Source organism: Ammospiza nelsoni, chromosome 8 (assembly GCF_027579445.1).
Source record: "Ammospiza nelsoni isolate bAmmNel1 chromosome 8, bAmmNel1.pri, whole genome shotgun sequence".
Lineage (NCBI taxonomy): Eukaryota > Metazoa > Chordata > Aves > Passeriformes > Passerellidae > Ammospiza > Ammospiza nelsoni.
The window spans coordinates 26,247,054-26,307,004 of NC_080640.1; the positions used below are offsets into that span (position 1 = coordinate 26,247,054).

At 42.7% G+C, this 59,951-nt stretch overlaps 3 protein-coding genes across 3 annotated transcripts; 2 read left to right on the forward strand and 1 right to left on the reverse strand.

Moving 5' to 3' along the window:
• Nucleotides 1-13,077: 13,077 nt before the first annotated feature.
• On the reverse strand, nt 13,078-13,653 carry LOC132076528 (bcl-2-binding component 3, isoforms 3/4-like). The gene has a single exon (XM_059477661.1). It carries the CDS (start codon nt 13,651-13,653, stop codon nt 13,078-13,080), a length of 576 nt encoding a protein of 191 aa, XP_059333644.1.
• A 45-nt stretch (nt 13,654-13,698) lies between these two features.
• SLC18A3 (solute carrier family 18 member A3) lies at nt 13,699-15,938 on the forward strand. The gene has a single exon (XM_059477212.1). The coding sequence runs from the start codon at nt 13,699-13,701 to the stop codon at nt 15,283-15,285; it is 1,587 nt and encodes a 528-aa protein (XP_059333195.1). The 3' UTR covers nt 15,286-15,938.
• A 4,384-nt stretch (nt 15,939-20,322) lies between these two features.
• Nucleotides 20,323-51,985, forward strand: CHAT (choline O-acetyltransferase). The gene is made up of 14 exons (XM_059477664.1): nt 20,323-20,451; nt 26,811-27,002; nt 28,883-29,001; nt 30,425-30,478; nt 31,978-32,158; nt 33,172-33,349; nt 37,709-37,878; nt 40,178-40,278; nt 40,475-40,603; nt 41,805-41,927; nt 43,379-43,520; nt 46,627-46,689; nt 49,935-50,072; nt 51,716-51,985. Exons 1-14 carry the CDS (start codon nt 20,389-20,391, stop codon nt 51,983-51,985), a joined length of 1,923 nt encoding a protein of 640 aa, XP_059333647.1. The 5' UTR covers nt 20,323-20,388.
• The last annotated feature ends 7,966 nt before the right edge of the window (nt 51,986-59,951 follow it).

Consider the following 59,951-nt stretch of genomic DNA (forward strand, 5'->3'; position numbering starts at 1 on the left):
AAAATAGAAATGAGTTACAGTAGAGAGGTAACCCCATTTTCTGCCAGGCTGCATCTCCTGTAGCAATTGGCATATGTGTAAAGTGAAATTAGATTTCATCAAATAATGCTTCTCCATCTGCTAACACTCTGCAATTTCTGTGTTCTTTCTCCTTTGTCATTAAAAACTTCCTTAAAGGCCAGGCACTAGATGAAGAGATGCGGGGCTGAGCTGAAAAAGAAAAGGGCTTTTCCCCCAAAACACACGCTACCTTTGCACCCCCTGCCGGGGAAACAGCCACGAGCAAACCGCCTGCAGAGTCTCACCACGGAGATCTTCCCCATCACCCAAATGTAAACACAGTTTTCATCTTAAACCGGTCATTTCTTCCAACCCAATCGTACCCACTGGATTCTAGTCAGAATCTTTACCGACTTTAGTTGAAGCCAGCAAAAAGTTTACACATAGGACTGTATAGTAAGAGAAGCTCATGAAAATCCTTTATTTACCACATTCTTTCAAGGTAACTCAGCTTTGTTTATTTGTGGGGGGTTTTTTGTTTGTGGGCTTTTTGGGGTGTAGTTTTGTGTGGTTCTTTTTCGTGGTTCATTTGGGGGTTTTTTGTAAGGAAGGAGTCCCCTTGTGCTGAGTAGAAAGACCATTTAAATATAAAAAAAAAAATACCCTCTAGTAGCAATATATCACTAAGTAACATGTCCAGAGGACAAACAGTCGCCAGCTACTGCAAATCGGACCTTTGCTATTGATACACAGAAATGGTTGTGGCAGATTTTCTGTAATGAGGCTGGCAAGTCCTTTTCCAGAACCTTCACTCTCTAAGGTAAGCAGCAGATCACAATATAGTATTTTTGTTCTTATCTTCATTATATTTTCACTAATATAAATAGTAACCTAAGTGAAAATTTTCATGTTACTTGGTATAAAAATGTGTTTAAATAAAATTATCCAAGAAAGCCACCAAAGAAGTTATGTATTTGTTCTCCCAGTTTATCAAAGACAGCAATAAACCCTTAAGGAGCAGCTCTGCTGTTACATTTACAACCAGAAGGTGGCAATGAATGGCCACGAATTTGCTCCCAGTGTCCTTAAATGCTGCCTGCCGGAGCCGAGCAGGGAAGGGTCCCGGGCGATTCCAGCAGCGAAAACCTGAAATTTAGGTTATCACTCGCATAAACTCTCTGGAACTAGAGCGATGCAGTCAATAACTAATCCTGTTACAGTAGCAAAAAAAAAGAAAAAGGGGGGGAAAAAGGAGGGGGAAAAAAAGGAGGGGGAAAAAAAGGAGGGGGAAAAAAAAGGAGGGGGGAAAAAAAGGAGGGGGGAAAAAAAGGAGGGGGGAAAAAAGAAGGAAAAAAGGAAAAAGAAAAAAAAAAGAAAAAAGGGGGAAAAGAAAAAAGAGAAAAAAGATAAAAAGGCGGGAAAAAAGAAAAAATAGGAAAAAAAAAGAAAATAACTTTATTTCTTCTCTCCTGTCTCTTCCCTTTATGCAACCAACTCATGGCATACCTGCTCTGGGTTTTTTGGAGCCCACTGAAGCCATAGGACTCAGAAGGACCCCATACCCGCTAGTGTGTGCAGTATGTGCAATACTGCCACGTGGAGCAGGGGAGCAGGATCTCGGCAGAATTTCAGAGGAACGGGTTCCCATGATCCTTACCACTTATTCACATCATCTCCAAGGATGAAAGTGACATTAGAGAAACCGGGGTGTGGCTGAATCCTCAGCTGGTTTCCAGCAATTCTGAAAGGCACGCTGCTACCTTGCCTCTGCTACAGCGTTTCTGTGCGACTCCAGGGATGCCCTTCTATCGGCAGCCCAGGCAGCAGCTCGGCAGGTTTTACTCTGGACAAAGTCCTCTCAGGAGCTGGTGCACAGACAGGAGCCCTGCCCGAGTGCAACGGAAAGCTGCCCATCGAAAGCATCTCTTGCACAGTTGTATTCTTGGGGAAAAAAATCCACCCCTGCACACTGGCAGCAGAGAGAGCCTCCGAGCCCGGCTTTCCTGCAGGTGGTTCAGCGCAGCGGGAGCCCGAGTCCCTCCGCACCGCTCCGGAGCTGCTCGGCTCCCCTCCCACCCTGGGGCCGGCGCTGCTCCGGCTGTCACGTCTGCAGAGGAGCTGGCCCGTGACATGGAAAAAGCGAGGTTCGGGGGCTGCTGAGAGCGGCCAGCACATGTGGCTGAGAGCGGCCAGCACATGCGCTGCTCCGGAGAGCTGAGCTCCATGAGCCCTGCCCCGCACGCAGAGCGAGCAGCGCTGGGGACAGGCACAGCTCTGGCTGCCCCCAGGCACAATGGCAGGAGTTCCAAGAGGGCTGCAGCAAACATCAGAGCAGGGACTGCTCCCCTTGATCTGCTACATCCCCTCATCAAGTGGCAGTTCTGCCAGCTCTTTGAAGGAAAGGGCTTTGCTGTCACAGCTGCCAATCAATCACACTAACAGCATGCGAACACATGATGCTCTGCCAGGAACAGTTGCCGTCTCAACACAGGCTGTGCTATACCGACAGAAAAGAACTTAAAAACAAAATTTAAAAATGAAGTATTTTTTTACTAAGACAGCTTAGTATGGCTGTAAAATTTACCCTTTTAAATGAGTTGATTATTACTCCTTTTCAGTGAAGACTTCTCTTATTTATTCTAGTGTTATCCCCAGCCCATCAAAAAGAACACATTTGAGAGAAGAAAACACCATTTACTAAAACAATACAACAGGGAAGAAAAAAAATAAGGGAAAAAACAGCAAGCATCCAAAACAGCAAAATGGAAGGATCAACTATTCATAATATTTCAACTGAAATGCAGGATAAGGTGACAAGGTAAACACTGGGATTTCCTTCTTTCTGTAATAATTTACGTGCAAATGCAAAAGGAGACTCTTGCAAGGAACAATCTCATTGTTGGAATCACTCTGTATCTACACAGAGTAAGTAGCAATTATCTCAATGAGCTTTGACCTTATCTCGAACTTTATGTGTAGCTTTGCTTAGAAAATAAATAAAGATAAAAATAATATATTTTTTTTCCTATATTTCAGATAAGTAATTCAGAGGTTTCTGAGTTTTTGGACGTTTCTTTGTTTTGAAGAGAAGGGACTCCAATGATGGACATTTAAAGAAGAGATCAGCTTTGTCAATCCTCACGGCAGCTTAGACAAAATGAATATATGCATGCAGAGGGAAAGCAGAGAAATAAAATTCAGGGTTGGAAGAAACCTTGCCATTTGGGCTGCCAGTCATCAGGCTCAGCAGAGCCTCCTGGCAGCCTACAAATCTGCATTTCATTTTCCTGGGGCTTGCTAGTTGAAGGACAGACTGAGAGCAGCTCCCAGCATGACATGAGCTAGATGTGGTCCTGAGTCACACCTGGATGTACAAGACAAACGTGGTACAATATGAGTTCTGGGGCTGCTTACGTGTGAGTCCTGTTACTGCAGGCTTGAAAAACCTAAGGCGGGGAAGGTTTGGAGTGAACAGGCAGTGGCAGGTCGATCCAATCAAAAGCACAGTGATGCTCAGTTTGTAGCACATGAAACTGCTGAAAGATTGAGTGCTCAGAGAGACTGAGGGAAATGCAAACAGAGCCCCCGGAGGGGACCCATTTTTCAGCAGGTCATGAGCAAGCCAATAATGATTTCCACTTCATTTGTATGTGTGCTAAACATACTTGGCATTACTTCAGAGACTGGGGTCAAAAGTTCGATGATTGCTAAAGGCATTGTGCTAGAAGATGCAGCTGGAGAGCTGCTAGGGGAGGGTAAAAGCCAGGTTTGCACTAACCCTTACCCCGCTCTGTCCTGGTGGGGTTCCCCAAAACTGAGATCCACTATATATGCAACTGGCACACTGAAAAATGACCACAAAGTTTATCTTGCATGGTACCACACTGCCAGGATGCTCCAAAACAGCAAGCAGAAAGCAGAGCAACTAGGGCTACATTCCTTTTGCATCTCTCAATAGCATTCCCATGCTGCTGTCTGCTGGGCGAGCAAGAGCCTTTCCTTGCTCCTGACCCTCTTCAGCATGTACACCAAAACCATATCTAAGCACAACACACACAAAAATCAAGTCCCACACACACGAGCTGGGGGAGCAGCTCCCTCAAACAACCATTGCCACAGCCCTCTGGCAATGGAGGACACTGCACATGAGCTGCTCACTGCTGGCTTTCTTGCAATGCAGCAGCAGAGTCAGTCCCAGCACCACTTGATGAGCCTTGAGCCAAGGCACACTTAGCAAGCAAAGGGTTGGACAGCCAATAACTTAATTTCTGGAGACACCACTGGCATTTAGCCTCCCTCTTCAGGCTTTGGTAGTCTGGTGGACTCACAGTGTCAACATCACATGCTCTGAGATACACGGTGGAGTTTCCCCCCACCTCCAGAGAACTCCATGACCTCCTTATGCTGCCCCTCATGGTCCCAATAACACTTCTCAGTGCTGTCTGGGGATAAGTCGAAAACTATTTGCAACCACAGGTTTCTCTGCCTAAAGATAAAGCTACAGCAAAAAAAAAAAAAAAAAAAAACAAAAAAAAAAAACAAAAAAAAAAACCAAAGAGGATCAAGTACATGAACACAATGCCACAAGTGCCCATTTCCATCAGCTCTCCATTCCTTCTTGACTCCCTTGCCTTTCTCTGAAACACACCTGTGTGACAAAGTCTCACAACTCCCTGAGTTTCAGCACACAGTTTGACTTTCTTCGCATTTTACTGGCAGGAAAAGAGGAGATTTACATTGGTCCCAGGTACATGACATTGACTGTGTTTTCCAGGCACAAGTAGCCCCATGGGAAAGAAACCTTCCAAGAAAACAACAAGCAGACCCAAGGGAAATGGAGGAGCAGAGGCTTCCATTAACTCACACAGGGTGGGGCTGAACTGAATCCAGGTACTGAATATTGGCTGGGGAAGATAGAGGCTCATTTTTAAAAGACCCCTGTGCAACTATCTTGAACTTGACTAGGAGCTTGCAATGCTTGCTCCAAGACTATTAGCCTGATAGATATGCATTGTCAATTTGACTTTTCACGAGGTGGGGAGGAGTAAAGAAAACAAACCCATCTCTTTTTTTAGCAACTCTCCTCTGCCTTTTTCATAATTCAATTCACCATAATGACCACTGTACTAAATCTAATAAGAAGTCTGAGTTTCTGGTTTCCATTGGCAGTCATTAGCACAGCTCAATTTAGGCAACTCACTAAAGCATAAGAACAGTATTGTAAGGCAACCTTCTTGAGTCAGTAAGTAAGAAGAAAAGCTTACCTAGACAGTATTAAATCACTAAAATTGATTGCACCCTATTGCTTATGCTCTGATTCCACTGGCAGGAAGGCTCTGAGCTGGCTTATTTACACATGCACTAGTGAACTCATTCACACACAGCTGCTTTCCACCTCAGAGCAATAAAAATTAATAATAAAAATAATTAAACCTCATCAGCCTTCAAGCATTTGGAAACCCCAGAGCCCCATTGCCAGATCCTCTGAAAATGCATCAGCCTTCCCTTGAGAGGCTGGGGTTCAATTCCTGCAGGGGCTGGCTGCCAGAGCTGCCATGGCGCCACACTCCAGCAACAGATTATCCCATGCTATCGACCCCCCTGCTCTGGGTTAATTCTTTTAATTGTCTCACCACATCTTTTCCCATTAGGCTGATGTAACTTGTTTAAGCATACACAGATTGATTTATGACAGCACCAGGGATGTTAATCTGATGCCTGCTCTCCAGCTAATGCACGGTGAGATATGCAGGACAGCAGTCTCCCATATGGGAGCTCCAGCTCTTTGCCTTGAAATCAAAGGCAGCCTCCCAGTGAGAGCAGAATTACAGCACTCCAAGAACAGTGCTTTCCACTGCCCTTATGGGTAAGGCAAGGTCACTGTATCCTGCTCTCAATTCTCAAGTGCCATCTTCTTTAAATATAGCAGCAATCAAGGAAATGGAAAATCTCTTTAAAAGTTCACTGTTAGGAAATTACTGGAGCCCACTGAATTCCTAAAATCTTGTCAGGAGGTAAAGAGTTCCCTTCAAATGCAACCTCATTTGTCTCCAATTAGAATCAGTTTCCTTCACAGTGTATGTTCAACATCCTTTAGCTGCATCCAGCTGAGCTGCATGCTCCCTGCAATTCCCTTTTACTCAGGGGATGTGCACATAGTGCAGAAACCTGCACAGAGCAGCCTTCTGTTCCATACATACAGTTTAGGTCATGAAATACACAGAATACCTATATAGTATGAGTTGAAAAATAAAGTTCTCAACAGTACCAATAAAAATTTGTAAAGCTTTGGGAAAAAAAATAGGATCTCCCAAAGAACCAAAGTACTTTTCCATTCTGTTGCCATGTTCCCAATTAAAACAATTGGGTATATTAAAAAAGAATCAAGTACATCTGCAGATGCCACCTTCTAACTGAAAGTCAAAGAAAACTTGCCCCATAATTTTGTGTTTCTAGGACAAAAAAACCCAAAGAAATAAAACAACCAAACAAAAAACCTCCCACACATTGTGCCAAACTGCTTAAGAAAACTGAAATTCTGCTTCTGAATCTAACCTATATAACCAAGCATTCTTTGGGATTACAACTGGGACACCACCAGTCCCATCACATTTTGACAGCAAATACCATGCATTTTCCCACCTCCAGGAGGGCTCCAAACAGGAGCTCTCTCAACTGTTTCTCCCAGGTAAACTGTAACTCTTTCCCCTCCGGTTCCCCAGTGGGTCCTGTCTAGGTTAGTAGTAAATGGACCTCATCTCCTTGGATTTTCAAATCCTCCAGAGAGCTCTCAGAACAATTTCTAAACACAAACTTACTAGATGTGCTGTCAAATCTCACCAATTTTTATGAAATTTATTCCACTTATGATCTACTTGTCTCAGTTTGCGGAGCACAGACACGCTCAGGCTGACACCAACACTAATTCCATGTGCTTCCAGCCCAAGCAGGGGAGCAATAGGAGGTGTTCCACCCCTGAGAGCCAGTCAGTGCAGTCCAGATTTCTAATATCAGGCACCTCATTCTTGCAGCAACTTGTCTGAGAACAACCTTCATGCTAAGAGCAACTTACAGTGTTTTCAAACAAAATAAGAGACAACTGTATAAGTGTCTCAGCACACACCACAGTTGAGACAGCCACCATACACACAGTGTCACCATACAATTTCAGAAGGCTTCAGCCATTCACCCATACACAGTCTCACCTTACTACAGCAGAGGGCTTCAGGTGTCTGCCCATACATAGTAACATCATTTCACTTCAGAAGGCTGCAAGTAAAGAACCTTCTTGTTCTTTAGCCCAACCTTTTATCCTCTCCTGTTGATGCACTGCACCTGTGTGCCCTCTGCTCCCTTTGGTGGTTGGTCAGTGCCCCTGGGCACTCCATGGCTCATTGCTGCCAGTGCTGCTCACCTGCTGCTCACAGCTGTAGCCCATTACCACAAACTGTACACCTGCACACAAGTACCTTCAGATGGTTCATGAACAAAAAGAAGAAAGAAAAAAAAAAGCCTGATGTATTATTAAGTACAGACCATTATTCAACTTTATTTAAAAATACCAAAGGCTGCTTTGACAGATCTAAAAGCACCAGCAGGAGTCACTGCCCTTTGTACCTTGCAAAGAAGAGCCCCCAGCTGACAAAGGCCACATATGGACTATACACTGCTCTGAAGCTGCAGTGAAAACAGAGACTTCAGCAGATAGTCCCAGTGAAAAAAAAGCACCACAAAATCACCAGCTTCACTCTTCTGCCTCTACTGACAACCAGTTCCAAGCCTTCAGTCCAACAGCAGCTTCACAGTGACACCAGTGACTCATGCCATCCCAAGACCAGCCTCAGGCTAGCAGGCTAAGAATCAGTCTTGTAACCTCCTGAGGTGGAAAGCATGATGCACCCCTGATTTCCCTTCCTCAGTTTGTGTGAATACTCATCCCACACACCCAGAAGGACCTTCAAGGCAGCTTCAGTCTCCACTGGCTTTATCTATGCTGTAGAAAATGAAGCATTGTTTCCACTTCTTCACAAGCACTTTTCAATGCTTTGAAATGCCACAGCTATTCAAAATGTTAAGGCACAGGATGAAAGCTACAGAAATATAACTTCTTGTGAACTATACAGTGGACATGGGCAAGTCTGGTGGCAAACACTGCCACAGACAAACCTAACATACAAGATATGGACACGAGTAAATAGCTAAGGTTTAGATATTTAGATGCATTAGATGTACATGAGTAATTATCTAGGTTTATTTTTTTCTGATTTCCTAAGGTCACGGGAAATGGGAAAGTAGGATCCATTACAACTTTATGTTGTTTGTCTCCTGACACCAATGCCTAGTTCATACTTAGAATTTTCTCCTTCACAATAATTTTGTAGAAAGGCATTATAAAATTGTCAGATGCCTGAGCTTTTCCTGACAGTGAAATTTTACTTAAATAGTTAGAAGATATAAGCTGACTTGTATCCTGTCACTGGGATATGTCACTTACAACACATCTTTTAAACATATATTTAATTATTTCCCAAGATATCTGCCTTCCCATTTAAGTCAAACATTCACATTCAATTCATTCTGCTTTGGACAAATGAATGTCTTTGCAGATCACCAGTCCAAAATATCTGACAGGATTTTGATATATCTTTCTTCTGTAGTCAGCATGAGGAGAATGTCCAGCATGATGGAAATGCACATTTAAACAGTCAGCAAACCAAATTGCCAATCTGACAGCAGTTTTAAAGCCCAAGAAACTATTTGTGAGCATGTGGAAGATGTGTTTCCTGCTATCACAGTTATGAAAGGCTGTTAAGCAATGAGAAATTTGATTTGGACTGCAGCAAAGCCCCAAAAGTTGAGCTAGTGGAGAAGGATGTTAAGAATCAGGAGCATCCAAACATTCTTTCAGCTCCTGTTCCCTGCAAAATTGGATCAGAAATGAACTTGAGGAATCTTGGAGCAAGGATAGATTCTGTATTTTTACAACTGAAAAGACAAAAACCAGGATAAGTTTGGAGGAAAATAGACTTTTGTTCTTGGTTGCTTGAGAACATTTTGACAGCCTTCCACAAAAGAGCAGATAAATACATGACAGGACAAAAATGGTGAACAAGAACTAGGAAGAGAAGCAGTCATTGGGAGAAACAGCATCTTCCCAGATTTTATAGCTGCTTCTTGCATCTCAAAGACCAAGGCCACTTGTCATCCCCATGTAGTCTGGGACTAACACAACAAATGTTTGAAGGACATAAAGAAGAGAAAAAGTGGTTTCAGGTGATGCGCATGGTAGACATAGGCTTAGCAAGAACAAAACAGGAAAAGAAATTTCAGAGTGAACATCAGGAAATTATTCAGTCCCTGAATTTTATGGGACAGATAAGTATTCTCTGAGAGGGAAAGTGGAAATTCCATTCACTGAGCTATTTACATGTTCAGAAATTACTTTGTCATAGGGAATACCCTGTACTTTTAGAGTTGGAAGATACACTAGCTTTCTTTTTATTCTAAATGAAGAACTGTTTATTACAACTATCAAGAATATCAACTATTGCTAGAACTGACATAAGTTTAGACACAAATCCTTGAATTGCTTTTTCTCTTATTTTCCCTATCTTCAGCTATTTTCCTTTCTCTCTAAGCACTATTTCCAAAGAGTGAAGCAGCATGAAGTATGGGTGTAACATTAATTTAAAAAACCCACCCTGATCATTTTACCACTCCTCAAAGAATGACAACCATTAATAAAAATCAGTTTTCCTATTGAACAAAGCTTTTACGGAAGTGGAAGGGCACACTTTCACGTACAGCCTCCATCCCACATTTCACCTGTATCACACAAGAACTTTTGACAGAGTTACAAGACACGTGGTCTCCCCAGCAGGCTGTGCCTGGTGGCTAATCCTGCTAACCACAAAAGTACCAATGGTTGGAGGGGCTAAGGCTTGTCCAGCCAGAACTGCCAACGAGCCCAGCTGGAATCCAAAGCAGGTCCAGGGCCACCAAGCCCTGCCTGGCATGTCCTTGCCCAGTGCTACCTCATGGCACCACCAGCCACTGGCAGGACTCCCTCTTTCCTCTGCTCTCCAAAGCTCCTCTGTGTGCTTCACGGGCTTCTGTCTGTACTGTGTGTCCATCTGCCTTGGCAACAAAGGTTTTAGAGCTCAAAAGGAAGAGCAGGAACCTCAGCTACTACTGACATACAGGAGTATGTTAATGGATCATGCAGAATACCTGCTGTTTGCTCGACAATTACATTCATGACAAGAACTTATTGGCTGCCATTTGACAGCCTCGCCATTTTCTGCACAAAAATGCATTTGAAATTAAGTTGTTGAAAATGGACCTTACCTTCTATCTCTTCCATTTTCCTCTACCACACTTCTGAAGATTGTCACATACTTGTCAAAGTAGGTGAGCCTCTCCTATTTGGCAGAATCAGATTAGCAGGTCTTCTAATCAAAAAAGAAACACGTAATTAGTTCAGTCCTAAGTGCTAAAAAGTATTGCCATATCCTGAAGAGGGCAAGCTCTCCACTGCAGACATTAAGTACTCAGACTATTAGGAGTATTAATATTTTGCAGACCTGGAGGACTCTTAAATCTCTGACTCATTGTGTTTGGACACCTCATAGCAAAAACTTTTTCTCCTGTGAAAGAAAGGCTCCTAAGGATGCACAATTAACTCAGTTCCATTCCTGACAGCAGAGTGCATCACAGCAGTTGTTGCTTCTCTCTCTCTCTCTGTAAAATTGCCCTGGTATAGCATCAAAAACAACTGTCATTTCAAAGCACAAGGACTATCAATTCAGCAGGTAGCAGGACAAGCAAGAGCAGACTGTACACAAGGAATTTTATCTGTTTCACTGCTTATCTATTTATTTTGATCTTTGGAGAGAAACCTCTCTCATTTTTCCAAAATTCCCAATGTAGGTAGGTCTCCTTTTTAAGCTGAGTGTTAGAAATGTGATCAACTGGTCACACTAAACCCCACTTTACCCTTACATTCAATTTAAACTGGTACCATAATCAGATATAAAGGTTTGTATACTCATATATGTTATATATTTTCTAGGATATTTTCTGAAATCTTGAAGATCCTGAGTATTATTTCCCTTCCTGAGCCATGGGCTCTTTTAGATTCAATAATAAATTCCTTTTTATTGCCAAACAGTCATCCTGAGCTATTTTTCCTTCATCTACAGCCTCTAGAACAAAGGAAGAGGTAGAAGTCCTGGTGCAATCATCCCTGTTCTTTACACAGATCCAAAATCTTCTCTATCTCCTTGATATTACAGTGGCTTTCCAAACCCGCCTGTTCTGCACTGGAGGACAAATGAAGTACATCACCTTCTCCGCATTCCTCCTCTCAAACTAAATAATTGTCACATCTCTGGGCTTTGGGATAAAAGCACAAAATTTTAAAAGTCATCTCATTTCACCTTAAAGTCCCTTCCCAAATATAATTATAAATTTCTAAGCCAAACACCAGGGAGACATTTTTAACTTTAATTTACAGTGGGTCCATCAACTTTGACCACACTTGAAGGTACATTTTCTCCCCATTAGTTCTGTCTAGTCAAAGAAGCTCACGTAGCGATGACGCATCTCTTGCAGATAAGGGTATCCGCTGATTTGATTTACTAAGGAAGCTAAATTTATTATGCAACATTTTACAAGTATAATTCTGCTTTCTCTTGATGGTAATAAATTCGATATCAACTCCCATGAGACAAGAGAACCAGTCCTTTTATTATCCAGACATGACCCCCAGAGCCAGATTCCATTTTAGAGACGGGAAATGACCATATCTCTGATTAAAAGGGAAACTTTAATCAAATAAAGTGCCTCATCAAGCGAGAGCCAAGATTCCAATACTCCTGACTGCAGCACAGCAACGATCCAAAGTCATATCTGCCCCCAACCCATTACCGCCTACCGCAACGTGATATCCATCCCAAACAGGAGGTGCATCCTTCAGCCATTTCCTCAGCATCTGGGTAGCTGCTCCTCCCATGCTCACAGTCCTCTGCAGAAACGTTCTCAAGAAGCTACCCCAGGGTTTGTTTGAGGAATCAGAGGAGGATGGACTTTGTCATGTTTAGTTTGATTTTTTCCCCACTAAATCAGTCTCACAGGTGACAATTGACTTGACTCCATGCAGCCAAGTGCAGCAGCCTTGGCTTTTAGCTCAGCACCCTTCCAGTTAGACTCTTCTATTCCTTCGGACACTTTCCTTCTACACCCTGAAATTACTTTTTGAAGCATTTAAGATAATAGCTTATTTAGAGTCCCAGGTAAAGAGCTTTATCCCGATTGTTGTGGTTCATTTCTGCAGTTTTACAGTAACAATGGTAACAATGATAATGTGGATGTCTAGAACGATTGCTATTTTAAATATTCTCTAAGGTTCCACTTCTGTGTAAGCACAATTAGATCTGTATGCTACTCCATGCAGGGATCTATCTTTAAGTGTTTCTGGCCATCTAGAATGTTTTCCCACGACAGAGCAAGATACAGCAACTGACAGATAAATCATCTCCCTTTCAGCTGTGGAAGCCCGGCTACGCAAGCAAATGAAGTTGCCCAAACTCCACATCCACTCAGGAACGGCTCGGCTGAGAGACGGGATTAGTTCATACAGCCCTCTGCAGAGATCCTCCTTGGATCAGCCCACACGTCATTTCTGCTACAGGAGTGCAGATGTGCTGCTTTGTGCTGAGGAGTACCTCTCAATACCAAAGCCTCTGCACCGGGTCAGGCCCCTTGCTCCGCAGCTCTTCCAGTGCCGCACTGGCCCGACAAAATGCGGGCAGTGTAACACAACAGCACTTGAGGATTATTTCCCGGGCGTTTGTCTGAGTGTCACAAACACGCTCGCACGCAGGAAGACTGTTACTGTATTGGTCTCTGATTTCCAATGAAGTTTCCGTGGTCTCACGCCCGCCCTGAGGTGGGGGGCTCAGCCCAGCCCTGCCAGCCCCGTTCCCATTAGCTCAAGTCTCCCCGAGCGCCCCTACACCCGCCGTCGAGGGCGGACCCGCGCCGCGTGTCGGAGAACAGCCCCGAGCAGCTCTCGGGTTAGACGGCGGCAGCGCAGCGGCAGAGCCCGCAATCGCTCGCCTCCGCAGGCGAGCCGGGCGCCGCCGAGGCAGCGGGGACGCAGGGCTGAGAGGACACCGCCCGGCCCAGGGGGAAGCAACGGAGAGCTCCGGGAGGCTGCCGGGGAGCCGGGCTCGCTACCAGGGATGCCCGGGCGTCCGGGGCCGGCCGCGCCGTCGAGCCCCCGCCTCGGGGGCGGTGCCGCATCCCCACCGCCCCCCAAGGCACACCCCCGGGGCGGAGAGCCCGGACGGCACCCCCGCCCCGCAGCCCCCTTACCGCGGCGGGCAGGGCTCCGTCCCCGGCGCGGTGCAGCGGGCGGGGCGGGGCGGGGCGGGGCGCGGAGTGCGGGCGGGCGAGCGAGCGAGCGGCGGGGCCGGCGCGGTGGCGGGGGCGGGTGGGGTTTCCGTGCGCGGCGCTTATTAGTGTGGTGATGGAGGACCGGCCCCTCGGAGCCGCCTGGCAGCGGCGGCGCGGGCTGACGGCAGCCGCCCGGAGGTGAGCGGCGGCGGCTCGGGCGGCCGAGGCGGCGGGGCCGCCCCCGCCGTGCCCCATGCGGGCGGCGGGGCGGCGGCGGCGCTGAGGGCATCGCTGAGGGCGATGTCGGAGGCAGGGGGCGCGGGCCGGGCGCGGGCCGCCGTGGAGCGGCTCTCGGAGGCGGTGGGCGAGCGGCGGCGGCGGCTGGGCACCGCCATGGGGGAGGCACGGCGGCAGCGGCGGCTGCTGCTGATGGTGGTGTGCGTGGCGCTGCTGCTGGACAACATGCTCTACATGGTCATCGTGCCCATCATCCCCGACTACATCGCGGCTATGCGCGGCGGCGGGGGCACCGCCGGCCCGTCCGCGCCCGCGGGGGGCAACGGGAGCGGCGGCGGCAACCGGAGCCTTCTGCCTGCGCGGTACCCGCCGGCCACGGGGACCAACGAGGACGTGCAGATCGGGGTGCTGTTCGCCTCCAAAGCCATGCTGCAGCTGCTGGTGAACCCCCTCAGCGGTACCCTCATCGACCGCGTGGGCTACGAGGCACCGCTGCTGGCCGGGCTGGCCGTCCTGTTCCTCTCCACCGCCACCTTCGCCTTCGCCGAGAACTACGCGACGCTGTTCGCGGCGCGCAGCCTGCAGGGGCTGGGCTCTGCCTTTGCGGACACGGCCGGCATCGCCCTCATCGCTGACCGCTACGCCGAGGAGCCGGCGCGGAGCCGCGCCCTGGGCACGGCGCTGGCCTGCATCTCCTTCGGCAGCCTGGCCGCCCCCCCCTTCGGCGGCGTCCTCTACGAGTTCGCGGGCAAGCGGGTGCCCTTCCTGGTGCTGGCCTGCGTCTGCCTCCTCGACGGGCTGATGCTGCTGGTCCTGGCGCCGCCCGGTGGCACCGGGGCACGGGCCAACATGCCTGTGGGCACCCCGATACACCGCCTCATGATTGACCCCTACATTGCCGTGGTGGCAGGGGCCCTGGCCACCTGCAACATCCCCCTGGCCTTCCTAGAGCCCACCATCGCCAACTGGATGAAGGATTCCATGGGGGCTAGCGAGTGGGAGGTGGGCCTCACCTGGCTGCCCGCCTTCTTCCCCCACGTGCTGGGTGTCTACGTCACCGTCCAGCTGGCTGCTGCCTACCCACACCTGCAATGGTTTTACGGGGCCCTGGGTATGGCCATCATCGGTGCCAGCTCCTGCTTGGTGCCCGCCTGCAGGAATTTCGGGCAGGTCATCATTCCCCTCTGTGGCATCTGCTTCGGCATCGCCCTGGTGGACACAGCCCTGCTGCCCACCCTGGCTTTCCTGGTGGACGTGCGCCACGTCTCTGTCTATGGCAGCGTCTATGCCATTGCAGACATCTCCTACTGTGTGGCATATGCCCTGGGGCCCATCGTGGCCGGCCAGATTGTGCACACCATGGGCTTTGCGCAGCTCAACCTGGGCATGGGGCTTGCCAACGTGCTTTATGCCCCTGTCCTTCTCCTCCTCAAAAATGTCTGCCAAATGAAACCCTCTCACTCGGAGAGGAACATCCTCCTTGAAGAAGGACCTAAGGGACTCTACGACACCATCAAAATGGAGGAGCGCAAAGGCATGGGCAAAAGCCTCCAGCCAGCGGGCGAGATGGACGAGAACGGCATGGGCTCTTACCACAGAGACCTGAAAGGGGTGTCTGAGGAGGACTCATCCGACTATGAGTACAGTTAGGTTCCCCCATGCGGCCCAGACCCAGGAGCAAGGAGAGACCTGTGGGAGAGACGCAAAGCGGGGGGAGGAAAATGTTACTGCATTATGTTTCTGTACTGATGTGCAATATCTACAGTTTAACCTTTGTCATGATGTAACGGCTTTCTTCTAGACTTACTTTGAATCGGTATTTCCCTCAGCATTCCAGCAAAGTGGAGGGGGTAGGAAATGGGAGATAATACTGAAAAAATTATTGGAGTAATCATTAGCAGAATCTGAGGGGATCTTTCCAAAAAAATGCCAAAAAGAAAACAAAAAACCCAACAGCTTTATAGCTGGGGTATAATTGTGCAGTGTTCTCAAACTGAAACTGTGTGTGACATACTGTATATCTCTGTAAAAATTACAAGAAAAGCAAAAAAGTATGTGTAAAATTTCAAATTGTGTATTCAGGGACTTAGTAAATCTTGTGTACATATACTCAGACTTTCAGTTGGTTTCCTATATTTAAGAAGAGCAACAGCTGTCTCATTTCATTCTTCCCTGGGAATAAACTGAAGTATTGTACTTTTTTTTCTCTCTTGTGCTGCTCTCCGGTAAGTGCAATATGCTGTATTATGTTGAAGTCCAAGTTACAAGAATAATATGATCTGAATAAACAGAATTGAAGGGGATTGATTGTCTTTTGTTTTGTTTTTGAGGGCTCCTTGAGGGAGGGAGCTGGTTGTGCTCAGTGTAACCCCTAAAGTAACAATTTCCTAGAGCATAATTCTCATTAGCTACCAAAATGGCACAGGAGAAAACCCCAGTACAAAATGTTCTCATTCATTCTTCACAACATAACGGGTCTGAGCACACAACATCGCTCTGCAACCCTGCTACTGCTTGTTTAAAAACAGCTCCTTGAATTCTCATGTGAATTCAGTTTTAGTTCCCCACAATAATGAATTTCAATCTTCTAATATTTAAAAAAATACATCTCCAGCAATTAGAGGTACAATACTGGAAAGTGACTTTCTCAGTGCTAAATGCTGCCCGAATTAAAAAGCACTCACCTCAGTGACTCGACAGGGATTAAACAAAAACAAAAAATGGGTGAAATGCTTAATTCAAACATTTGCAAAGAGTGGAAACCTTCGATCCATTCACAAGGGAACAAGACTGCATAATTTGCCCTATAAATTTCTCTTAATATAAAATAAAATCGTTTCTTTTAATTTTTAACCCAATAGGAAACAAAAATAATTATTGGTAATCGCAAGAGGGGTGCAAAGACATTTACAAGCGGTCATAGCACCTATTAAAGGGCTCCCGCCCGCCCCGGGGGATCTGGGCGCCGCGGAGCAGCGGCCGCTCGGTTCCGCTGAGCTGCGCGGGACGCGCGGCTCCGCAACTCCCGCCGGGGCGGTCGAGTCGCTGCTCAGGCGGCGCAAAACTCATGAAGACAGCGGGATGGCGCTTTGGCACGGGGGTTCGGCCAAAGAGCAGCGGCCACCGTGGTGGGAGGTGAGACCCGCTTCCCTAAACCGCAGCCGCTTCTTTGTAGTAAGCGGCAAAAGCGGAGCTAGGCTGCCGTCGGACCCACGGCAGCTCCTGCAGAACCCGGACTCCTCCCGGGACCGCTGCCGCCCCGTCGCGGCTTCCTCCCCTCCCGGCCGTGATGCCGGCAGCCACTGGCAGCGCCGCCCGCCCGTTCGGCCACCGAGCTTTCAGGAGCCGCAGATGCCCCACGGCGACAATTCTAGACACTGGCGACAACCCCTGCGGCAACGCGGGTCTGAGGGCACAGCATCCCCTCGGGGCTGCCCTCGCCGCTGCCGAGGCTGACCCCGACGGCCGTAAGAGCTCCGGCGAGCCCGGCTGTGCCCGCCCGCCCTCGGGGGACACGGCCCGCCCTGGGCACAGCAGCCGCTGGGCACAGCGGGCGGGCAGCAGCGCCTGTTGCGCGCAGCGGGAGGGGCGGTGGGGCCGGCCCGGGCCGGGCCGGGCGGGGCGGAGCCAGCGGCGGCGGAGCTGAGCCGCCCTCCGCACGCCCCCACCCAGAGAGGACCTGGCCGCGGAGAAGGCGGCGGTACCTTGGACAGAGCCGCCGCACTCGCAGAGCCCGCCCGGCGGCCGCTCCGGAGCTCCCCGACGAGCAGGTAGGGGCGGGCGGGCTGCGCGCCCCGCGCCTGCCGCTGCCCCGACGGCGCGGCTGCGGGAGAGCCTGGGGACGGGAGAGCGGGAGCGGGGCCGGCCGGTCCCGCGGAGCGGAGCCCAGCGAGCTCCCTTCGCCAAATTCGGCGGGTTAGGCGGCACCCACGGGGCCGGGCGTTTTGCCGCTGCCCGAGCGTCCCGCCGAGACGGGCGGTTCGGGAGGCAAAGGGCTCCTTCGGGGCTGAGGCTTGGGAAGGGCTCGGGACGTGCCGGCAGCCTCCAGCGGAACGTGAGCGCTCCCCGACCGCTCCGGCGCTGCCACGGCCCTCAGGGAGCTCACGGCCGGCGACAGGGCGGCTCCGGGCTCCGCTCGCAATGTCCACTGCCGCGGCAGTGCGCGCTTCTCACGTGTACTCCTGACAACGCATTCATTCCTTAACTTCAGGCATAGGTTCCTGAAAACTTTAAAGCTTATTCTCCTGATAACACTAAGAGTGAGGATGAATGGATGGGGACTGAATGGATTGCCCTAACAACACCATATACTGCAAGCTGCCTCCCAAGTCCATCATGTCAGGAGAACTCAAGTATAAGCACATGGGCTTATTTTAGTCTTCCTGTGCTATCTGCTAACAGAGAGATCAGTGCCTTTTGTTAAGGATTTGAGTTGCTGCTTTGAGCTGTGGGGAAGGCCACCCGGCTCCCCAGCCTGCTGTGACTCGCAGCCACCGTGCTAAGCCGCTCACCCTGGCCCTCCAGCTAAGCCAGCTGTAAATAAAAACAGCTAGGATTAATTTTTTTTCTTTTTTTGCCTAATAACTTTGACAACGTACCTCACAGCTTTCTAGAGAGCAACTTTGAAGTCATCTTGAATTTCTGCAGGATTTTCTCCTGTGTCAGTTTTCTTGTCCTTTATTAAGCAAATACAGGATTGGGTGTGATGCTAAGCTGTCAGCACTTGAACCAGAGACAAAGCCTCCGTTCATCCCCGCAACAGAGAAAAGCACAGTTTAGGCTACCACCTCCAAACTCTTTATCACACTGTTTTTACAGATACGCAGGGCTGTTAGTAGTAGCACTTCCCAGAGACACTGAGCCAATATAAACTTTTAGTCAGCGTGACACCATATTGCAGTTTGACAAAAAAGAATAAGGAAAGAAAGAACAAAATTCCCAGCAAAAAGAATACCAGCAGGATTTTTCCTTTAAGGGAGTACAGTTTGAGGGGCTCTAAAGACAAAATGGCTGCTCTGTATTCTGAATGCAGGTGGGGGGCTGAGGTCAGCCCATAACTGGGCTAGCCAACAGTCTGCCAAGAGTTACAGGATGTGCATTATTTGAGGTGCTTTGAACCTGTGTTTTAGGAATAGAGTGCACAGCTAAGTGATGAGCCCTGTGCAGCACACGAGGGAGAGTGGAGCAGTGCAGCAAGTTAGTGTGGCCTTTCCTTGAGGGACATTATCTCTCACCTGGGTTGAAATTGTAAGCAGATGACAGATCAACACGAGTTTGCTGTGTGGCTCATTGCAGGGCCCCAGGGACATCTCTCAACCTTATACAACCAATTCCACAGCACATGGCCCCACTGACAGCCAGTGCAGGACGGGATCAACACAAGGTGTCAGTGACCACATACACATTGGCAGAGCCATGCTGAAGCTGCAAGGCTGCAAAAGCCAAGCTAATTCCTCAGCAGAGGAATAATCCACAGCCATCTCTGCCTATTGCTAAACAAAACTCTTCAACTCACTTTCATGCGCTGTAGAGTATAATCCCAATTGTTCTTAAAAGCTGTTGTAGAAATAATTTCAGTGCCCTGAATGTAATAATTCCAAAGATTACAGAAAAATATTATTTTCTACATAGTCAACACACGCTGTTGCTATATTTTGCATACACACAGTGCAAAGTAATTAAAAGAAAACCAAAAACCTCTAATCCATCAAGACCTGACTGAACACAAAAAAACTCCCTCTGCTTTAGCTGTACTTATGTACTGTCAGAATTGAAGGACAATACTTGGTGTGATCACTAGTAGATCAGAAGAAATATGTGTGTCCGATAGCCTATTCCTGAACAGAAAAGGAGTGAAGAAGCATCTTTAGAAGTGAAACCAGAATAAGCACAGTACCAGAGAGAGATGAGTGGAAGTACTTGCTCTGTCACAGATTACTTCTGTGACTTTTAGCAGGTTAAGCCATCTCCCTGGATAAGTATATGCTATTTGAAAGACTGCTCTACAAAACAGTTTAAACCCAGGGTACAGCACCTCTGTCAGTCCTCCCACTGCCTTCACAGGCAGGCTGACAGGGTTCCCCAAAGCACTGGTACCCTGTGAGATTCTAGTCTGCAGAGGGAAAAGGCACATCTCCATCAAGCTCCTTTTTACATCTTCTAGCACAGCACCTCACTGTACCCATGGAGCAATGCCATGAAAAATACATTTAAAGGCTGTGGTGCTTTCATATAAAATGGTAAGGGGAGGAAATACAAGATTATAATATAGAAAACTGCAACATGACTATTACCTGTGTCTACATAAGTACATTCAAAGAAAAGTCCCCTCTTTCCTCCAGCTAACATATAACAGTAATACAAAGCATGCAGATTATGCCACAATAAATTGCAAAGTAGATTACAGTGACAAAATAAACCCTGCTGAGAAGGGACCTTTTATGAGCATCAGATAGTTCTGAATAAATAAATTTATAGCAAAATGAGACAAACAGAATGTCAGAGCAATCTCCACAGGGCTCAGTTTAGCTACTTTAAATGTTGTACTTCTATTTCTCTTCAGGTTTGCATTCTGAAGCTTCTGTGTGTGTTTGCACAGGGAATACTCCCCTCATACATTTTGGTTATAAATAATGGGTACTGACAGGACTTTAAATCTTTTCTATTTCCAGAACTGAGGCATCAGGCTCCCTAAGTGCCCCCAAGTGACTTCAATTTCTGTCCTCAACGAAAGATATCAAAAGAAATGCAGGAATGCCTGACTTAGAAAAAAACATGCAGAAGAACGAGAAAGATACAGGCAGTAAAGATGAAAGAGTAAGTAACTCTTTCTGGGAAAACAAAAAGGAAAAATTACTTAAGAACTTTTAATTCTGTAAATTAGTATCATAATTGTAACCCAAGCTCTGTTCTAGAACAAATTTCTTCATTTCAGGGAACACCAGTTATCCTGCAACAGTTTATAGCCATAAACCTTGATCTAACACTAGTGCTTCTCATATCCAAATAAACTTTTTCTCCCAACATCCTCTGAAGAATTACAGTAAATTAAATATTATTATACAACAAATATTTTTATACTACAAAGTCAGAGATGGCATGAAATTATTCATGCTAGTACAGCACTATCAAGCTATCATATATGATTAATTTTCAGACTGGTTTAGAAGGTGCTGGGTGTTTATGCCTGTCAATAGTCAGCCTCCAGGGTTTTTTCCTAAGCAGAGTCATGAGCTGCACAGGAACCTTACCCAGAAATATAGGGCCAAAGCCAGGTATCAAAAAGAAATACTAGTTAGCACATTCATTTTCAATGACCAAGAAATCAATGACAGAAGAAATATGTCTTGACTAAACATACCTTGAAACTGCAGAACTGCCGTTCTTTTATTTCTGGGTGTATGATAGGCTAAATTGGATTTGTATTTCCATTAAAAACAGATAGTCCTATGACTCTTCTCATGAGTATCTAAAATCCTTGGTTTCTAGATAGGGAACATAATGCATCACTGAATTTTCTGTGGATGTCAAAGAGCAGAGCTGGTACTTGAGTTCAGAGGATACCCAGTCCCTGCCAGCTGTTCAGAGCACTTCCTCTACACCCACCCTCCCTGCATGCACTGGACTAACTCTGAGCAGCAGGTGGGACAGCTAACTGCTAATCCTTTCTTCCACCCAAAATCACACTGCAATCCTACTAAAATGAATGTCCATTACAGCAGGAACTAGCAAAAAAAATCTGAACATTGCCGACTTCAGGAGAAGGGCAAAAATCAAATTAGAAAAACAAAGCCTCCAAAAGTTTATGGCCTACTCTAATCACTAATGGACAAGCATAGCTGCATTAGATTGACCATTTCTCAGCTAGGTGACACAGCTCTCTCCCTGAGGAATCACACTTAAAACATCACAGCCTCTTGCAACTTGCCAGTCTTCCATGAATTACCTCCTTGCTTTGTTTTCCCACATTCCCCAAAATTGCTTATTGGTGATGGAGACAGAGACAGGGAGACTGAGAGCTGGTCAGAATCCAAATTGATTGTGGACTACATATGCTTATAAACTATTCTAGGAAGGCTAATAATTTTTTACCACAATGACTGGGTTAATCATCACATAAACAAACATACATTTTACAACTTCTCTTACTTGCAGAAGTCTTGATGTACTTTTCTTTTCCAGTAGGTCTTGATTTAATCTTTAGTTAGTCTGGATTTAATCCTCAAAGTTCTGCCTGTTCTTGCCAAGGCATCCTGATGATCACAGCTCTTATGCTAACCAGGTCCAAAGTCCATCTGTCTTGTTTGTCCCAGTATCTCTCTCTTCTCCTTTCAACCAAAACCACTCCTTAAATGGCCTTATTAATTTATCTCTGCACACATTAAAACAAGCAAGGTATCACAATTAATACAATTATTATGAAAATCATCACATACATACCCATCTTAAAAAGAATCTTTTAGCTAAAAATCTTAGCCACTAAAGGCTCAGGCTTGATCTTTATAAACTAAAAACTTTCCTGATGGCAGCTGCAGGGGGGACATTACTGGATTTAGAAACATGGCAAGAAATGTAATTGCAGCAAAAGGTTTGATTCTTATACACGAGGTTATAGGGAGAAACATTTAGACTGATGTTTTCTGTGTATTTAAAATTACCACAAAAATCCATTTTCACAGTACCCAGAGGCTCTAATTCTTGGGGTTCCAAGGGTGCTTCAGGAGGGCAAGGTGTCAAATTTGATTGGATTTGCTTAAAAAATTTTTTAGTGTAAATATTAGTGTAAAGTTCTGGAGGAGCTATATTCCCTTCTATTTCTATTTTCTTGTTTATTTAGTAGCATGTGTGTTTCTCATTGTGAAGGCAACATAAAAGTAAAACAATAAACATAAAAGTAAAACCAATAAACTTATACTAAATAAAAATAAATAAAATCATTTATACAATTAGCAGCACATGAAAAATAGAATGGTGATTTAAAATAATGCACTATCAATTTCTTAAATATTGTAGTATTACTTAGACTGTAGTAATTGGCATGCTTCATTTTTAAAGCAATTTTAACGTGAGGACTTGGAGGGTAAGCCCTCCAAATTCACTTTAAAGGGAGGTTTAGCCATTATAGGTCCAAATTTGGCAATTCAGAATTATTTGAGTATAGTTTTGATGTTGAAAATACTTGGTTTTATTGGTTTATTTCTCTACTAGTTAAGTCTAGGACTTGGCCAGGATCCAGGCTTTAACTGGAAGAGTCTCTTTAATATATTTTAAAAACCTCTTAGTAATAGTAGTTAGAAAAATAATATATGTCTTACAAATAGCTATACAACAATATGTGAAGGTTTGTAAATCAGCTGGCTTTGTCATATTTTCTTTAGCTAAATAGTAGTAAAACAAAACATTAAACAGATCACAACTGATAGCAGTCATAATATGAAATTTTAACTCATTCTTCAGTACTACTTATAAAAATAAAATAGCAAAAGTTGTTCTTATTTCTATAATAAAATAGTTGTATCTCATAATTTAAATTAGCAAATGTTGACAAAATTCATTTAGGCTTTGTGTTATTCACTTGTATAGTAAAGGAATTATATCTTATAATTGAAACAGGTATAATTCAACAAAATTTAAAATCAACTTCACGAAAAATTAACTTCAGTAAAACATAACAAAAATATACTGAAATAAGTTAAAGTTAACATCACTGAGATTAAACAAAAATTAATCTTAACAAGAATTAACTTATTTAAACTCTATTATTATAAAAAAGTTACTGAAAATTTTTCATTTACCTTGATGTTTAACTGTTATATGACATCTGTTCTGAAAAATTTATAATAAAATGACCTCACTGAAACTATGGAGTAAAAAGTAAGCACTTAATAAAGCTGACAGTGGAGTTTTATGTACTAGTTCTAGTTAAGTCTCAAATAACTACTACAAATAAAGTTCAAAGTTCGTCTTGAATGTGATCTAAAGAATCTTGAATTTACGACTTATCTAATTACTCTCAGTGAACTATGCAGTTTAATGCAGTGAACTATGCTGTGTTATTAATATGTAGGAAGACAGCACTGTTGCACAAACACCTTTGAATTTTTCTAGTAACAATCCTGTTAAAAATCACAAATCACTAAAATTAGAAGGTAAATGTTAATAGAGTTGGGATAGTATGCAGCATCAGTTGGTATTTTGATGTGCCATAACTTCAGCATGCCGTGCAGGTTAGACCATGCTGGCTGGTGCCAGGCAGTGGAGGCTGCACCCCCTGCAGCAGCATTTAAAGGTTGCTTGTATGATATATTTAAGTTTGGCTTAATAAAGGTAATGGGATATAAACACTGAAGGCTAAAACAATAAAAAAAATTTATATAATTCTAAATAGCTGTACTGAAAAATTCACAAGAAAATACATAGTTAAAAAGGCAAGTAACTGGAAATATAACTGGTTTGACTAAGGCAAGGTGTCCCTCAGGGCTTTAGGTCAGTATCAAGTGTCGCCTTTGATATCTGGCCTGCTCCTTCCAATGGTTCAAAGTGTCTGGGGCACTTCAGCCAGGGACCATGGTGGAGGGTGTTGAGGCTCCCAATGACTCCTATACAAAATCCAAATGCATAAAAATTCTCCACTGTGTCAACACATCCCTCCCCCACTAAACCAGGGGGACAGAGAGCCCAAAAGGTTTAACTGTGGCAATCTGCCCATCAGGCCCTGCAAAGTGCACCAAGTGTTGTCTTTGCAAGCTTTGACTATTCCCACCCATGCCTGAGAGCACTCGAGGCACAGACAGTAATGGCCAATCACTGGGCCATCCCCTCTTTGACATAAGACACATCTGCTCCAGTACCAAGGAGTCCTGTTAAAATTATATCCCTGCCTTTCAGAGTCACTTCGCATTGGCACGCGGGACACTGAGATGTGATACATTGTGTCCAAAAAATCTGCGGGACCTCTGTGGAACCAAACCCCCCCTCCACTCTGTTCGGCTATTGGGGGTGCAGATAGGGTTGCTGCCAGGAAAAATAAGAGTTGGGCTATATGGCTCCTGGCCAGGACCACACAGGGCAGCTGGGGGTCCAAGTCATGATCTTAATTTCCCCAAGGGAGTCAGAGTCAATAGCTCCAGGGAGAACAAACAACCCTGTTATCCAGGTGGATGATCTGCCTGTGATCAAAGCATGCATATGCAGTTCCAGTGGTCAGAAAACTCCTGTGGCAAATGAACAGATGAACCGAGTAATGTTACTGTGATATTGTTTGATATGTCCAGTCCTGTGCTGCCTGGGGTGGCTGCACACAGGTCAGTGACACTTGTCCAGCGGGCAGGGCTGTTGGAAGTTGGCAGCTGCTCCTGGTTGCTGTGTCAGCTGTGGGATTTGTGTTGTTGTGCGGTGCTGCTCTGCACTCCAAGATGAGATTCCCTGTAAAGGCTGGCAATTCTGGTGAAACTTAGAGTGGCACAGACTAGCAAAGTGAGGGCCTTTCCAACAGCGAGGACATATACCTGGGCCCTTGGGTTTCTGTGCTTTTTGGCAATCTCTTTTAATGTGTCCAGACTCCCCACAGCCAAAACAAACCAGCTGTTTTCCAGGGGTTAATTTCAGAACAGCAAAATCATCCTCTATGCCTTGCCCCATGACTTGATAGGCGATTGCCATGGTGTGTTGTTGTATTCCCAGGTGGTTGCATGCTTGTATCATTTGGAGTAAAGTGGGCTCAGGTTCAGAAGGCAAAGATTTCAAAAAGTGACTACAATCCTCATTGGCATTTTCTGTGGCCAATTTGGGTATAACTTCTCTTGCTTGATAACTTCTCTTGCTTCTCTTGCTCCAGTGTTTGTTTTAATCTGTCCACAAACTGCACATAGGGCTCTTGTGGACCTTGTTTGATATTTGTGGAGGACTGTTTAGGGGTTTTTGCATCAGGAACCTTAAGAAATGCCAAACGAGCTGCATTTGTGATACCCTCTGGGCTTCTCTTGGTAAGGCAGCCTGGCCCAAACACGGTTCTCTCACCATCACGATCAGTGCCAGGGGCTCGCCGATTGCAGCCAGATAGGCTGTTCCTTCTCACTCAGAGCACCAGTTGTCAGCAATGGAGAGAGATGGGGAGACTGAGAGCTGGTCAGAATCCAAATTGATTGTGGACTACATATGCTTAGATACTACTCTAGGATGGCTAATAATTTTTTACTACAATGATTGGCTTAATCATCACATAAACAAACATACATTTTACAACATCTCTTACTTGCAGAAGTCTTGATGTAATTTTCTTTTTCTATAGGTCTTGATTCAGTTGGTCTTCATTAGTCAGTCTTGATTCAGTTAGTCTTCAGTTAGTCTTGATTTAATCCTCAAACTTCTGCTTGTTCTTGCCAAGGCATCCTGATGATCAAATTTCTTATGCTAACCAGGTCCAAAGTCTTGTGTGTCCCAATAATTGCTCTGGCTTTTAAATTACTAATTACACTTCACCTGATTAATTCTAAATTTAAAAACAAAGGAAACTTATTTGCATGGACAGCATGGAACTCTTTTCTTCCCAGATACTATTGCTCCAAACAGGGTAAGGATAAAGGAAGTGTAAATGGAAACATTTTATCAAGTCTTCCAGGGGGGTTCCACACTGACTGACAGCAGAGGTTTGGCAGGGTAAAGTACAAGCTTATTGAGGACTGTGCATAACCAGTACTAATAAACAGGTAGACCTGCATGTTTTCTACTTCTGTCATTGTACAACCATTCATATTACCAACCAGACAAACATTAACCCATGGTTTTACTAACCAAAAGTTAATCACAACTTCTTCAGTAATGAAATACATTAAGATACTATTTTATTATTTTGTAATGTATTTGCAGATTTCCTAGAGCTTAGCTCAGCGTATTTGCTTGCATCATGCCTCTTCATCCTAGGATTTCTAGAATTTTTACCAAGGAATAATGTCCTTGATAATTTTCCACTAGTCCACTGCTCTATCCATTTGAAAGCCTACAAACAGTAAATTTGTAGTAATCAGGCCTCTCACCTGCTAAAACAAAATAAATTCATTTTGAAAGGGATGTAACATATTAATCAGCAACAAAAGAAAAAAAATAAGAAAACAAAAGAGGACAGATTGGAAAAAAGTAGAATTACTCACCAATATATATTTCTTTTTAATGACTAGGAAGTGCCAAAACTTCCAGTTCCACCACTGCAACAGACCTTACACATGTACCTACAGTGCATGAAGCACTTGGTGCCAGAGGAGCAATTTAAAAAAACCAAGGCCATTGTGGAGAAATTTGGAATTGCAGGAGGCCTGGGGGAATCCTTGCAGAAAATGCTTGAGGAAAGAAGTGAAAAGACAATAAACTGGGTAAGCAAATGCAATCGCTCTGTTTGATGATGCTTATTTACAAGTTCTTTCTGATGTTCTCTATGCAATCACTGTTTTCTTTCAGCAGGTCAATGCAAACCGGTCATTCTGACAAAGGAATATTTCAGATGTAATAGATTTTTAAAATTACGCAGCTAGATTTTTAAAATTATGTCAAAATCCATGTTAAAGCCATCTAGTCAAAGTTCTGATTTACACCAATTATTCTGAAATGGAACACTTCATTATAGGTATTAGTCATTTAAAATTGAACTATTATTTGCCATTCATTGTCACACTATACCAACGTAGCTACTTTGCCAAATATGCACACGCATGTATATTCATGTACATCTATCACACAGACCATGCTGAGACCTTTGCCTTTACAAAAGTTCAGCTTTCTGCTTCCCAAGGCAGGCAAATTAGGTAAGCCACAGCTAAAGTAGATTTTACCATTCCACAAAGTCACACCCTGCCCTTATTAACCACGTTAGAATATGGCAGTTGAAAATTAGACTTTTATCAAAGTCCTTCCTTTCCAACAAGGAAAATGAGTCTGTGGATTCAGTGAAACCCTGCAGGCTTGTTACTGATGTCAGTGAATTGTGGTTTTCTCTTTTGTGTGACACACAAAAAACTCCATCGAATTGCTGCTACAGTCAGGAAGAAAAGGCTACAGTGCTGTCAGTGCTTTCATTTTAAAAGCAGTGCTTAATTTGTGAACTAAATGCTGCCCAATCTTATTTTCATATTGTGATCACAGAACTTCACGGTGGCTAAACTAACCAGCATTTAAAAAGTGTTCCTGATAAGAAATAATATTCCTGAAGACATCTGCTCATTTGAGCACTTATAGAATGAAAATTACAGAGGAAGAATGCATAAGCATTTTCTGAAATTGTGACAGTTTTAAATACTGGCTGTTAAAATGAATACCTGATTCTTAAGGTAAATTAGAAATGGATTTATTTGAATTTAACTTGCCAGGAGTATATCTCTAGCATGTTCCCCTGAAGACTCCAGAGACTGTGGGGGAAGCATCTGTTCTAACAGCAATGAAATATCTCGGAGGAAAACTTTTTCAACTGATGCATGCATTTGTAATTATTTTTGCATAATTTTGTTGTTGTTTATAGTTACCATATGCAAAGCCTGCCCTCTTAGAAAGGCCATTTGATATTTTTATGAAAGCCTCCATTTTCCAAATAGTGATTCTTCAATCTCTGCTCAGACATAAAGGAATGCAGTTACTGTTCATCCCTGTTTTCAATAAAAATGGTTAGAAATTTAATGTGTGTCTGTCTGGGTCAAGAATCAGCAATCTGCATTTGTGTCAGTGGACACAAAGGGAATTCTCCAGGGGCCCTATCCACATGCCACTCTCTGCAGAACTGAACCATTAGGCTTGGGAAATTCTTCTCCTGCTCTGTCTTGCTACAGGACAATATCTGATGGTTAGCAATGGAGCATCTTGACATCATTCACAAATATTTGAGGCCCCCTGAGAAAAGCCATCACTGGTAAAACTCTGGCCCTCTCTTAAACATATTCTAATTGCTATGCAAGAGTTAACATGTTGTATTCAAATATTTTCTGGTTGTAGAGAGAAGTAAACAACAAAATACCCAAAGCACCACAATCTGAGGCTTGTGTAGTTTTTAATGGAACGCACTGTAAATTGCCATTGATTGAGAAATAGGATTATGGAATTGTGGCTGACTTCTGCTGAGCTGAGGTCACAGAGCCCAGGCTGAAAATGCTCAGCAGCTCCATTAATCAGAGCCCATGACTGACACCAGGAGCACCAGGCAGTGTCCCCTCACCCTGCTTTGCTGTGTGCTATGGCAGCTTTAAGACGTTGTGTCCCCCTCCCTCAGGTGTTTCACTACTGGCTGGATGACATGTACCTCAACAACCGCCTGGCTCTTCCAGTCAATTCCAGCCCCGCAATTATCTTTGCTCGCCAGCATTTCAAGGACATAAATGACCAGCTGAGGTAATGTATTACGACTTTGCAGCTTTTGCTAAATGAAAGGATATTTTAAATGTACAGCTTTTAAAAAAGACAATCAACTTTCATTAAAAAATAAGGGCTGTAGCCATTAAAGTGATTTCCTACGAGGCCTGCTGACTGAGGACAGTGCTTCTGGGGTAACTCATACTGATATTCAGAAAGAAAGATGTCATTACTATTATACTTATTGCATGAAAAAAAATGCCAAGGGATTTGTATTTTTAAGGAATATTTACAAAGCTTTTTACTGTACATGATTCAAGTAAACCACTTTGCGATGAAAAACAAGTACTAATTTCTGACACACAGTTTCAAGGGAAATAATCTTTAACATGGCTTCACTATGACTCGTAGCCACCCTGCAAATTGAAAAGGCCACGCTGGCATTAAATTGTCCCTCTCAGATGCACAAAAGGGCACCAGAAACACAGGGGATCTAAGAATAAGAATTCAGAAATCATTCTTCCCCAAGAACACTGCTTCCTTCAGGCCCATCAGCTCTGAACAGATCTTTCTACTTTGAGCTGTTGTAGGCAATTATTATAATTTAAAAAGTGAGAAGGTAAGCACGTAGCCAAGCACAGAATATACCTCTCCAGACAACCCTCAAAACAGGATTCCATTCTTCAGTCTCTGCCAAAATATTCTTCCTTTTTAAAACAGTAAAAATCTACCTTCATACTGTGCAATTTTCCTCTTTGCTTTTAGCACTCTCTAGCTGCTCATTACTGAAATAATTAACTGCATGTGAATTTATGCTATTATAAAACAGCCAGAACCTTAAAACAAATATGCATTATTTTAACATTTTGCATAGACAGCTAATGCATCTTTTTACTTTACTTTAAACATAACTATAAATGCTTTCATTCATTACTTACTAAATTTATTGTGCACACAGCTTTCAAAAAAACTCCACTTTGCATTTTCTAATGCACATGCTTTAACAAGGAAATCTTTTTCTTAGAGCCTCCCATTCTGACACAGTGCAAATGGACAATGTCAGGAAAAAAATACACCTGTCCACAGCTCTGCAAAAAAATATCTGTTTAGGACAGGAAGTACTCTAATGCTGGACAGGTTATGAGTATTGATATTGAAACCCATGTGAGGATTCTATTAAATATTCAGTCTTTGCTCCCATTCTCTAAATAAGCACTTTCAGGCTTCCTCCTGTGGTAGTCTGTTTAACCATTTGCAGGGACTGTCTCTAGGATTTCATATTTCTCTTGACATGAATTAATTTAGGTTTTGGGTGGGGGCAGGGAGCTCTTCTTGCCGAGCCAGAAGACTTTCTCTCCTTATGCTGTGTCATCAATCATTCAGGCTATCCTCTGTCTCCCAGAAACAGCCCAGTGTTGCCAAATGACAAAAGACTGATGTCACTTCTCTCTGCTCTTTGCAGGTTTGCTGCCAATCTCATTTCAGGAGTGCAAGACTACAAAGCTTTACTGGACACGTAAGTGGCTTGGAAGGAGAGGTTGAGTATCCACAGGGCTTCTGATTCGAGGCTGCTCTCAGTACAAAGCTGGGCTGTATTGCACCTCTCCCCCATGGGGAAGGGCTGGGGCTCCAGCATGCTTCAGGGCAAGTGCTTCAGCAATATTTTATGCCCTTTCTGCTGTATTCCTGCAGTGCAACAGATTGAACAAGGATCCTTTCTGATGGCTGGCAGTCATCACTCTGGCAGGCACAGTGCAGCCCAAAAGGGCACAGACAATTTGCCTAACAGAGTTACTGAGAGCACAAGAGGAAGCTTGTGCTCCTCACACCCAAAGGGCAGCAGCACTGTGGTTACACAGCCCGCACACCTCTCCTGGCACTCACCATTTACAACAACGCTGTCCCACCTCCCTCCCCACAGAGAAATAACACATCCCAGCAAGGGAGGGAAGTCTCACCACAGAAAGGCTGGCTCAGTAGCTAGTAAAAACAAGCTACTTATGCTCCTGTTACTTTCTAAATAAATACACTGGGGAAATACATGATTCTTCAAACCATATATGTATAATGCACCTGTACAAGGAAATAAGTGATACAGAGAATTTGAGAGTTGGGAACTGCAACAGTTCTAAAGTCATGGTTGACCAAGATAAACTAGCATAAAATATCACCCCTCATAAGCTGTATGAGAGTAAACCTCCTTGCCTGCTTCTTTACCCCTCCCCCTGTCTGACAAGTTGGAAGCTTAGTCCTCTTTTGCAGAAGGAAAACCTCTGCACTGTAAGATTTTCTTCCTCCTGTGGTCTCTGCAGCCTGTCCTGACCAGCAGCACATTATTTCCTGCTACAGTGTCAGTGGAGTGTTTTACAATCCATAATCATAATTGTGACTGTGATAATTCTTCTTTTTTTCCTTTGGCCACTAAAGAAGCTTTTAAAGAGATGCTGGTTTCACCTACCTTCCAATAAAAAAAAATAATAAGTTTTCAGCACATATTACTCCATGGGTCTCAGTGAAAATCAGCACAAAAGTGAGGACCTGTGGAAAACAAGTCATTGCCCAAGTCATTCCTGTTTGTCAAGGAAGGCCCTCTCACACACACTCTAACCAGTCAGCACAGCACATGACTACTGTGATTTGCAGGGAATTTCATCAGTACCTTTCTTTGAGGTGCTGCTCTTTCCCAGCTGTTCTGCTGACTTCCATCCTGCCAGGTTTCTGGGGTCCCAGCTAGTCAGGCTCCCCATGTGCATTGCAAAGCTGCTTGTGACCTGCTATTTCCATTTCCACTAGATGATAATGCAATTGCTTAATGAATATGCATGAAGCTGCCAGGAATGATGTATTTAACTTTGGTATGGGAATTCATCTATTTCCCTTATACTGTAATCTCATTTTATTATTCAATTTGTGTTATACCTGATCTAATTGTAACAGAACAAAGGACAGATAAGATTTTTTTTCCTTTCTGTCTCTCTCCCCTCTTTTCCTCTGGCTTTTTCTCTTTCTCTGCAGCCATGCTTTACCTACTGACTTTTCTCGTGGACAGCTGTCTGGCCATGCTCTCTGCATGAAGCAATACTATGGACTCTTTTCTTCCTATCGTCTTCCAGGATCTACCAAAGATACCCTCGTGGCCCAGAAAAGCAATGTAATGCCAGAACCAGAGCACATCATTGTTGCTTGTAACAATCAGGTAAATTCATTTTCGTTTTTCATACCTTTCTATATTTCTTAATTTGCTTAAATTCACTCCAGAAGAGCCTAATCTAATCTCTGTTCAGAAATGCAATTAGTGTGCTATGTATGAGCTCACTTCTTACCAAGCATTTGCAGTTGATATTTCTAAAAGATGCTTCTGCAGCATTTTTGTCCTTGGACCACATAATGTTCCAAGTACAGTGATGCAGAAAGGAGGAATGTGGCAGAATTTATTTGCTTTCTCTTTCAAACAAAAACATTTAATAAACAGTGATAAAACCACAGAGAAAAAAGAATTCTATTAGAGTGCATTTGCTGGAAATGCTCTTCTCATGACAGTCAAGTATTGGCACAGTCAAGTTCATGGCAATTATACCACCATCACACCTATGCATGGTGTAGACACCATGTAGGGGCCCTAAGTGATTCCTGAAGAAGTTAGCACAGGTGCAGGCAGAAATACTGAAGTGTTAGAGGGAATCTGCCACAACCAGTAATTACCAGGGAGCAGCAGAGTCTGTTCCCTGGGCACAGAACTTCTAGCACAGCTTGACTGTTTGCAGTACTGGCGCCATGCCTGCAGGTGCTCTTGGAATGAGGAAGTAACTTCCAGTGAAGTGCTTTCTGCTTTTACAGGAAGCACAGGAAATTTTCTAGATTTTCTAGGTTATGTTTAAACAAATAATACCATGAAAATTACTTACATACTGTCTGATTTTATCTCTCCAAGGTTTTTAAAGCATATTCAAATAGTGTGTATTTTATTTGAGTCCCACACACAATATAAGTCCCCTATGGCAACTGGCCTTACATTGGTGTTAAAACACAGGAGAGGTGAGTCCTGGGCCATTCATTCCCCAGTGGTTTTGTGGTGCATTGCATGCAAGCCTGGCTCTCCAGGCAGGACTTCAGCATCTCAACACCTACCCAGGTGACAGCAAAATATTGGACCATAAAGGGTCCAACCCACCTCTGACTGATCTTCTGACTTCTGTAATTTTTTTGCAGTTTTTTGTTTTGGATGTTGTCATTAATTTCCGTCGTCTCAGTGAGGGAGATCTTTTCACTCAGTTACAAAAGATAGCAAAAATGGCAGAGAATGAAGAGGAAATGCTGCCTCCAATTGGCCTGCTGACAACAGACGGAAGAACAGAGTGGGCAGAGGCCAGGATGACCCTTATGAAAGGTTAGCTGCAGCAACCCCAGCTTTCTCTTCATCATCTTCCTCCTCACCATCACTGCCTTTCTTTGCTGAGAGCAAACATCACAGCAAACACAGGACTGAATGTGCAACTCCACTGCTGAATTTTTCCAGCAGTAGGAAACTCTGTAAGATGTGCGTTGCCAGGGGAGTGGCAGAAATAGCTTGACCCTTTGGCTGTGTATGTTTAAGTGTTATGCCATGTAATAACTCTCACTCCATTCTTTGTTTTTCATTGCATAAATTACATTACATCAGATTTTGTGATTTGTCTCTTTCTTTATAATCATTTTGTGCCAATAGGAATGATGTATCCTCTTAGCTTTTGGCAACTATTTGATATTATTGATCTTATCCAACAAAAGCAGCTGCAAGTTAAACACCTATTGAATTAGTTGTGTGCTCTCTCTAATCAATGGAGAAGGTACCAGGGCTGATTCAACCAATTCTTAACCACCTAGGAAGGATTGCACCAGTTATTATCTGGGGACTGCTCTCTCTCTCTTTTCCAGCAGGCTGTCTCAGATTATGGACTTGAATGTCACACTTGGAAACAGACAAAAATAAAGGGTAGGGTTAGTAACCTCTATCACATCACACCTTATGTATATTACCCTGAGGCTAAGTGATAAAAATGCCCTCTTTTTGCCATTTTACATGTAATAAGTATTTACCTTTTCATCCAGAAGCAAACATTAACTCATCTCTTTACCTCCAGTTCAGCAACGCCACAGAAAATATTGCTGTTTTACTAACGCCCTGGAATATACAAGAGTTGCCAATAGTCTCAAAATAAGTTTATCCTCCTAAGGAAGATTCCCCTTTTCTTATTCAAGTTTATCTGTTCTTATAAAACTTACTACAGATACACACACACAGAGTCCTGGCCATTATTTCAGCAATATTATATAGCAGTAGTCTCATCTTTAAGCTTTCCCCTCCTCTTCCCATCATTTATTTTTAAAGGAGGAGACAAAAAACAACTTATTTTAATGAAAATTGAGGTGAACACCTAATAATTTATTTTCATGACATACTAAGTATAACAGCCAATGCCTTGAAACTTCCAGCAAAAATATCTTTGTTAACCTATATCATCCAAAGGAAAAACAAAAAGAAAAATCAACAAAAACTAACAAAACCTTCTCCATAGTGTTTTTAGATTGCCTGGCATTTCCCAAAATATTAGTTTTAATCCGAAGGCAAACAACTCAGTTATGCAGCTGAAAAAAACCCAGATTCTGCACTAGTAACCCTCATAGCATCATGATGTGAGCCTTCTCTAATTTAAGCAGGAATCCCCTCCCAGACTATTCAGGTTAGCACAGCCCTTCTATATAGGTGAATGCATTGCTGTTACACATGGATATGTGATCATTAACAGCCCTTTCCTTTCTTATCTGTGATGGTGAAATGTTCCTGCAACAATAAATAAGACAACCTGGGAAGCCACGTGGGTGAAAAGGTCATTCTACAGCTGGTCTGTGCTGGGCAAAGCAAGAGAGAATGCTCTGGGACAGAAAACCTGTGCAGTGCTTTGCAGAGGCCATGAAGGAGTTATATCCATGGGCCTGCATAGACCTGCATGGAGAGCACAGGTCTTTTGGGTGAGAAAATGCCCAAATGTAATAAAACCAGCCATCACTGATTTATAAACACCCTCAGCATTGTAACTGTCTTCAGGCTGCAGAACTAGTTTGCTCTTCCTAAGTACAGGAAGTGAATTCTGTATGAAGTGACTGGCTACAGTCCCATGCATACTACATCTGAATTTGATTCAAAACTGTCTTCTCATATATTCCTTTCTAAGATTAAATTTTAAAAAACTCAAGTAGCCAACAGTTGGCTGGCCAATTCAATCCAACTGTGCATTAGAAAGGAAGAAATGTTTTGCAGGCTTTAGGCTTGGTCATACTGTCTTTTGTTTTAGCTCTTCCTGCAGATATTTTCAATCCCAAGTCATGGTTCATGAGTTTTCATGCAATTTATTGCCTGCTTCACATGATAATTTTTCAGTGTTTGATCGGCCCTCTGGATATGTCTGTTTCCTTCTGTAAAGGCATCTTTCTTTCCCCTGCTTCTCTGTTTCTGGCACAGCTTAATTTTATTCACTCTAATACCTAGACTGCAGATACCCTGAAGCCATATGTCAGACTAAGGGCTTCATATCTGTCAAAGATGTGTGGTAGCAGCCACAATGAAATATATATATACCTATCAAAGAGCGGAAAGCAGAATGCTGAGCAAGCTGGGAGCAGTTTGTAAATCACTATCCAGGCTGTTTTTCCTCAAAGATGCCTGTCTGCAAGCACCAGAAGCTGATGTATACCAGGCAAGTTCCATTCACAAGGATCTTCTCAGCCTTTGTAGTGATGCACCCAGACCATCAATGAAAAAATACCACAATTACAGTCAGCCCTGCAAGTGTGAGACACTAGAAAAGCTTCACAGCCAAGTGGACAGGGATGTGTCTTCTCTCTTCTAAAGCTTCTGAATGCTTTTGAAGACACTCCCAAGGGACACTGGTGTTCATGTTTTGCAGGGCAGCAACCTCTCTGCACGCCCCATCAAACACAATCTCTTGGCTCAAGCCTTTGTAGGAGCTGGCAGGTGCTCCAGCTGCTTTCCCTAGGACTCTTCTGTTGGCAAGGGGACACAGCACACTCTGCACTCCACCAGGTCCCCAGGGAGCCTGCAAGAAGTCAGACTGACCATCTCTGTCCCTTGGGCCCCAGCTGCTAATGCTGCCTTGCAGGAGCCACCAAACAGCAATAGCCAGTACCTTACCATAGCCTGCACAAGGCCACAGCTCCCCCTCTTCCTTCTCAGCCACTGCTATCACTTGCCTCTCCTTCCCTTGACACATTTTTAATTTCTTGCTCATTTGGTTTCTTTTTCAGCATCTGAAGAATGAACCTGGATGGTAACAAGTGTCTGGGTTTTTTCTAACTCTTGACTAATCTATGTTACTTCTTCTGGAAAGGTGCATTATTTCTTACTATGGAAAATGCTGCTCTTTCAGACAATCAAGCCACTTTACATACTTGCAAACCTTGAAAACATGCACATATTGAAATGACCCCATATTTCAAATTCAAATCAGAATTGTTTAATTTTAAATATTTTTCCATTCTTTCAGCTGAAATAGTTTTCTGAATTGAGCATGTATTTGTTGAACTTAGTCTAGACTTGAAAGAAGTTTTGACAAATCTGAATTGATATCTTTTGTTGAGAACATACCGAAACAAGTTTACATTTACACTAAAACCTAGCAAAACCAGAGGATGAAAGCTGATCTGTTAAGAGCAAAAGGAATTTTATGTTGATGCCTGAAAGCCCTTTTCCCTTTGATCTTGTTAACAACTATATAACAGCTCTTAATTATTTTATATGCTTTTAAATGAAACAAGTTCTTGTTATAGGTTGCACACTTCTATCTTTTCAATGAGGAACTGTAAGAAGTGGTCACAATGAAATATTTCCTATGCTTCAAACTGGTCCTCAGATGCAAACAAAGCCTGAGTCTCTGTAATATTTCTGAGTTAGACAAAGAAACTGAGAAACACATAAATATACCATAAATAAGGAGGAGAGCACTGAGGACAAGGTAAAAATGCCCCCAGTAGTCCAACCATATAAGAGGGTCAGGATAGGGAAAAGAAACAGAAAGAGTTCCAGAAAAGCCCATTTTATTCAGCAGTGCAGTAGTGAGAGGAGAGCACTGTAACATGGCAACCCATGGTTTTGGCAAAAAACCTCAAAACCTCATCCACAGATGTTTCCTCACATGATGTAGGCAATATCAGCTAATGATCAGAGACAGGACAGACAAGAGGGTTTTAACACACTAAGACAAAACCAACATAGACCCTGCTGTTCCTTGTTCTGAAAAGGGTTTTCATGGAGAACAACACAAAAATACTCTAAACTTTGCTGTTCCAGAGCAGAATACTTCAGCAATAGCGTGAGCTCTGAAATCTTCTATTTTCCACCTGTCCACTGTAACTGTTATTTATAAAATAAGTAAGCAATGCTGGCTTTAAGAGTAAAATAGATCTATTTTGTAATAGAATTACTTCAAGGAAATGAAAGGCAGAAAAAGAAAGTGGTTATTATTGAATCATGTGAGAGATACACAGAGTCATAAAAGTTAACACAGGAATTAATGCCTTGGTACAATGTTCCCTGGCACTGAGATGATCTGCTGCTGAGAGAAGCTCTGCAGACAGCAGCTCATTGCAGTGTCAGGGTCAGATCTTCAGTGCTCTCCAAGGCAGAGGGTTCCCCAGTCAGTGTTGTACTCAGAGGTAAGAGGATGTGAACATTTCACTCTTCTATCCCCAGACTCCACCAACCGCGACTCTCTAGACATGATTGAACGGTGCATATGCCTGGTGTGCCTGGACAGCCCCAGTGGGGTGGAGCTCAGCAACACAAACATGGCCCTTCACATGCTGCATGGAGGGGGCTACCACAAAAACGGGGCCAATCGCTGGTACGACAAACCTATGCAGGTAAAAACCTTACAGCACTGTGACATTGCTTGCACACTGCCTGATGGTGGGGACACTCAGAGTCAGCTGGGAGAAAGAGGGGAAGGTGGTGCCAGCATCTGCCAGGGCCAGTTTGGTGTGAGCAAGGCTGTCCCTTGCAAAGCAGGGGAAGCACTTCCACCTTTTCCAAAGCTGCCCTTTGCTCTTGAGATAACACAGATACTCAGATGTATGAGTAGGCAGACATTGGATATAAAAAAACAATGCATTTTTCTACACTGAGTCAAATGGAATGAAAATGCTGGCCTAGTATCCCAGAATGAAAAAAAAAAAAGCACAATATTTTTCTTTTTTCCCCTTCTTATGCATTTTCCTGGCATCCTAGAAATGCTACTGCTTATAATTTGGCATGTGTTTAAATCCTCACTTAACAGCCTGTTTACTCATTTAATGGCATCCTTGTTGAGACCTTCTTTAAGTGTTGACTTCTCCAGCCTTTTTCCCCATCAGATTTTGATTGTCATATTTTAATGCGCCGCACTGTTATTTCCACACTTTGCAGCAGACCCAGGGGGAAGTGATGTATTAATCTCCCAACTGTCAACAATGTTGACACCTTATGAAAAATTGAAAAAACCCTGACTGATACATTGCTTGCATAATACTTTTTGCTCTTGCCATATCTAAGAACAGCAACATGAAAAGAGAAACCCCTAAAATAATTGCCACAGCTGAGAGATGGGACTTTGAAGGAGGGATGTGAGAAGTCAAGGCAGAAAGAAGTCAAAGGTGCTTTATTGTTCTCAAAGATCAGTTTATATATTTTTGTACCCCCAAAGCAGTTACATCCTTAAGCAACAATTTCCCACTAGTTACACAATCAGCTTACTGTATGTGTTACTTGGCAGCCTTACAAAACCACATAGTTTCAAAAACTTGATAGCTGTATATGCTGTACTTCTCTAGTGCTTTTCGTATTTATGGTTGCTTATCCTACAATCTGTACCTGACCAAGGCCAGAATATCTCAATCTATAAGCTCAACTGTGCTCTCTCTTCCGTCTCCCATCTGTTCTCCCATAAAGAATTTCACTTACACCAACTTCCCCAAGAGCAAATACATTTCAGTACTCATTTTTGATTAATGCCACTGTAAATGACATGATTAGCAGACTCTTTTGAAGAACAAACCACTTGTCTTTAGAACAGTTAGAGACTTGTTATTTGCAGGGTCAAGTGTTGAGATATTTCAAGCAGATGAGAATAAACAACATTTTCTTTTTGTCTTCTATCATAAGGCAGCAGAAAGAAAATAAAATTGTATAGAGTGTGAGAGAGCCTTATCTGTCCAGATGTATTCAGGCCAAAGTAGCTCAAAGGTGAAGAGAAATTCTTATGGAAATAAGATCCCATTTCCTTTTATGCAAACACAGATTATGTAGGAGAACAAATTCTACTGTGAGAATGGCTTTTCTCTCCATATTCTTCCTCACCTCTGCAGTAAGAGTTCAGAAAATGTCCAGGTGAGCTTTTTGCATCACGCCCACTCTCTGAAAACCTCATGGAAACCTCAGGGAGGCAGGATGTGATTCAAATGGGCAAGAGAGAGCTAAGGGAGGAAAGTCCAGCCAAATGCACTTCAAAAGAAGTGTGGGGAAAAGCCCAGGAAAAGAACAGGAAAGCTGCAGTATTGGCCCAGACATCTGCTTTTGTATGAGATGCAGAACTTACAAATTGCAAGGGTGTATCACAGAACTGGAGTGCAGCAGGTTGTCACCAGCAGTGCCATGTGTACATAATGAAATTAAGAATGAAGACAAATAAGAGGGAAATGAAATGAAGAAAGCATCTAAAAATAAAATATTCAAAATAAGCTATGAGAAATCTATCAAATAAGGATGAGCTTTGTAATAAAATGGGATCCTAAGGATTTCCCAGACACAGATGTTTTATTGTCCTCAAAAGTGGAAGGAGAACCCTGGCCTGTCTTTGCATTAATGGGTTTTATGTACCATAAAGCAGATGCTAAATAAAATTTTCAGATTTCATTAGGAATTGCTAACATTTACATTCTCACAGGATTCAGTCCCAAAGAGCAGCATGAAAGGAATTCAGTGCAACACCTTTCACAGGACAAGCAAGTCTCCTGCAGTAAATCTGTAAGTCACCCACTGATCTGTAGGGCAAGGGAGTTCCTGATATGAGCAATAAGAATACTACAGGGGAACAATAACACCTTTGTCAGGTTTCCATCATGGATAACTTACCCAGAAGATGACTTATTCCCTGTGTATGTTGCACCTGTCCTTCTCCTTGTTTAGTTTGTGGTAGGAAGAGACGGGCTCTGCGGGACCGTGTGCGAGCATTCCCCTTTCGACGGCATCGTCATGGTGCAGTGTGCTGAATACCTGCTCAGGCACATGTGAGTTCCCTTCCGTACATTCCACACCCATTCCAGCCCCTGGGAAGCCTCTGCCAGCGGCAAATTTTCCCTGCTGCACAGAGGCACTAAGATACATAAAACAGTTGAAGAGCAGTAATTCACCTGCTAAAAGAGCAGTGTTTAATAAATGGATTATTCCTGTGACCTCAATGATTTCTGTCTCACATACCAACAGGAAAGAAAGCTCCAAGAAATTAGTCCGAGCTGATTCAGTGAGCGAGCTTCCTGCTCCACGGAGACTGAGATGGAAGTGTTCCCCTGATATTCAGACACATTTGGCATCAGCAGCAGAAAAACTCCAAAGGTAGAACAGATGCCTCATCTTTCTCAGCCACAACTGCAAGCTTGGAACTACCCAGCACAATTCATGGGCTCCCTCCCTGGGGGCCTCCTGCCTTCCTGCTCCTCCTCTTCTTACCAAGCTGCACACACCTAGCATCTCTGGGCAGGATAGGACCCTTATGGGCTGGAGCTACTTGTCTGTATTCAGGAATTGCATTACCATTGTTTTCCCTCCATGTAAATATTAGGGATTCTAAAACCCACTGGAAAAGCAGCTTGCCCATGTCTGCACAGGATGCAAACAATGCAGGTCCTCTGTTTTTGTGTCTTATGGGTTTGAGCTGACTCAATCTGAAGCCAGGGCAATAGGGGTACATATAGAGGACAGTAGAATACAACTGGTTTGAATAAACAATTTGAATTTAGGAACATAATTTGTTTACATTCATATTATTCCTACAAAATTTTTCTGACTCTGTTTCCAGGCTGTCAAAGATTTGCATGATCTTTGGGGGTGGGGGCAGCAATAAGAATTTTTTCTCAACATTCAGGCCTGTGATCTCTTTGTAGAGAATTAACACATTGCCTGCATGATCAGCTGTAAGCATGTCCAGTGTGGTCACATTAGATCTCAAAGTGTCTAGAAAGACACATATGAGTGAGAACATTCAGGATGCAGAATAACTCCTTGGTGTTTTTAAATAAAGGTAGTAGCTCTCTAAATTGAATCTTGCAAGCACTTAGGGCCTTCATGAGGTCCTAAATGCACCCAATTCTCACACCAGTAAATCTCTCAGAAATTTGTGAAGAACAAAGGAGACCCTTGCTTAGGCTTCAGGGATGGAAACAGTAATGTTGCTGGATTTTTGGTTTTTTTGTTTGTTTAAAAAAAAAGATACCCTACTCAAATTAACAGACTTGAGAGCTACAGTTATGGCTGCAGATAACAAGCCTGGTGTAGAATCTGTATGAATAAAAGTTACTGACTAGGAACAAGTTACCAAAGGCCAGGACTGTCTGCAGAGCAGGAGACCACTCACCTCTAAGAGGGTACTGGCAGGAAAAGGTCTCTGGGTTTTATTTGCATACAGAAATGAGACAGAATATGGTTTAGTGGCGAACAAGGTAGGGTAGGTTAATGGTTGATGATCTAAGAGTTCTTTTCCAACTTTAACAATTTTTACATCTATCCCAGCAGTAACTACCTTTTGCTTTTTTTCCAGGGCAGTGGAAAATCTGGACTTTATAGCCTACAAGTTTGAGCACTATGGAAAGGAATTCATTAAGAAACAGAAGTTTAGCCCAGATGCCTACATTCAAGTAGCACTTCAGCTGGCATTCTACAGGTAAGGTTAGTTCAATTCAGAGGAACGAGGTACGCAAGGTAGTGGGGTTTTATACAGAGGGTCCATTTTTTCCTCAACATTCAAACAAATGCCTCCTGCATGAAAATGACTGATCTTGCCTAATGACTGTAGGGCAGAAAAGATAGAAACTGATACCTGGTTCTGGGAGAGAGTACTCCTTTTCTTCACTCCCTTTCCCTCTTCTTCCTCTGCCTTCCCCACCTGTGTCCCACACATGCCATTCCCTTCCAGACTTCCTGTCAGCTGTCCCTGTGCTTGGCACTGAGGTGGTGAGGGAATATAGCAGGGATGTCTGGAGCAGCAGCAGCTGGGGAGCCCAGCTCCCTGGGGCAGAAACACCACTGCCTTAACTTGTGGGTAGCTTGGGAGGAACCATGGCAGTAACCACACATGCATCTCTGGCACAGGCTGAAAAGGATCCCCTACTGCACAGCACACAGGGGTAGGAACTCTAGTTCCTACACAGAACAGTAACTACTGCTGTTCCCTTCTTCACAAGCATCCCAAGATTTGATAAGATCCCCTAAATTCCATGACCTTATCAAAGTTAAAAGCTCCTTTCTATATTGCCAGAACTCCAGGGTAGAGATAGGTTGCATGGTTTCCTGCAGAACAGCCTATTGCACAAATAATTCATCACATCAAGTTAAATCCCAGAGTGGTCTTTACCTGGTCAAGACCAGAAATGGTTAACACATCTCAAGTACTCCTTTAACATCTACTGAATATCCATTTTGCATATTCCATTAATAAAACTTCAACAATGACATAGCCCAAGATTTTCATCTGGATGCCAGCCATGATATAAATCCTCTGTTTGCCATAAAAACCTTAGGGAACAGTTGTGTTCTGAGACCACCTGCTTCAACTGAAAGACAGTCTGTCTCCTGAAACAAGGAGTAGTATCTGTATACCTGGACCTAAATTAAATAACAATCTTCATAATCTGTTCTAATTGCTCTGAGAGTTTTCATTCCAGCTCACAAAAACCACCCTATTCCCCTTTTGGTTTTCTTCTTTTGATCCACGCACTTGGTGCATTTTCTCTTGTTTTAAATAAAACATATTTCAAGCCCATAAGTAAATGATTAATTACACAATTATTTTATGATGCAGTACAAATAAAACATTCCTTGAGATCTTTCAGTAAATTTTTGGTTTACTAGCCTTGTTTTTACACAACAAGTCATTTTTTACTGGCAATGCATAACTAAAACATATACAGCTGTATGCAGCTCTTCATATTAGAGACAAGTGAGCATCCATCTTTTTAAAGTTTCTTACAGCATTCTATCACAACATTAAGATGAATACCGTGCAAGAAATAAAAGTGTGGCTGTAACTACAAAATGTCCAAGCCTATATTTCTCTTAGTCTTTATGACTCTTTGGAAATAACCATTCTTTGTTTTTCTTCCTTCACTGTCCCAGGTGCCACAGGAGGCTTGTCCCAACCTATGAAAGTGCTTCCCTGCGCCGCTTTGACGAGGGCCGGGTTGAGAATATCAGGTCTGCTACCTCAGAAGCATTGGCTTTTGTCAAAGCAATGGCAGGTGACAAGGCAGCTGTGTCGGTAAGTTGGGCTGGCTCCCTCTGTCCTCTCTGCCAAAACACCAAGGAAATAATGCATTCATGGTCCCCAGTCTCTCACTTTTTAACTCTTAACTGAGAACATAAAGGCGTAGGGCAGGGTAGCAAATATTACAGGATTTTGCTTTTTGTACAGACCAACCATTAAGCTAAATATAAAAATTCTCTTTCTTTTATTTAAGCATCCAAAACATTCAGAGGTACCTAAATGTGACATAATAAGAAACATAATATCTGATTTTAGATTTAGTACTCTCTTATGAATGTTCTATCATAAGATCCAAATTCAGTTCCCTGGAGGCATCTAGGCTGAGCATGCAAAGCTCAGGATCATTAAACTGCTACACCAGGGGAATTCCTGGCAGGTTCCCTGCAGTGGTTAGTTCTGCTACAGCCTATAATATGTGATGTAATTCCCATGTTTTCATTTCTAGATATGTGGATATGTTCTGGCTGATCTTTTTTGTTTTAAAGAGATGTTTCTAGCAAATAGACTAAGTCTTACAGAATCGTCAAGGGAGCTGAACCTTAATGATGAAAAGCTTCATCAAGCTAATCAAACAACTCTCCAAACTGTCCTGATACCATACTGCAAAAAGAAAAATTTCAATTGCCTTTCTTTGGGCCACCACCATCTGTTTGCCAGAAGCATGAGCACTGTACAGAGTAGATGGGGAGGCACAGAGGTGCAGCTGGGAGCAGAGCTGCACAAACAGCCCTGTGCACTGTCCTGCCCACCATCCCTGGAGAGCCTCCCTCAATGTCTCTGCGCCACTTCCACCCACTGCACTGCGCTGCTGTACAGGGAATTTCCAGGTGGCAGTTCAGATGCAAAATGCTGCCACAATACAGTTTATTTTTCACAGTAAGCCCATTCCACTGGCAACAGCCCACATGGCTGTTCTTTAGAATTTAGCATAACATTGCTAGAAGCATTGCTGGGCTATAGATAAGGTGTAAATCAATGAAAAATTATAAAGCAAGATCTAATATCCCAGAGGATTATGAAAATTTGCCCAGATAAGTCCTCTCTTCATCCAAAGGTTCTTCAATTTCCTTAAGGTTATTATGCCCGGAACTTAGCTCCTGAGGGACAAAGATCAAGTAAGTTCCATGGTAAAATAACTCAAAAAACCTGCAGTAACTCTCTCTGTTGGGTGGTTAGTTCATGGCAGACTATGACCATACTGTTGCACATAATAGTGACTACCACACAGTAGGCAAGAAGAGGCTGTTTTTATTTCCTGTCAGTGTCCTGTCAGACAAGATGGTTCTCAATCACACTTCATCAGAAGTTCCTGTTTCCTGTGCACTTTCCTCTTCCCACCTGGGCACTCAGCATAGTCCCAGCCCATGCTGTGGCACACTGACTGTGCTGCTGGCAGGAGCCAGCATGCTCCTACCATGTTGTTTCAATAGATCTTTCTAGCTCCTTGGAACTATCTCTTCCTTCCTGCCTTCTTCCAACACTTACTGGCTCCTGCTGCTCTCCCAGAGCTTCAGCATTTCTCACCTTTTCCCCACCCAAATCTGAGCTCATGCTCCCCTTTCCCAGCCCCCTAAACTGTCCTGTTTTACAAGCTGAAGAATGGCGTGTGTGTCTAGATGAAGCTGTCACAGCCCCCATATCTTTCTACTGCATGCCTTGGCCATACAGAATAGGGGGTGAAATGGTTTAATTTTCCCTGGAAAACCTGTAATCATAAAGCAAACCAAGCCAGTGACAGTTTTCCTGGCCTCTTCTCCACCGAGAGATATGAGGGACACTTTTATTGGTCTGGGATGGTTCTTTCCGACATTAATAAATCTTTGTTTTGATGTGAACATCTTTATCTTTCCATGCAAAACTACACATATATTAGTGTCACAGAAGCATTAGAAAATTAATTTAATAAAACCCTATTCCAAGGTGATTTCTTTAGACCTACGCACTGCTCTGAATATGAGGGGTTAATTCTTTTTTCTGCACAAAGAGATGTGCAACCTGGTGAAAGTAGCCTTGAACTCCCCAAAATATTGTTTGTTAATAGCCATTAATTCAAATCCAATTAAAAAACATTTTTTTTCTTCTGATACAAACAAAAAATTTTCCTCAAACGATAGCTTGAACAGTCACCAAAGATAGATTGAGTCAGATTGATTCTTCAGCAGGAGAAATATTTCATGCATTTGACACTTGCTATAAAAGCAGCAGCTACTGACACTAGGGATTGCTTGAATAGCTGTAAATTAATCAGATTTAAAGACTGCATTTGGTAATTTAATCTGTACAAGGGAACTAAGGCCTAGCTCTATCCTTGTAAAAAAATACCAGACTTCGTATTTTGAAGGTCCCTGACGGTGACCTTGACTTGCTACTAAAATGAATTCTTTGTTCAAAAGATCATTCATCGTCCACAGGAGCTGAAGGTCCCCTGTTTATCTGGAGACCCACTCATTTCTGGCTGTTTCAGGGTCTCCCAAAGTTGCAGTGTTGGACTTGACATACAGCAAGGCAACACTTCTTAAGATCATTCCCTTAATATAAAAGGCTGCCGTTTGACAGGGGTTAAAATTTACTAGCGTGTTATCTGAAATGTGAGGCATCTGTGGATGCAGCCTTGGAAAGTTCTAGATGCCCTTTCACACATAGGAGTCATTTTTTGACTGGCTAGTAAAATATCAGTAATGGCTTTAATTAATATCACTGACATTGTCTAGATAAATCATTATGGAGAAGACTGCCTGTCTGTTTTGAAAACACTGAATTACACTAGGCAATTAGTTTCCCTACTTCAAATATAGTGATTCTATTGGTAATAACCTACATCCCCAAAATTCATGGAAGGAACACACGAAAGGAACTGCAAACCTTTTCTTGACTTCAAACAATGCACCACCACGAAACCTGTTCTCCCCTTGCACCATCAGGCGCTGGTGCTGATCAGGATATTGATCCCTGTGGCTTTTCATTTATCAGAGTACTTACACCTGAGCCAACAGCAAAGGACACTGGGGGTGCTTGCTATTTGGCTCTTGGTTAGTTGATGGAAGATGCTATTTCTTTTAGAGTTGATTCAATAATACATATATTCTGATTACCCCAACAGGATTCTGAGAAGATGCAGAAATTTAAGGATGCAATTGCAGCTCAGACTAATTACTCTGTTCTGGTGAGTAAAACACTGCCTGTCTGAATAAGAACTAGTCAGCTTTTTCAAGAAAAGTATGAAGACGGTCATTAGCTATTTAAACACTAGAAAAATTGAGGCATCTCCAAACAGGAAAGTATCTGCTATGTCTCACATAGGAACACTTCTAATGGCCCAAATAGCCATATTCAACTAACCTCAACTTAAAAAAAACAAAGCCTAATACTAACCATCTATGCATTCTCTTACATTTCTCTTCACTAGATGATAGAGGTTATTGTTGTCATCTTATTGTATTTCATATTTCTGGAGTCCCATCTTAAAGTCCATACCTTCTTGCTGGTGCTATTATGCAGCTCCTCTCTGCAGCACAGTTCCTCATGGCTTCCACAGGGGCTCATCCTGGGCTCTCGGCCCACCCCTTTTATCCCAGTTGCCTTCACAAGCTACAGCTGCTGCCCAACTAAGGACTTTGCAGCTGTAGCTCATTTAGAATAGCTGGGACCCACTTATCCAACACATAGATCTTACAGGGACTCTCTCCACAGAGGTCTCTATCTGGAACCTGATCCTCAGATGGACTGGTATTCTGGAACATATATTCTGGTATTCCAAACTGCCATTTCTAATAAAGGTCATTAACAATGATGGGGTGATTATATTAAGTTTTCATTTAAAGACCTGAATGCAGTGTCTAATAAAAGGCAGAGATGCCCTCCAGTGAAGAAATCAGTTTAATATCAAATACAACTCATTTTCTGTTGATTCAAAATGAGACAATTCAATCTGGGTAATGCTTTATGTCCCACCGTGCCAAGACAAAGCACAGACTTGTTCTATAAACAACTTAGCCATACCACTAATGAAATTAATAAATATTAATAACCAGCTATGATAAGTGAATTTGCTGCCCATGGTTTTGACTCAGACCATTGCCTACAAACCCATATTTTTGATGACTCTTTGAATGTTCATAATATTCAAGAAATCATTCACCTTCAGAGGTGGTTTTAAAGGTATATTCTGAGCACTAAAGGGGCAAAGTGTTGTTTTCAGGCTGGACTGTGAAACAGAAGAAGCAGGGAAGAAAAAGAGTTCTGTGTTTCAAGCCTTGTGCTGAGAACCTACATCTCAGAAGCTGAGAGACTTTACATGTTCTGTAAAGCAAAGCCAAGTCTTACTTCAGGGCAGCTGCCTCCCCTGAGGTTAGGGTAACCTCATCATGAGCACCACACACTGAAGGTCTACTGGGTCACAACCAATGGAATTTCGGTGCAACAGCTCTCAAACAAAAAAGAAACCAACCACCCCAAAAAACAAAAAAGAGAGAGGGAAAAAAGAAAAACATGCATTAATTCTCCCAAGTTATTTCAAATCCAGAAATTGTTATAAAATTCAGCCTCCAGTGTAGCTCATGGGAAAATATTAAAACTTCCACTGGAAAAATAATTTATCTCTAAATTTAAAAAGCTCTCCAGGTATTTGTACTTACCAAGTCCCCCTCCTTTCTCAGAATACCAGAATGAAATCTTTGGTGCTTTAAACTCTGAGTAAGACTTAGATAGTCTGACTAAATTGTGCATAATGGACTGAAATGTAATAGCTACTAAAAAAAAAAAAAAAAAAAAAAAAAAACCAAAAAAAAAATCTACTTCATAAAACAAAAAGCAATTTAATGATTTTATTTCCCCTTGTTAAGGCCTACTAGTAGCATGGCTATCTTAAAAGTGGAGCTCTAAAATTCAATTTAGCCCAGTTTTTTCCTATGCGTTGACTCACAGTTTATTTCGTTAGCCTGTCTCAGCCTCTCTTCAGACATGACATTGATCTATGTTGCAAAAATGTCATTGCTAACAGCCTTATAAATCTTGTGTGATAGCAAAATATTTCCTTTGATTATCAAGTCAGTTTCCCTGTATGGGAAAAAAACCATAAGCACAGCACTGATGTATGCTACCTTTTTGCAAGCATCCTTCCTCTGTCTGGGCTGATGAACAAATAGCTCCTTTACCAAGGGGTGCTTTGATCTTAATAAGCTAAACCAGGCTATGCACCCCCAGCCCCCTGTTTCAGGCACTTAGCAGTGCTTAAAATTATTCTTCTCATAAGAGAAGAATAAACTTGCTCTTTTCTTTCATATTTTTTTAATCTTTAAGAGGAAAACCAAGCTCATGCTCTTTTTTAAATCCAGCTTTCTCTCAGGCTGTTTGTTCCCCTTGTTACAAGGGTTGTGCCACAGGGATGTCAGCTCTGCTCTCAGGGCAGTACAATGTCCCCAGTTCAGCATTCCCTTCCTACATGACTTCAGCCTGGGCCATAGAAGAGCTACAGCTCAGTCCACAAAATCAGTGCTTTCACCAGCAAGAACAAAACTGGACTGAAGGATTTTGAACACATTTATCTGAGGCAATTCCTGCCTGGTTGGACCAAATTTTGATTTGTTTTCCTAAAGAAACAAAGCTCTGTAACTATCCTGTCTGCCAAGCCCCCAGTGCTGAATTTTTATCCCATTAGCCATCTTCAATCACATTTACTGTAGGGCAAAGCTCTTAAAGCTAATAAATGCCTTAAGTCTAGTGCATTTGACAGAGCAGAGACCTGAGCATAGGCAGCTGATGGCAGGGACTCACTGCAGGCTCAGCAGCAGCTCCTGTGAGTTGCCACCACTGCTTCTAACAGTCCCTAACTCCAGTTTTCCCAAGCAGTGGGGTTTGCTCATAGATCTGTGACAGGTCACTGGCAAATCTATCTGTTATTCTTTTCAGCCTGTTGCAGACACCTACCAGATCCTTGGATCTACATTCTATGGAATAACACATGCTTTAACTGCCAGAGGGAGATGCAGGCAGCGAGGTGATGGAAGACTTGTTCCAGTTTGGAGGTGTTTTGGAGCCCTCCACATTGAAACATAACCCAAATGACACAGAAAATTCCAAAACATGCTGAGAAATTTCTGCTGTCCCATATGCTTCCCTCAGCATCTTTAGAAACCCAGCCCATGATATTCAGCTCTGAGAGACAATGGACACACAGATAACATCAGCACATAAAACACATCAAGACTGTCTCCTTCCTAATTTGTAAATCTTCAGAGCACCATATGAATTTCTAGTTACTGGTCTTCAGCAAAATACATAGTCAGAGTAATATCTGAACATTACAGGCTTTACATCACTCAAACCAAGTTCATCAGCTCTGACCAGAGCACCAGGCAATAATAGTCCTAATGCCTCCAAACTCAGTTAAATGCTGTTGTCTTACCACAGGCTGTCACTGGAATGGCAATAGACAATCACTTGCTAGGGCTCAGAGAGGTGGCACGGGAGCACCTCAAGGAGCTGCCAGAGATATTTACAGATGAGACTTATCTGACCAGCAATCGATTCATCCTCTCAACCAGCCAGGTGAGTGTCTTCTGTTCACTGGTCTTGCCAAGCAAAGCATAATTAAATTGTGTTCTGCCAGACCTTGTTGCTCACAATGAAAATAATGTAAAAAAGGCAAGCAAACAAAAGCAGTATCATCAAGAAGTCCAAAAATTCCTCCATATGTTCAATCCTGTTTTGGTTCATCAGCACAGTAAATACTGACCACAGTTATCACTTCAAAGGCAACATTACAAAGTCCTTTGCAGAAATTCTGGAAATGCACACAAACTAGTAAAATTCACATGAGGGCTCAGTTTCCAAACTACATATCCTCCCATTCCCCTTCTTTTCCTCCTTGCCCTAAGATAACAGCTCCAGTGAGCAGTCTTTACTCCAGTGACAGTATAGCCACAAACCACAAGGGCTGCCACTCTGAGAAACAGAAAGCCAAGAGCCACAAGGAAATTTTGCTCTTAAAAGTTGCTTTGTGTAAGATCTTTGAGAGCCTTCTGTAGGACAGCAACCCACACAGACATGCAACCAAAGACATACAGACATTTACAGATTTACAGTTATATGCACATACAAAGGTACTCTAAGAGTCAATACTTCCTACACTTAATGTTCTGAATAAGGAAGCAACTTTACATCATGTAGCCTAAAAATTAAATGTTTCATTGCATGTAGTAGCAATGAAAAAAGAAATCTATGTAGTCCTAATGAAAAAAGAAATCTATGTAGGAATTCATTAACTGAAACATTAACCCAACTGCAAGATTGGGACTATGCAACAAAAGAGACTTACAATATCATGCTACAGCATAAAACCTTAATAAGTAATTTGATCTTGTCATAATGTTTGTAGGCTTTCAGACATGAGTGAATGTAACCAACATGCTACTACATAAATTCTCCAAGAAACTATCCATGAGCAAAGAGTGCTTCTGAATGGCTTTATGGCCTTCGGCTGTTGCACAGCAAATCCATCTGACAATTCTATGGCTCTATTAGCAGGAATAATGGCCTGTTCTGCACCATTAAAAAGGCAAATGTTGTTTGAGAAGGCCCATGAACACAAAGTCTGAAACATATAGATTTCTAGCACCTTTTATTTTCTGCAGAAGAAAGTGTTTCACTGCCATATTATGCCATGATTAAACTGGGGTGTAATAGAATGCCTAGTTGCATTAAAGTATTTTATACAGCATCAAAATTATAAACTATCATTGGAAATGGACAATGCTAATTTCTCTAATTTAATGCAGTCTTCACATTACAAATTTAACATAATCTTAAAAAAATTAAAAACCTTGAAGAAGTTTTACATATCCATTTTATGTACAAGGATTACATAAAATTCCTATCACTAACAAATCTTCTAACTTTCAAATACCTATATAAATTCAGCAAAGAAATGCATTATAGCCACCTCAAATTACAGCAGTTTTTAAACCATAGCAAAGAAACAGCAACAAGATTTATACTGAGATCAGCTTTTGCCTTCCAAGGTAAATCATCTCCAGGTCTGGACTTCTGAAGACAGTGATACTCCACAAGGCTGGATTCACCACATTACCAGAATTTGTAGCATTTTTTTCTCTTTTTCCTAATTCCTAAGCAGCTGATTTTAGGTGCCCTGATTAATCAGTGATGACTCTTTCCCTTTTCCCTGCAACCAGGTTCCTACTACTATGGAAATGTTCTGCTGCTATGGGCCTGTGGTGCCCAATGGATATGGGGCATGTTATAACCCTCAGCCAGAGCATTTATTATTCTGCATCTCAAGCTTTAAAGAATGTAAGGAAACCTCCTCAGGCATGTTTGCAAAAGCTGTGGAAGAAAGTCTCCTAGCAATGAGAGATCTGTGCACCAAATGCACTTCTACTCCAGCAAAGCCACCTGCTAAACAAGATGCAGCCACCCAGCTGCAGAGTGACCACCAGCATTAACAGGCTGTGGGAATTGCTCTCCTGAATCCACTCCAGGAAGAAACACAACATAGCTGTTCAAAGGCAAGATAATACTAGTAACATAATAGTGTAGAACCAAAGTGTCATTTGTTTCTCATTGTTGCCAACATTTACAGCTCTGTGTACTAAATCTACCATTTCCTGCTTACGAGTCAGCAAAAAAGATTTGGTCTCACTGACTGAAATGAAGGAGGAAGTCATAAAAGTATGTGTTGTACTACCATTTCTAACCATAATTAACTTGTGCCATTTTATCACCTAAAAAATTGAGTCAGTTATATGCATATGACATAAATTAAATACTAAGGAACACCAATTAATATCCCCTGCAAGTAGTTCTAAAATATTCACATCTACTACAAGATTTGCATGTAAAGAAAAAAAGAAGTTTCCTCTATTGGGAATTTTGAGAGTAACACTGTAAATAATAGGCTGATGCCATTATATCCTGAACTTTTGCATGAAGAGTATTTAATACCACCAGTCTATTTACTATATAAGAAAAACTGATTATTTTTTAAAGAGTGGTGGCCCCTGTGCATTTCCACAGAGTTTAGGAACATAACACAAGTGTTTGCATATTTCCCCAATTTGAAAATGCTGCAGAAATAATTTAGCTTTTATTCTGGTTTGCACTGGTCTCAAGCACAGTCCTGTTCTGAAAGCAGCATATTGGAGACATGACCCATCACAGAGGACTAGGAGAATTTTGTCCCTAATGAATTGACTTAATTATTTCTTTCTTTCAGTGAGCAAAATCCAGCCTGACAGAGTGGCAAAGCACAAAACATAAGTACTATTCAAACTTACTTAAGAGCTTTTCTGTTTGCATTGGAATTAATTTAGTCACTGTGACTGGCAGGAGGGTGAATACAACCACAAAAAAATCAAAGAGCAATAATTAGAATGAAGAGATAAATTTGCAATATAAGGAAGTCTTCAGCTTAGAGTTATAAATACCAGTACTGGTACTCATATTAGCTTTGCATCATCCCACTTGGGGGGATTTAGATTTTATATTTTTTAATAGCAGATGTAGGGTATCATATTCTGCAATAGTCAGTAAATTCAACCAGGAAAGTGGTAATATATAGTGTCTGGTAACTCCCATTTTATGTGAAGTTTATCCTGAGGATTTTCTAATTATCTTTTACATTCCCTATAAATCCTTCCAGGGACTGATATTTGCAGTTACTTTCTTGTGAGGTCAAATATGCTGCCTTTGTTAGAGGTGTTCAGTATCATTGTTAGAACACAACTTACTCACTCACTGAAGACACTGAATTCCAAATTCCAGCACAGATCCCATGCTGCACAAGCTGGAACACACTCTGAGGCCTGCCCAGGGATTGCTTCCTTGCCTGTGGAGAGTGATGCTCTCTCTTCCTTTGTAGACCAAACAATCACATGTTTAAGCACTCTGAAGCCTAAAAGCAGAATGGATTTATTGCAATAACCTAGAGATGCAGACATGTTTCTGTTTAAGAGCTCTAGACACAAATTCAGGAGATTCTATATGTCCATGATTATTTTAGTGCCTCTTTGGAGGTGCATACATGCACTTAAGCAGTCTGCTGGATAAAGGATACCCCCAACCCCATATATGAAAGCACAGTGGGCCTGATAATCAATTAGAAGTAGCTATGTTGAAGTAAATCAACTATGATGATTTGCAGACACTAAGAGCTAGGCTAATACTTTTAAAGTTATTATATTTCACTGAAAAACATGTATGTTTTATTACTCTGTGAGCTGTTGCTGAAATCAAAGATGAAATCTGGTTTTAGATTACATAAATAATATATAGCATAAAAGCTGCCCCAAAGTTATCATAGAATGGTTTAGGTTGGAAGGGATCTTAAAGATCATCTTGTTCCCACTTTCCTGTCATGGGCAGGGACACTTTCCACCAGACCAGGTTGCTCCAAGCCCCATCCAACCTGGCCTTAAAAACTTCCAGGGATGGGCCATCCACAACTTCTCTGGGCAATCTGCTCCAGTGCCTCACTGCTCTCACAGTAAAAAGCTTCTTCCAAACATCTAATCTAATTTAAAAGTACATAGATTTAAAGTGCACCTTAAAAATGTAAGATCTAAAAGTGCATAAACAAAACCCAAGAAAACTATTGCTGAGACCAAAATTTTGCTTAAAGAATATATGGTTCAAAATAAAGCTTTAAATTGTTCCTATACTATAATTATGAAAATTTCTTGAGAATATTCCCAGTAATTTTTCATTGTATCATTTCACTACAAAAGCATTCTGCATTTCTAACATAAATGTAGCACTACATATTTTTTGTTGAATTATTTGTTTAAAATTGTAGTCATATTTTAAGTGTATAAAAATACTGTGAATAGTTATTTGATAATTTATTAATTTTCTTAAAATTAAATATATACTTTATTTTGTAATCCTAGCTACATAAGTACAGATAGTTACTTGCAAATATTACCTGTTTCTCATTTTACTTTTTTGTCTGGAATCTTAACAGTCGCTCAGACACTGTGCTCAACACAGCCACTGAGAACTCAGGAAGCTTCTACACCCACACCTGATACTTTATACCAATTTATCAGTAAGAGCCCCTTAGTTGTCTACAGCTGCTGTAACAGGTGTTTTGCATTCTCCAGCTCTGGAAGCTACTGGTGATGGAAAATACTGACAATATATTTTTACTTGAGGACCAGTGATCATACTTCCTATTTATTTGGCTAACCATTCTGTACTTGTATCTTACTGATCTGGTTTTAGTGTTCAGCCTGAATATCTGAAAGGAGCAGCTTTGATGGCCTCAGTCCCTGCAGAGAAATTTTGTGTGTACATGGTCTACCTTTGCCACTACCTGTGCTAAAAGCACTATCTGCAAGGTACCTGACTCGGCGCAGGAAGCTTTAGGTCTGTTTTAATTGGAGAGTTCTGGCTAAATTACAGATGGATAAAAATTCACAGGCATTACAAACTTCTCTGACAGCAGGAGCTTCACAAGGGACTGTACTGCTTCTCAGTTAAGACAATTCCCTACACCTGTGTGGTGTGATCTCATGCTGTATTTATCAAGGATTTCAGGAAATAGGTTTTCTTAAGTTCTGATTTAAAATTATTTATGTTATGCAGATGAAGTTATTTTATGAAGTTTAAAAATACACACCTTTATGCACTTATGAAAACCAAACATATTTCTAACATGTTTCTAACCACAATACTGTGGAATGGGTTGTTCAGTATAAAAAGAGAGAAAATTTTGATTGACAAACTAGGTGTAATTACATTAATGTAACAAGTGACTATGATTGAATAAGCCTCTTGGAAGGACCCGGGGTACACAACCCCCCGCAAGAGAACTTTCAGAAGGTAATTGTTCCACTCTCCCCGTGGGTGTACACCAATGTATATGTAGTGCTGGGGTGCAGAAATTAAAAAGCAAAATTTTTAATGAAATTCCGTGTTCACAGTGATCAAAAGTAAAAGACGTTCGATTTGGGTGTTTCAAGGGTGTAAGAGCCCTACCTCGCTCCTTTGACAGGAGTGCTGCCAGAGCCCCTGTGCCACGGGTAATTTGGCAGGACACGGCTGTGACAACACAGCGTGAGTTGCAGAAGATAGAGAAATATTTTAGTGATACTTTTATTTTTATAAAAAAGTATATATTTATGACAAATGTAAATGTGTATTTATAGCACATGTTGTTCCTGTTATGTTTTGTCTCTATTGAAATATATTTATCTGTCTATATGTACGCCCTGAAGTGTACGCTGGTAACGCGCAGTCACCTCGTTCGCGGACGGAGCTCCGCACCCCAAATAAAAGCTATCAGAGGAAAGACCTTGTCGCCTTTTTGTGCCTTCAGCCCCGGCCCCACTAAGCCTCGGGGGAGGGAGCCGGAGCCGGGACCGCACCGCCCGCGGCTCCCCTGCCCCGTCCCGCCCGGCGGGGCTGCGGGGACTCCGGGATCTCCGCCCGGTCCCGGCCGGCCCTGCCCGGGGAGGCGGCGCGGGCTCCTGACGTGCGGTCGGGCGGGATCACGTGTCGGGAGGGACTCACAAGGAGCAGCGGCTCCTGGCCCTGCACAGGACACCCCCAGCCCTCCCAGCATTTTACAAATTACCTCCCAACAATTTACAAATGACATGTGCCCGAGAGCGTTGTCCAAACGCTTCCTCAGCTCTGCCAGGCTGCTGCCATGAGCGCTGCTCTGGGAAGATTGTTCTAGCGCCCAGCCACCCTCTGGCTGAGGAACCTTTTCCTGATACCCGGTTTCAGTCTCCTCGGGGCAGCTTCAGGCCGTTCCCCCGGGTCCCTGCTCAGATTCCCCGTGGCCGCACCGTACCGGAGGCTCTCGGTGTTGCAAGGCTGGCAGGGGCTCCAGCAGCTGTGCCGCGTGTGAAACAGGGGAAAGGGCTGCTACTCAAACACGCCTCAGAAAGCACAAACACCTCCATCTTTTGTGTTTGCTAGAATAAGCTTGCATTACAGCGTGCATATATTTTCCAGTTACACAAACCTCATTAAAACACAGACTGAAATAAACACATAAACCAATGATGGAAACATTTAAACCCAAATGTAGTTGTAAAGTGAAGTACTTGGGAATAGTTACATTCGCTGCTCACAGCTCAGCTATTATTTCAGCAGCCAGCACACGGCAGGTACAGCAGGTACCCCCAGGCTCGGGTGCCACGGTTTGGAGCAGAGCTGCTCCGATCGATCTCCCACATGCACAGGAGAGGGACCGAGCCAGCTGTGCGGCTCGGGGCACCGCTGCAGGGCTGGAAATGGCTCCACGGCAGCTCTGACACAAGAGCGGTGCCTGGGGCTTTACAGAGTTTGCAGGTGCTGCAGAACTTCACTACCCATACCTAAAGTTGCAGTGACGGATAGCCCGCAGAGAAGCATTGTAGCTATTTTTTTCTCATTCATCTCATTAAGGACTGGTGTAGTCTATTTCCTGTTTATGAGGGAATGAGCAACACTTTTCCTGTGCTCCAATGCTCTCCAGCTGTAATAATAACCATTTCTGCCGAGCGAAATCCATCTAAGGTTTCAGGACAAATCAAATTGCATGCATGTGATCTCAAGTATTCTAATAAGTACAGTTTTGTGAATTTAAAGGCTTTAGATAACATAGAAGTACCCCAAAAAAGAGAAAATAATAAGCTAAGTATCAGACAAATCCCTATTTTCTTGACCCTGAAAATTTACAAAAAGCATTAGTCAATGCAATAAGTGGAATACTAGCAACTCATTCCAGTTTTTCTCACTGGGGTTGGTAGATCATTGCGATGTACCTGTCATGGCCCTAACCTGGGAAAACTAATCAGGTGGGCTTTTAATTTAGAGCCCACAGTATAGAGATGTCATCTCTCTCACCCATTTTATAATTGTGAATTAATTGTCTGAGATTACCATCAAAGCTTCCTAGAAAGCAGTGAGAGCTGTCTGATGAGAATGGCAAATCAGCAGCAGAAGCTGAAAGCATGATACTTTATGAGCACTCTTTGAGTAAGCTGAATTTACATACTGCAAACAGCCCTCACAGGTGGATGCAGTTAGGTTAAATGTTTGAGAAATGCTGACCCTTGCAAGTCACACAGCTACAGTGGACTAGGACAGAGAAAACACCTCCACCTGCCAGAAAAACTGAGGTGTCAGTACAGCCTTAACAGAGCTGATAGAAACCTGGCAAGGTGAGAGCCTGAATGTTTGACTGTACAGGAATTTGCTTCTGCCTTGTAAAACAACTCAATAGAAAGTGATGAATTAAAACAAATTCAAATCTGGGGAGTGCCCAGGCAAGTACTTGGCATTTCTGTGTTCTTACTTCCCCAGTTCTGATTAATTTAACGTTATACAATGTACCATAATAGATCTGAAAAGCACCTAATTCAACTAAAAAAATACGCAGATCAAGAGATTATTTTGTCCATTCTAATTTGATTCTCAGCTTCACAAAAATCTCAAGTGTTTAATATCCTGAGAAATTACTCTTTCAGTAGAAGAAAGGTGAATTATGCGTCAATGAACAATTGGGTTATCAAGGTTGTTCACTTAATGTTCCAGCTGTTCTATAACACCATCTTAATGCTAGCTGGAGAATTCTTTCAATTTAGTCTTATTCTGTGCTATGTACAAATAAATGCATTTTGTTTCTTACAGCTGCTCTGCCAGTTAATAGCAAATACAAGTACAAAATTATTCTTGCCTTTTACCCCTAGACCTAGAAATGACAGAGGGTGGAGGCTTCATTCAAAGGAGATCCATTAATGTAATAATAGTGAAGATGGAGATTAAAGCTGATAGGCTTTGTGGGGAGTTCTGTACAGCACTTAACTACATTAACAATCAGTTTTTATCATCCTCATAAGTGCTAGAACTTAGATATACTCAAAATTCACTGGGAACCAAGCAAATACAGTACTGGCCACTGCTTCTTTGCCCTTTTCCAGTTGGCCTGAAGGCAGATGGACATCACCTTATTCTGGAAGTGCTAATAAACTGGAACGCTGTAGGTCTGGTGGTTGACAGGGATATTGTATTTCATTGCAACACTTATGACCTGGATTTTGGTAACTCCTGAATTTTATTATTTGCAGTTTCTCCAAAAGCACCTGCATTTTGAAATGAGCACTTCCTAAGGCATAAACAGACCAGGTTCTATCAAGGAACTTTTAAGCTCTGTACTGCTTTATATTCAAGGCAGTTTGAAAGGCACAGTCAGGAAGAGAGAATGGCTTGGGAGTTAAGGCCATGCTTGGGAGAGCTCTGTCTGGGGCCATCCCACATGCACCAGCCCACAGCCACAAGAAAACCTGCTAGGTTTTTGTCCACAGAGGTATTAGGGCTTCCCTCTGCTTTCAAAGTAGGAATTTTTATTTTTTGCTTGAGTTGAGTCCATCTCAGGTTACAGAATTAACCACAGCAGAGCCAAACTGGGTCCAAGTACTGTGAGGGAGAGCACAAAGGGCTATATGTTTTGGGGTAAGAAGTAGAAATGTAAAAGGTAAATACATTTACTTGCATCTATTTTGTGAGTTGTAGTTTTCTCCTTTAGGAGGTGATGGCAAGATAGATCCACTTTGTGAAGAAGCCAGAAAAGCAGTGTTAAATGCTTAACAATTTACAGGGACAATTCCCCTTTAATCTTGGGTTTCTGTCAGGCAGTTTACCTGCATCACAAAGATTGGTTCTTCACAGTTCTAGGTCTCTTAATGAAGGGGATAATCTTGTTACACCCCCATGTCAAACAAATAAGAATAGAACACCTTTTCCAGAAATAGTTGTATGTTACAACCCTGAATATTGCAAATTCAATTGACTTGTATGGCATTTTAACACTTTGAATTAAATCAAAAGAAGACTGAAACTCTGGATATCATTAATTCTTTCAACTTTATGCAGTTTCTTACGTCAAAGATACTTTCAAAGTCATTAATAGCTGCTAATACTTCTTTTTACAGTTATACTGGTTGAGTTCAGTTCTTCTCTTGGCCACAAATATCTCAGAGAACATTTGTGCATCACTAGGGAGCCCAAAAGGAGAGAGAAAGAAGTTGGCATACCCATAAGGACAGGATTAAAACTGACTGGGTATTATCACAGCTGATATTCCATGTACCTCAGAAGTAACTAGAGTATGAAGCTTCTTTTTTGCTCCTTATTTGTCAACAAACATTCAACTTCAATTTTATTTTAAAAACAATTTACATTTAGATAAGTTCAGCAGTGTGAAAATAATCATATGCCAGAATGCTGGTGCCCTGAGGAATACTCAGTTTGGCCCATGATTAATTATGAAAGAAGGAAGTGGTCAATCTTTGCATCCCAACAAGGGGCGTTGAGCCAAGAAACACAAGGATTTGCTGAGCCCAAAGCTGCAGTTTCCAGCAGGGCTGCAGGAGAGCAGGCTGCCCAGCACAAAACCAAAACCCAAAGCAAACCTGTCAC

What these genes read in the sequence shown, in the direction of transcription:
- LOC132076528 (XM_059477661.1), bottom strand. Translation starts at nt 13,653, where the DNA reads ATGGGGCACGGCGGGGGCGGCCCCGCCGCCTCGGCCGCCCGAGCCGCC.
- SLC18A3 (XM_059477212.1), top strand. Translation starts at nt 13,699, where the DNA reads ATGTCGGAGGCAGGGGGCGCGGGCCGGGCGCGGGCCGCCGTGGAGCGG.
- CHAT (XM_059477664.1), top strand. Translation starts at nt 20,389, where the DNA reads ATGCCTGACTTAGAAAAAAACATGCAGAAGAACGAGAAAGATACAGGC. An exon ending in TACAAAGCTTTACTGGACAC is followed by an intron (nt 30,479 to 31,977) that starts GTAAGTGGCTTG and finishes CTTTCTCTGCAG; the next exon opens with CCATGCTTTACCTACTGACT. An exon ending in GGTACGACAAACCTATGCAG is followed by an intron (nt 37,879 to 40,177) that starts GTAAAAACCTTA and finishes CTCCTTGTTTAG; the next exon opens with TTTGTGGTAGGAAGAGACGG.